We start from the raw sequence: 71,503 nt of genomic DNA, 5'->3' as shown, positions 1-71,503 counted from the left end.
GTATAGAGCCAGAAGTATCACTAGGTGTGGCCCTAAGATCACCCACCGCAAAGTATCAAACTGGAAACTCAAGATGTCTTTCAGTGGGTAAACAATTAAACCAATTGCTATGCATTCATATCATATGTTATTATTTAGCAAAAACATGGAACAAATTAGGCAATCTAGAATAGATCCAAGGAAATCATCTGGATCCATCTTCAGAGAAACTTATACTTGAGAGGAAAAAAAAGCAAAACTATCCTCAAAGTTTATACACTGTAAGATTCCATTACATAGCATTCCAAAGATAACATAATTAAAGAAGTAAAAATGAGCCCTTGCCAGGATGTAAGAGGAAGAAAGCTGTGTTATTATAAAAAGACAACTCAAGGAGGAACGGAGCTATAGAATAGGGGTAAGATTCTTGCCTTGCACGTGGTCAGCCTGGTTCCATCCCTGGCATCCCATATGGTCCCCTGGGCACTGCCAGAAGTGATTCCCGAGCATAGAGCCAGAAGGAATCCCTGAGCATCACTGGATGTGGTCCAAAAACAAAAATAAAAGACAACACAAGTGTGATCCTGTAGTGAAAGAATATTTCTTCATCTTGACAATATCAAGATCCGTGTGAGAGAGGCTAATTCCAAAATAATGAATAAATTCATCTAAAAATCTTTGTAAGGTGCTGGAGCTATAGCACAGTGGGTAGGGCGTTTGCCTTGCACACAGCCGACCCGGGTTCAATTCCCAGCATCCCATATGGTCCCCTGAGCACCGCCAGGAGTGGTTCCTGAGTGCAGAGCCAGGAGAAACTCCTGTGCATCGCCAGGTGTGACCCAAAAAGCAAAAATAAATAAATAAATAAATAAATAAAAATCTTTGTAAAAGCAATCGTGTGGCCAGGGAAGTAGTTCAAAGGACTGGAGCATAAGTTTTGCATGCAGCAGCTTCAAGTCCCAGCACCACCTAGTCCCCTAAATACCACCAGAAGTGACATATATCTATACCTATATCTATCTATATATCTCTTTTGAAAGAGAGAGAAGGAGTGATCTCTGAGCACAGAGTCAGGAGTAAGCCCTGAACATCACTGGTGTGGGCCCCTAATAAACAAACATCTGCAGATACAATCTGGGGAGAAAATGGCTAAGTGTGAGAAAACAGAACCTTTATAACTTTAACCTGCTGTATTCCCATCCCTTTCCCCAAATTCCATAATGGTCTTGAGTACCAGCAATGCAACAGCCAGAGTCACTGTGAAAATCAGCAGCTTAAGACACACAACAGAATCTCTGAACCGAGCAGCTTGCTGCAGAGATGTCTCTGGACTTTAAGGCAGGCCGACTTCACCAGGGTGCCCAGATGGGAGCAGATGTTGTCCCTCCACCTACCCCCTAAGAATCGCGGCGGCCGCCAACTTCCAGAACCCAATAAGAAGTGCAGGTATGCGGGTTGAGTGATGGTAAACTCCAGGCCTCAAGGGATAGGGGATGAGCCCCGCCACACACACACACACACACACACACACACACACACACACACACACACACACACAGCCCGTCCCCATGGGACCCTCAAGGTCATGCCCACAAATGAGCAGCTGCTCACCTGGCTGCTATTTAAGCTCCTTAACGGCCTTGATTCAGAGACACAAAAGAAGCTTGAACCGAGCAGCTTGCTGCAGAGATTTCTCCAGACCCTAAATATCTAAAACTTCAGGATTCCAGGATGCGCAGCCACTCTTGCGACCACACGACATCTTATGCTATTTATAACAAGCAATACAAAAGCGAGTACAGAGGAGGTTATTTTCAATAGAGGCAGGGGGAAGGGAGGGATGAGGGGGGATTATGGGGGACCTTGGTGGTGGAAAATGTGCACTGGTGGGAGTATGGGTGTTTGGTCATTGTATGACTGAAACTCAAACATGAAAGCTTTGCAACTGTCTCACGGTGATTCAATAAAAAAAAATAATTAATAAAAAAATCAGCAGCTTACAGTCACTCAGTGGGCAAAATATTTTGGAACTTCTCAATATACTCCTCCTCAAAGAGCAGCCGTTGTTGAAGACACCTGGCAGGTCCCTATTAAACTGCCACACTCAGGGCTTGTGTTTATTTCTACTGACTCAGAGATCATTCACTATGAACTCATGTTTCCCCGAAGTATTTGCTGAAAACAAATAGTGGCAATAGTGGGCATCGCAGATGCCTTAGGTGATAATAATTGGGTAAGGAAAGAACAAATTCACACACACACATATAAAAAAAAAAACCTTACGAGGAAAAGCTTGGCAGTAAGTTATCTATAGGGGGCCTTGAAAAGCTCCAACAAATACTGGAAATCTAGAAGTCCCTGGGCATGCCCCGGGCAGTGTTATAGCTAAGAAAATGGCGTGAAGATCCCAGTTCTCTTGCTGCTGGTGGACTCTGCGGTTCTCCATAAGCAGAAACTAGAATAAAGTAGGGTTGCTCACTGTGTGCTGGAGTCTTAAAGACGTACCTTAACATACACACAGAGAGACACAAAAAGACAAACACATATACACACACACAAATTTGAGAGCATTGTTAATATAAGACACTTTAAAAACTCTTCCTTTGTTACTAAATTGCTCATTAAGCATTCACTTATCCTGGCTAGCAGGACAGAGAATACAGACCTTTATTTGTTTTTTTTTTTTGTTTTTCTTTTTCTTTTTGGGTCACACCTGGCAATGCACAGGGGTTACTCCTGGCTCATGCACTCAGGAATCACTCCTGGCGGTGCTCAAGGAACCATATGGGATGCTGGGAATTGAACCCGGGTCGACCACGTGCAAGGCAAACACCCTACCCGCTGTGCTATCGCTCTAGCCCCAACAGACCTTTATTTATTTTTTGCTTTTTGGGTCACACCTGGCGGTGTTTAGGGATTATTCCTGGCTCTGCACTCAGAAATTAGTCCTGGCGGTGCTCAGGGGATGCCAGGGATTGAACCCGGATCAGTCATGTTCAAAGCAAACGTCCTACCCGCTGTACTACTGCTCCGGCCCCAAGAAAACAGACTTTTTAAATTACATTTTTAAAATACCTTGTTTTCAATATTTCAAAAATGTATGGAAATATGCAAAGAAATAGAAAACCTGAAACATAGGGGTTGGGGGAGGAGGGAAAGTGGTTAATTGGAGCTTTCCCCTGGGAAGTCTGGGTGGACAAACTTTACTGGACAAAGACTTTAAATGTGCTATCATGTATTCAAACGACTAAAAGAAAGCATGTTCGAAGAATTAAAGTATGAGACAATCTCATTAGAGAGTATCAGTAATGAAAAGACTTATAAAAGAAAAATCAAATAGAAATTCAGAAGCTTAAAGGTAAAATAGTTAAAATGAAATTTTTTTTACTGCCAGGTGTGGCCCCTGGACCTCACCAGGTGTTTTTGTCTTAACTTAGACACCATGATTTATAAATGTTAATATATATATTTAAGAATAAAATGTTGGGGGTTATGGTGCCGCTGTACTGGAGAGATAGCACAGCTGGTAGGGTGTTTGCCTTTCACGTAGCGGACCCAGGTTCGATTCCTCCGTCTCTCTCAGAGAGTCCAGTAAGCTACCGAGAGTATCCCGCCTGCATGGCAGAGCCTGGCAAGCTATCCGTAGTGTATTTGATATGCCAAAAACAGTAACAACAACAACAACAACAAACAGTAACAAGTCTCACAATGGAGACGTTACTGGTGCCCACTGGAGCTAATCGATGGACAACAGTGCTACAGTGCAGTGCTATGGTGCCGCCAGTAGGTCAACCTGTACCCACGGAGCAAGTGCATCAGTAGCCTGATGGTGCCTTCAGGCTTCCTTGATACCCCAAAATTGCCACTGTGCTTTTGACCGGATCCCAACAACTTGGAACCAAGTTTACCAAGAAATTAAAGGGCCAAAAGTTAAGTATGTGAGAGCCACTGCCACAAACCACCTTCAGCTCACCTATAAAGCTCATTTATTGGCCTTATTTCAGAGATGCACAAATAAATCTCAAAAGAGACCAAGAGCCACAGTTAATCTCGGACCCGCACATGGCTAAACGGAATGGGATAAGTCAAAGGGGTTGGATAGGCCTGGTGCCCGCCCAAGCAGAGCCGCCGGCAGCCGCTTGCTCCCACAATTCAAAATCACTGCCACACCCCTGACCTGATTCCACTGTGTCATGACAGACCTCACGGAGACGTTAATCTGCTGAAAATTCTGGTATGCACGTTTTGTGACTGAAATCTCCAAGCTTTCTCGGAGTTGGGATGGGCACCTCTCTGCCACTCCCCTGTACTTCTGGAAGCCTCACCAGTCACATCCACACCCCACTCCAGCCTTACTGTCCTGATACAAATACCCAATGCCCTGAACAAATGCCATGACCTCTTAGCACCTGTATTGCAAACCATAATGCACAAAAGGAGAGAAAGAGAGAGAGAGAGAGAGAGAGAGAGAGAGAGAGAGAGAGAGAGAAGGAAAGTGCCTCCCCAGAGGGAGGCTTGGGGTGGGGGTGGGTGTTGGAGGATGATGGTAGGGAAACAGGGGACAATGGTGGTGGGAAATATAACACTGGTGGAGGGAGGGATGGGTGCTGGATCATTGTATACTGAAACCCAATTATAAACAGCTTTGCAATAATCTATCTCAAGGATATTCAATTAAAAAATAAAAAATAATGTGGAGTTCATACCCAATTCAATCAGTTTAATCAATGGCTGAATAAATAGCAGTACTCTTACATCAGACTGAAGTTATAGCATAGCGGGTAGGGTGTTTGCCTTGCATGCAGACGACCCGGGTTCGATTCCTCCATCCCTCTCTAGAGCCCAGCAAGCTACCAAGAGTATCTCTCCCCCATGGCAGAGCCTGGCAAGCTACCTGTGGCGTATTTGATATGCCAAAAACAGTAACAAGAAATCTCATAATGGAGACATTACTGGTGCCTGTTTGAGCAAATCGATGAGCAACAGGATAACAGTGACAGTGATCTCAAGAAATAAAAATCTGGGACCAGAGTGATAGCACAGCGGGTAGGCGTTTGCCTTGCACGCAACCCACCTGGGTTCGATCTGCGGCATCCCATGTGGTCCCCTGAGCACCGCCAGGAGTAGTTCCTGAGTGCAGAGCCAGGAGTAACCCCTGAGCATCGCTGGGTGTGACCCAAAAAGAAAAAAAAAAAGAGATAAAAATCTCATAACCCTATGCCCATCTGAGAGACTGAAGATAATTAAGTTTTCTTAGTCAAAAACCATCAGTGTTAAATAATTTGTGAGGTTAAGTCTACCAATATTTAAATAAATAGTTCATCCTAATCTTGTATAATTTCTTTCAGAAAACAGAAAGAAAAGGAAACAGTCCCAAATTCATTCTATGAGAATAATAAAATTTAATTACCGAAGCAATTAAACCGTAGTCAATCTCACTTATGAACCTAGATGCAAATATATTAGTGCATTAGCAAACCAAATCAGTGATGTGGAAAAGAGATAATAAATCATAACAAAGTCAGGCTATCCAGGGATACAAGAATGATTTAATATTTGAGAACCAATTCGTCACATTAACAGCAAAGAAAGCCAATTATATCTTAATAGATACACAAAAAGCAGTTGGTAAAATTGGTAAAAGTTGGTGTTGGTGTTGGTAAAATTCAACATTCACCATGACATATTAAAAAAAAAAAACCTCTTACCAAAGTAAGAAACATTTTTTCCTTTCCTTTTCTTTTTTATAGGGGGCAGGGTGCCGTACCTGGCGGTGTTCGGCGCTTACTTCTTCCTGGCTCTGCACTCAGGGATAACTCCTGACGGGGATCAGGGGACCATATGGGATGCGGGGGATCAAGTCCAGGTCAGCTTTATTCCGGCACTTAATTTTTTTTTTTCTTAACCGTTAGATGGTATTCAGCATACTCCTATCATTAAGCATCATTCTAAATAGGGAAATGTCATAAATAGTCCCTTTGAATTCAGTAATAAGGGCAAGAGTATCTACCATCACTGTTTCTATCTAATGTGTTAGAGGTAAGATCTCCCTGATCCACCCCCAAAGAAAGAAATGAACATTTAAAATGGACCTTATGGGGGCTGGAGAGATAGCACAGCGGGTAGGGCGTTTGCCTTGCACGCGGCCAACCCGGGTTCAAATCCCAGCACCCCATATGGTCCCCTGAGCACGGCCAGGGGTAATTCCTGAGTGCAGAGCCAGGAGTAACCCCTGTGCATCGCCAGTTGTGACCCAAAAAGCAAAAAAAATAAAAAATAAATAAAATGGACCTTATGGGGCTTGAGCGATAGCACAGCGGGTAAGGCGTTTGCCTTGCATGCAGCCGACCCGGGTTCAATTCCCAGCATCCCATATGGTCCCCAAGCACCGCCAGGGGTAATTACTGAGTACAGAGCCAGGAGTAACCCCTGTGCATCGCTGCGTGTGACCCAAAAAGCAAAAAATAAATAAATAAATAAATAAAAATAAAAATAAATAAAATGGACCTTATATTGAAAAGGGGTGATCAAAACTAATAGTGGCAAGACTAATTACTATAGAGGTAGAAAGATAGATAGGCTTTTAAAGTTTAAATATGAATATACATAAATATACATATATGTGTGTATGTATAAACATATACATTTTTTTCAGTAAATTTCTGGTGAACTATGAGCAAGTAAGGAAAAAAAAAGGCTCCCCAGCTGCCTGCCAAAAGTCAGCTGATATGTGAATTTTTCACTAAGAAATCACTTCTCCTTAACTGTGGATGACGGAGCTCCCTAGGGGACGTATGGCAATATCCGGAGATATTTCTGGTTGTCGCAGGGGAATGGCAGTGGGAACAGTGATACAATTGGCAAATAGTAGAAAATGGCCATGAATTCGCTAAGCTATTCCTTCCACAAAGCATGCTCGGTGCGAAATACTAATACCGCAGCATCGGCAGAGATGAAACAGAGCTGTGTGTACACTCGATCTCAATTGTACACCTACTGGCTCATAGTCTATGAAATAGTGACATGGGGGCAAAGGCCTCTGAAATCTCACACTGCTTGTGAGGCTGTTGAAAAATGTCCTTTACCGTTTCTGAGTCTCTCTTTTCCTCCCTTTTTCTTCTATTTTCATTTTCTTTTTTTTTTCTTTCGTTAGCACTTAAAATTCTTGTGTTTTAATTATTTTAGTGAACTGGAGCGATAGCACAGTGGGTAGGGTGCTTGCCTTGCATGCGGCCGACCTGGGTTCGATTCTTTCGTCCCTCTCGGAGAGCCCGACAAGCTACCGAGAGTATCCCGCCCGCACAGCAGAGCCTGGCAAACTACCCGTGGTGTATTCGATATGCCAAAAACAGTAACAACAAGTCTCACAATGGAGACGTTACTGGTGCCCGCTCAAGCAAATTGATGAACAACGGAACGACAGTGCTACAGTGCTACAGTATTTTAGTGGAGGCCTTTGGGCCACACTTGGTGGTATATGGAGATCAGTCCTGAAAGTGCCCGGGGTACTATGTGGTGGTAAGAAGCCTCTTCCTAAGGCTTCTTCTCAGTGTTCAGAATGGTTCTACAAGGCTAGAACTGATTCTTTTGAGGGTAAGGGAGGGAAGGGGGAAGTTGAACCACACATACCCCATGGTACTTGGGGCCATACCCAGTTCTGTGCTCAAAATTTTTTTCCAGAGGTACTGAAGGGATTATGTAGTTCTTGGAATGGAACTGAGGTCAACTGCATTGTAAACATGTTAACCTTTGTATGATCTCCCAAGCTCTAGAAATTTCTTCTAGTATGGATTATATTCAAAATTCTAAATTAAAATGTTTTATTTGGGCCGAAGGATAGCATGGGCATTAAGATACTTTCCTGTATGTGGCTAACCCCTATATAAATCTTGCTACCACATGGTACCCCAAGAACTTTTAGGGATAGATAGGCTTTTAAACCTCTAATTACAAATGGGTATAGGGGAGGTGGCTCAAAGATCTGGTGCTCATGCTTTGCATTTGGGGTCCCTGACGCTGTGTAGTCTCCCCACCCCCAAGTATTCCCAGGAGTAATCCCTGAGTACTGAGTGACCAGTATATTAATCCAACTCAATTATTTAATGAAGAAATCCAACTAATCTATTAGATATAATAAGAAATGTCAGGAGGCTAAATATAAGATAAAGAGGAACAACAAATTGTTTTTTCAATATTACTAACACTGGGGGCGGTGTGGGGGAAGGACATTTATAACATAGGCAATGACCCGGCTAGATTTGATTTGGCTTCTAGATTGCTTCTTCAGTCCCCTGATAGTTTTGTGAATAATACCATTAAACTTTGTGAATCATCCTCAAATCCTTTAAATAAATTCTCTTTTTGCCTGAATAGCTAGAGTTGGTCTTGTTGCTTGCAGGCATATATCCCGTAGCACCCCTATTATTTTAATGGAATATTTGAAATAAAATGTTTTGGGGAGGGGTCCTTAAGATCATAGGACATAGAGGGAAAATTAGCAAAGGAAAGAGGCACGTGGGGTGAGGTGGAGGAAATCAGACCCCAACTTCCAGGATGTTCTTCCAGTCCCTCAGCTACCCCTGTAACAGCCCAGGTCAATTTTTGTCCCTCAGGGAAGCTCATTAGAATCTGTTCGGGGTTCAGTTAGGGGCTGGCTAGATAGGTCCTTTCTGTTTGGCGTGTAACCAGATTTGCAGGAAATAAGCAGGTATTCTGCAGAAACGATATTGTTTGCACAAATTGGCGGCCCAGTGAGTCAACCTTTTCAGTGAGGGTGATGAGAACCTTCCTGAGATCCAAGTTCCCACATGCTAGTCACACATCAAACATGTAAGTGCACATTTCAAACCGCAGCACTAGACCTGCTAAGTTAACTCTTCATAATGTCCATTTTTTTCTGCCTTATTAAATTGGAAAGTGAATTGTTATAGCCAGGGGGTGGGGCTTGGGTGTACAGCTGGCTCTGTGCTCAGGAGTAACATGTGGCAATGCTCAGGGGATTATATGTGACACCCAGGATTTGAACCAGGGTTTCAGCCACTGCAGCTGATGCATACTTGGTAAGCACCTTAGCTTTTCTTTACTATCGCTCTAGCCTCTTTAGCCATCTCTAAATCCACTCCTTGTTCTGGAATAATACCATTAAACTTTAAAGATATTTTGCGTTAAACTTTATGAAATTACCATTTGAAAAAGCCCAATACTCCAGGCTTTCATATAATACCATAGGGGCAGAAAGGTAGTACTGTGCTTAAGGCACTTGCCTTGCTTCCAGCTGACCTGGGTTCAGTAACCCCTGGCACTGCATATGGTCTTCCAGCACCGAGAGGAGTGATTCCTGAGTGCAGAGCCAGGTATAAGCCCTAACATTTTTATGTGTGCGCCTCCACCCCCAAAAAGCCCCCCCCCAGATTTTCTGCTTATTTCCCAATACCAAAACAATGATTTCAAGCTTTCAGTCGTTTCTTCTGGTATTTACCTATTATTTTTAAATATCTTACTAACTTGAATGTATTGCTATTTATTTTTCCATTTTATACATTATTTCAATGATAGAAATTAGAATATAACTCTTGGCCATCTTGCCGCACTCAGCAGTGAAAAAAGCCGGTGGGCGCCACAACTCCAGAGAATTCTCCGGGCCCTATACTGAGCCGATATCTCCGGGACACCCCAGATGGAGCAGGTGCAGTCTCCCCACCTTCTCCAGATGGAATCCCTGTGACCATGAACTTCTACAAGCATGGCTCCAGTATGTGGCAACAGGACTATTCCTCCAAAGCGCGTGGCTGCTTACGCGGCTGCATGACCTTTCCTGACATACAAAGTGAGCAATGGAAAATAAATGATCTAGTGTCTGCCCCTGTCCCAAACTAGGGAGAGAGCAGCGGCACGTGGGGCCTTGTGGGGTGGGGGATGGAACCGGCACCTCTCCCTGCCCTGACAAGACCCTGAGTTGCCGCCCATGAACAGGTCCTGACTGGCCATCATCCCAGAGGCACACAAACCAATCTCGGAACCCAGCGGCTTCTGGCAGAAATGCATCTGGACTGAGCATTAAACTACGGTGTTGTGCCACCCTGGGTGGGGAAAGGTGTTTGTCCCTTCTGCCTTTTTTCCCCAGCAGCATGGTGGCTGCCACCTTTTCAGAGCCTATTGGACAGCCAGGTACGAGACTGCAGTGAAGTGACACAAAGGGTCTCACGGGATGTGGGGTGGAACCGGCCCCTCTCCCCGCCCCAACGAGGCCCCGAGTTGCCACCCATGAATGGCTCCTGGCTCTTGAATGGTCATGATCCCAGAGGCACATAAACCAATCTCGGAACCCAGCAGCTCTTGGCAGAAATCCCTCCAGACTTATTACTAAAATATTAGAAACCCAAAATGCTCTTCATATCAGCAATAGAAAACAAATTATCTAATGATGCCTTTTCGGCAGGTCTGATTGTTGGGGAAATTCCAAATAATGATGATGATCTTTTGTTGAAATATTGAATGTGATCAAAGCGGAGAGAGAGTAAGGTGGAAATCATCTGCTACATAGGTGGAGGGAGGGGTGGGGTAGGGAGTCTACTAGGGTTCTTGGTGGTGGAGGGTGTGCACTGGTGAGGGGATGAGTGTTTGATTATTGTATGACCAAGACTTAGATTGAAAAGCTTTGTAACTGTTCTCATGGTGATTCAATTAAAAAAAATAAGAAAAAAAGAATCTAACTCTCTTATATCTTCAACCAGTCACTTATATTCCAAGTATTGTTTTATTGGATTAAAAAATTTTTTTTTGCTTTTTGGCAGTGCTCAGGGCATTGAAGAAGATGCTTAAGGAACCAGGAAGTGCCAGGGATTGAACCCAGGCAGCTACCATACACAGCCTGGGCTAATCCAGTTGAGCAATTTTGATAGTATTTGTGTGTTAAAAAAAAATTGTATTTTTAGATAGGGCTGGAGCGATAGCACAGTGGTTGGGCTTTTGCCTTTCACGCAGCCAACCCATGTTCAATTCCTCTGCCCCTCTCAGAGAGCCTGGCAAGCTACTGAGAGTATCCTGCCTGCACGGCAGAGCCTGGGAAGCTACCTGTGCGTATTGGATATGCCAAAAACAGTAAGAATAAGTCTCTCAATGAGAGACATCACTGGTGCCCGCTCGAACCAATCGATGAGCAACAGGATGACAGTGACAGTGACTGTTTTATACAATATGAGTTTTTACATATGTGTTTTCAAATGAATTACAGACTCAACAAAAATTATATCAGATTTTTCTTTCCCCCAATAGTATATATGTGGTGGCTGAAGTGCTCCCCACAGGTGGCTGTGGTGGTCACACACATTCTGATTGTAGTGCTCACTGGGCATAGTTGTGGTGTTCATAGTTCATGCACCCGGGCCGTGGTGCTGTACGGAACAGAGGCTGCACACTCTGTTACCACAACAGGGACGCCTACAGTAGAGTTCCTGGGACCACACTTGGCACATGTGGGAGACATAGGGGAGAGACCTCCAAGCCTCACACATACAAACCTGACACTTTGAACCACTGGGCCAACCTCTGGGCCCTGAAGTTCTCTATTTTTTCCCTGTGAGTTGTTGTCTTTCCTGAACTTCACACCTGTTTTTAAATCTTCATGTTCTAGGTGCCTGCTATTCTCCTCGTCACCCTTTCTATCAGTATGGAAACCTCCCAGATAGTCCCCTGTTTCTGCTTATCTCTCCATTCCGCTTGTTTCTGGACTTTTCTGTCCTCCATCCCCAATGGTCGCACTCTAGGCCTGCCACACAAGTTCTTCCTGGGATTGCATCTCGTGTCTTTTGTTTCACTTCTTCTCTGTTTTAGCATCTAGTTGCCTTCTGAGAAAGAATAGTATGAGAGCATGCAGGTCTGGATGTTTTTCTTTTCTTTCTCTTTTTGTCAGTTGCTGGGAATAGAACAGAGGGATTCACACAGTCAAGACAAGTGCTTTACTGCTGAACCACATCCCTGAAAATGTCTTTCTATTATCCCCACACTTGATTGATATTTTGCGGAAGCAAAGACTTCTATAGTGGAAACAACGTACAGCCGGTGTTTGAGGATGTTGTTCTTTGATCCTCTGATTCCTTTGAATTCCCTATCCTTTCTACGTGACCTGCTTCTTTCTACTCCCATCTTCCTTTCTACTCTTAACTAGTGCTCCTGATTTGCCGTAGGACTTTCCGTGTTCGTGTATCAGAACACTGCGAGGAGTCTTTCAGTTTGGAAACTCACTACCTCTATTTCTGGGAGAAGTCTTGACCTCTCCTTCTAGAATTACTATCAAAAGGGGATGCTGGGTTTCCAGAATTAGTCTTCAAGTTACCTTTTCTCTTCTTTTTATTTTCCTGTATCTTTTTCTCTGAGAGTCCCTGAAATTCACCTTCCAAATTTTCTATTGTAATAAGTCTTTTATTTTTAACTTTGTTGTTCTTTCTTCCCTCCTTCTTTCCATTCCCCATTTGCCCTTCTTTGATTGTTTCTTCTCTGTTTTTTTTTTCTTTTTTTGGGTCACACCCAGTGATGCACAGGGGTTACTCCTGGCTTTGCACTCAGGAATTACTCCTGGCAGTGCTCAGGGGATCATATGGGATGCTGGGAATTGAACCCGGATCGGCCGCGTGCAAGGCAAATGCCCTACCTGCTGTGCTATTGCTCCAGCCCCATGTCTTTTAAATATATTCCTGTTACGTGGATGCTATTCTTTCAGAGTATTAGAGATTTGTGTTTAAGACATCTTTGGTTCTCTACATTAGCTATTTTTCCTTTGTTCTTTTATTTTGGGCCCTGACTGTCAGATTTTCCCTATAGTCAGATTATTCTTATTTATTAGGAGTGATATTTTAAAAGCTGTTGGGGTTGGAGAGTAGTACAGTGGGTAAGGCGTTTGCCTTGCATGTAGCCCATCCCCGGCCTCCCAAATGTCCCCAGAGCACCGCCAGGAGCGACTCCCGAGTGCAGAGTCAGAAGTAATATCTGAGCATCGGCAGGTGTGGCCCCAAAAAAGAAAAACAAATATTTAAAAAAATGTTTAAATTCTGTGCATTTGGGGGAGATAAGTGAGTATTCAATATCTGAATGGGCTTTGGCAAATGGTGGCAAGCTGGAATTTGATTAGTTATGTTCTCTCTCTCTCTCTCTCTCTCTCTCTCTCTCTATATATATATATATATATATATATATATATATATATATTAGCTTTTCGTGTCACACCCAGCAATGCACAGGGGTCACTCCTGGCGGTGCTGGGGGACCATATGGGATGCTAGGAATCGAACCCGGGTCAGCCGCGTGCAAGGCAAAGGCCCTACCCGCTGTGCTATCACTCCAGGCCCACAATCAATATTCTTAAATAGACCCTTTCCATATTTTTAGAGAGGAATATCGAAACTCTCTGATATCCTTTAAATTAGTGTTTCTTTTTTTTTTTTTCCTTTTTGGGTCATACCCAGTGATGCACAGGGGTTACTCCTGGCTCTGCACTGAGGAATTACTCCTGGCGGTGCTCAGGGGACCATATGGGTTGCTGAGAATCGAACAGGAGTCAGCCGCGTGCAAGACAAACGCCCTCTCCACTGTGTTATCACTCCAGCCCCAAATTAGTGTTTCTTAACCCGGGGTCATATAGTCCCCTAGGCTAGTCCAAGAGGGCCATGGTAAAAGTACAGAGGACCGAACAGAAGGATGGGACAGGGGCACAGGAAGGAAATGAAGTCAAAAGAGACAACCACTGGAAAAAGTTGGGGAAACAGTTTTAAATCACAGTCTCTGAAATGCTAATATGCACATGAGTCTTCTAAGAGGATCTTTCTAAAATGCAGGTTTGGTTTGAATTTGGTAGGTCTAGAGTGTGGGTACTAGACTCTCCATTTCTAACTAGCTCCCAGGGAATAACGCCAAAACTACTGAGACTTAGACAAAAATTTGAGTAGCAAGATTCTAAAATAAACCTTGCTCACAGTGACTGAAATGTGAGGCAGATGCACAGGGGGGAACTGAGGTTTTTGATCCTGTAAAAACCTTTTTGTCAGGCTAGAGGGATAGTATAACGGTTAAGGCGCTTGTCCGCTACATATGTAGCCTGGGTTCAATCCCTAATAGCACATATGGTCCCCTGAGCACCACCAGGAGTGACCCCTGAGCACAGAGCCTTGAGGAAGCCCTGAGCACTGCCAAATGTGTCCCGCAAACAAAACAAAACAAAAAACCCAAATCCCTGTTTTGTTCATTTCCCACTCTAGGGATAGACTGGCTAAAGGCATTTTCAATAGATTTTCTCTTAGCTCTCCTTTGGACCCCAGATCCCAGCAATTTGTGCCCGTTTTCTTCTTCCTCCTTATCAGCCCTGACAAGAGAGCTGGGGTGGGGAGAGAGTGTTTCGCCATTCAGTATGTCATTTCATTTCAGTTATTATATTCAGAATGGCACTTTGTCATTCTGTCAACAGATCTCTTTTGCCCAAGTTCTCAAAATACTAGATCTCTCAAGCAGTAGCAATAAAACCTGGGAACATCTTTTTTTTGGGGGGGGCTTTTTTGGTCACACCCATGCATAGGGGTTACTCCTGGCTCTGCACTCAGGAATTACTCCTGGTGGTGCTAGGAGGACCATATGGGATGCTGGGAATCGAACCTGGGTCGGCTGTGTGCAAGGCAAATGCCCTACTCGCTGTACTATTGCTCCAGCCCCCAACATCAGAGGGCCAACCAGTAGGATGGGGTAAGGGCACAGAAAGAGGAGGGAGGGAGAGAGGGAGGGAGGGGGGAGAGAGAGAGAGAGAGAGAGAGAGAGAGAGAGAGAGAGAGAGAGAGAGAGAGAGAGAGAGAGAGAGAGAGAGAGAGAGAGAGAGAGAGAGAGAGAGAGAGAAGTGCCTGCCAGAGAGGCAAGGCAGGAGGGTGGGGGGTGGGAACCTGGGACGCTGGTACTGGGAAATGTTCACTGGTGGAGTTCTTTTTAGCTTTTTCTGTTAGTCCTACATTCAAGTCTCCATTTCCTGCTACTCGCCCTCCACCTGCTTGCTGGCATCACCCACCCCCTTGTCCTGCCTGCCCCTTCAGAAATACCTAACACCTCCTATTTCCATGCCTTCCAAACAGGTGTCTAATGTGAATCTAGGTTTGACTGGCTCTGTTTTGCAGATTCATGTTTCAGATTTCTCTGATTTGCTCATTCACTTACTTTCAGTTTCCAGAACTGTAGTGACAATTTCAATGGCTGTTGCTTTCTTTTCCCCATTCTCTTTGTTCTCATGGATTATATTACCTGTCGATTTTTTTTCTCCTTTACTCATGTAAGAAGGTTTGGAGATAAATGCCTGTGGTCAAATCCACACATTTTAACTACCATCATTAAACTTTCCCAGAAGCATCCTTCTTATTGTAGACTTCTACTTCAGTGTAGTATACAGATTGAATTTTTTTTTTTTTTGCTTTTTGGGGTCACACCTGGCAATGCACAGGGGTTACTCCTGGCTCTGCACTCAGGAAGTACACCTGGCGGTGCTCAGGGGACCATATGGGATGCTGGGAATCGAACCCGGGTTGGCTGAGTGCAAGGCAAACGCCCTACCTGCTGTGCTATCGCTCTAGCCCCTACAGATTGAATTTAAATCTGCCATCATTTAATTTCTTTTTCTCTCTTTCTTTCTCTCTTTCTCCCTCCCTCCCTCCCTCCCTCCCTCCCTCCCTCTCTCTCTCTCTCTCTTTCTTTCTTTTTCTTTCTTTCTTTCTTTCTTTCTTTCTTTCTTTCTTTCTTTCTTTCTTTCTTTCTTTCTTTCTTTCTTTCTTTCTTTCTTTCTTTCTTTCTTTCTTTCTTTCTTCCTTTCTTTCTTTCTTCCTTTCTTTCTTCCTTACAGGTTTTGGGTCACAGTTGGTAGTACTTGAAGCCTGTTCCTGGTTCTGTGCTCAGGGATCATTCCAGGCAGTGCTCTGTGGACCATATGTGGTGCCAGGGATTGAATTGGGGTTAATTGTAAGCCTTAAACCCAATATATCTCGCTGGCTCTTAATTGCTTATTGTCCTTCCAGCCCTATGATCCTTCTGCCTTCTACTTGGTTATTTATTATCTCTGGAGTGATAGCACAGTGGGTAGGGTGTTTGCCTTGCACGCAGCCAACCCGGGTTTGATTCCTCTGTCCCTTCCTGGAGAGCCCGGCAAGCTACCGAGAGTATCCCACCTGAACGGCAGAGCCTGACAAGCTACCCGTAGTGTATTTGATATGCCAAAAACAAAACAAAACAAAAAACCAGTAACAACAAGTCTCACAATGGAGACATTACTGGTGCCCGCTCAAGCAAATCGATGAGCAATGGGATGACAGTGACAGTGGTTTCTTCTTTACTAACTTGTGAGTTTTACTGATTTTTTTTTCTTTTTGGGTCACACCCAGCGATGCTCGGGTTATTCCTGGCTCTGCACTCAGAAATTACTCCTGGCTATGCTTGGGGGACCATATGGGATGCCAGGGATTGAACCTGAGTTGGCCGTGTGCAAGCAAACGCCCTACCAATTGTACTATCGCTCTGGCCCCGAGTTTTATCATCTTTTATTTATTTATTTATTTATTTATTTTTTGCTTTTTGGGTCACACCCAGCGATGCTCAGGGGTTACTCCTGGCTTTGCACTCAGGAATTGCTCCTGGCAGTGCTTGGGGGACCATATGGGACCCCGAACCCAGGTCGGCCGCGTGCAAGGCAAACGCCCTACCCGCTGTGCTATTGCTCCGGCCCCGAGTTTTATCATCTTTAAAAAAAACCTTTTAATGGAATCACTGTGAGATAGACCTCCCTCAAAGCTGTTCATGATTTGATTTAAGTCATACAGTATTCCAACACCCATTTCTCTACCAGTGTACATTTCCCAGTACCAGTGTATCATCTTTTTCATTCTTTTAATAATTTGTCTAAAAATTAGAGCAAGCATGCATTTTAAAAATCAATTTAATTGTGGTAAACTATATGTAAAATAAAATACAGCAATTTAGTAGTTCTGTGAGTTTTGACAACTGTGCATACCTTTATTTTAGTTTCTTTTGCAGGTAGGGTGGATAGTGCTCAGGGTTATGACTGCTCAGGCCAAATCCAGTGATACTCAGGGGTTAAACCTGGCACTGTACTTAAGGGCCACTCCCAGTGATGTTTAGGGGACCATGTGCTGAATACAATCAGGATTAACCACATGTAAGGCAAGTGCCTTACTCCTGTACTATTTCTTCGGCCCAACGACTTTATTTTTCTATCATCAGAATCTACTTAGAGAATGTTAGCAATATCCATATAATTCCCTATCTGCCCTCCACTTCCATGCAACTGCCAATCTGTCTGCTCTCACTACATTTTTTTTAAAAACAGGTCTCCTTGGTTAATCAAAATTAATATTAATCCTCCAACTTCATCCTTTCCCCCAGTCAATGCAAAAACTTAATGTACATTAATCCTGGAATACTTTAATACTCTCTAAATATCTTCTACTTAATATCCCTTTTATATTAGCTAAATTTTCCTAGAGAACCAAAAGAATAAATAGGGCCCAGAGTGATAGAACAGTGGGTAGGGCACTTGCCTTGCATGCAGACAACCCGAGTTTGATCCCTAGCACCCTAGGTCCCCTAGGCCACCAGGAGTGATCCCTAAATGCAGAGCAAAGAGTAAGCCCTGAGCACCACTGGGTTTGGCCCAGAAACAAGCAAGAATATTTAAAAATAGATATCCATATTGCACATGTCCAACCCATTTTTGATCCTTGGCACCCCATATAGTCCTCCAAGCATTGCCAGTGGTGATCACTGAGCGCAGAGCCCAGAGTAAGCCATGTGCACCACTGGGTATGACCCCCCAACAATATATAATATATATAATATATAATGAGAATATTAGAGAAATAGATTTTAGTAACTGTGGAGAGAGACCAAGAAGTCCCATTGTCTATTCACTATAAACCATAGAACCAGAAAATGGTTATATGTGATATGTCAGTTCAAGTCCTAACACCAGGAGTGCCAAGGCCCAAAGCAGGGCAAGATGAAGGTTCTGAATTTAAAAGAGGACAAATTCAATCTTCTCTACCTTTTTCTGCTCTTTAAAAAAATTTCCTTCCCTCTCTCCCCATTGCAGATATTGATGCTGCAATGACCAGGGTTGCACACATACCTGAGTGGTGCTCACAGTCACGTCTGTGACTTTCAGCAACTGTATATGCCTTACACAACATCACGCGCCAATTTGCAGTGCTTGCACACGCACTTACAGTGCTCGAGGGTAAAACCAAGGCTCACCCTCCTTTCAATTGTGGTGCTTGCAATTGGGTGGTGGGGCTCCCACTCTTTTGTTGAAGCACACCCGTCCTGGTGATGGTGCTCTGCTGTGCTCACACAGAGCTCATCAGAGGTTGTGCTTCCCGGTAGGTTGTGCTTCCTGGTACTCTCACATCCAAAAACGAATTGAAACTTGCAGTGCTTGTTGGGGGGTCACACCCCTCTGTGGTGCTTACACACACCTAGCTGTGGTATGGCTGAAAATCTCTTGCAGAGGAAGGGATCACAGACTGCAGAGCTGCCAGGATCAGGCTCTGTGCATGTGGCAACACAAGGAATCTGAACATGTCACCATATGTGTTTGCAAAGCGGATGTTCTAAGCCACTGAAATATTACTCACCCCTCCTTATTTTTTAAATGGGAGTGACATCTGGAGTTGCTTGAAGGGGAGCTGAGAGTTGATATGGTGGTGTTCGTGGTGGTGGGGAGCATGGCGTGGGGGCACTGAATGACTGAATGTGGGGTCTTGCACACAGTAGGCAGACATGCACTCTATCCCGTCCCCTTCTCACCCCTTTGGTCCTATGCAGACCCTCAACTGATGGGCTGTAACACATTCAAATTGGTGAGGGTGATCTCTCTGTTTACAGATTCAAATTCTAATCCCTGTGAGAGATACCCTCACAGACACACCCAGAAATAAGGTTTAACTAGCTATCTGGGGATCTCAGCACGATGAAGTTGACTCATAAAATCAACTATCATACATATGAATCACCTCAGGGGATCTTGCTAAAATGCAGGTTCTGGTTTCAGAGGTTTTGTGTATTTTCTCTCTTTTTAGTAAAAATATACTTCATAGATGACTACTTGCAAGGTCAGTTCTTTTGCTAAAATATGGAAGTAACTTCCTTATTCATTACGGTGTTCTGACTTCACTCGTAATGAAGAGTTTAGGACTTAATACAAATGTTACTTAAAGGTTGAAATGAAAAGGCATCAAATTGGTTGAACAATTTAACCCAATGTAATTTATAACAACCTATTTACTTCCAGGTCTGTGGCTTAGCTGAGTATAAAGTAAAATAATATGGCTAGAATTCAAGAGCAAAGAAGTCAGTGCAAGCCATTTTAGAGTAATTTAAACCACGTAGTACCATACACTCTTGCCTCATTAGTTTTTTTTTTTTTTTAACAGTACTGGTGAACACAACACGAGATCTCACACATTTAAGTGCTCTAGTGCTGACCTAAGACAGGGAACTTCAAGACATTTCCCTGTTCCAAAAATCTCCTGGGACCATTGCCTCTTCACACCCAGTTTTCCTTTCAAATAGCTTCCAGGCTCTAACTTCATGTTACCTTTCTAATCCTTTTTCTCATGTCTCCATTTTTGGGGCCAATTGGGATAACCCACTGTTGCTTAGCATTTACCATATCCTCTCTATCATCCTCCCTGCTGACATTCACCCCTAGTTTTCATGTGATGCTTAAATGGCACCTCTTCATAGTCTTTCTTCATGGCCAAAAAAGATGATTAGTTCTATCTCTACACTCTCATGCCACTTCGATCTCCCTTGTGATCTTTAAAGCCATTGCATGTTTTCCTTCTTTTTTTTTTTTTAATTTTTATTATATCACCATGTGGAAAGTTACAAAGTTTTCAGGTTTATGTCTCAGTTATACAATATTCAAACACCATCCCTTCACCAGTGCCCATATTCCACCACCAAAATCCCCAGTATACCCCCCGCCCCCGCCCCACCCCCAACTGTATAACTGATGAATTTCACTTCATTTTCTCTTTACCTTGATTACGTTCCATATTGCAAAACAAAACTCACTATTGTTGTTGGAGTTTCTCCCCAAGAAAGACAGCCCTACTAAGGAAGCATTTGATAATTGGTTTTCCATTAAAAGATTGTATGTTTTCAGGTTTTAGAAAAGGTCGAGTGGCTGCAACGCGGCCGCGAGGCTCGGACGTGTTCCAGTCCCGCAACCTGGAGCCGTGTTAGTTGCTGCTCAGTGTCGCCAGGGCTCCATCTGGAGAAGGTGTACCAGCTGTACCTCCTCCGTCTGGATCCCCGGTGTTGTTGGCCCAGTTTCGAGTCCGGAGCATTTCTCCGGCCGCATTGCTCACCAGACTCTGTTTTCCTTCTTAAAGTACTTGCTTGGTGGGTTAGACAGACAGTATAGGGATTAAAGTGCTTGTCTTGCATTCAGTCAACCTTTGAATGATTCCCTGAGCACTGTAGGCAGTGACTTCCGAGCAGAGTCAGGAGAAGACCCTGAGTATTGATGAGTGTGTGGTCCAACCCCTTCAGCCCCTTCCCAAGCTAAAAAGTCCTTGCTTGGATATAGCTCAAGAGTAGCAGTCTTGCCTGGCAGGCAGGCAGGCGAGTTTGACCCCCTAGCGTGAGTATGCTATCTCCTGTGCCACCAAATGAACACTGCAAATGCGTACCTCCCTCGTGAGTGCAATCAAGCCTGTGAGCATCAAAATCTGGGGGACTACCTCCTTGTCCCCCTTCACTACTAGAATAATAACAAAAGGAAAGGGAGAAAATAAAATACTTGCCTTATTCCTGTGATTGGATTTTAAATACCTTTAAGACCGAGAGCACAGCTTTTTTTTTTTTATCTCTTTGGTTTTCGCAGGCATAAGATAGAATTATTGAATGGATGCCAATTTTAGTGTGACTAAAAGAGGCTCCAGAGAACACAAGCCAACTCATCATTTCCTCAACCCTTGGGCACTCAGACTCAACAGGAGTTCCTGAACAACCCTTTTCCATCTCTTGATTTGCAAGAATTTAATTTGTATCTGCACTGTAAAAGCCATCTAGGTCTGACCATTGATTCATCTTTGATGTTTTCCTTTGTTCTTATGTCCATTACTTATCAGCTGTTGATTTATCTTCTGATTTGACCCTTTCTTTCTCTCCTGTTTCTCTACCAACTCTTTCCATTAATCTGGTCTAGATCCTTTTATTTTCAGTTTACCTAATTAGCTACAGTAAGCTCTTCCGGGTTTACCTAATACTGTTCTTATTCTAGTTTACAGGAGAGGGGGACCATAGTTATATAGTTTCATTAAGTCTGTATATTGATAAGTGAAGCACATGTGTATATTGGACCAGTTTGTATATGGGATTGTTATCTCTTCTGAAAGGTCACCTCCTATCCATATTCTTCTGGTTCTAAAAGAGGACAATTAGGGGCTGGAGTGATAGCACAACGGGTAGGGCGTTTGCCTTGCACGTGGCCGACCAGGGTTTGACTCCCAGCATCCCATATGGTCTCCCAGCACTGCCAGGAGTAATTCCTGAGTGCAGAGCCAGGAGTAACCCCTGTGCACTGCTGGGTGTGACCAAAAAATCGGAAAAAAGAGAAAAAAAAAAGACAATTAGAGTAGCATGTTTTTTTCTTTTCTTTTCTTCCTTTTTTTTGATGTCAGGATGGAATCCAGGACTTCACACATACAAGGCTCTACCACTGGGCCATATCCCACGATAAAGTAGCATTTCTTTATAGTTCTGGTTACAACTATAAGTTTAGGTGACGAAGATTGTGGGAGACATAATCCCAGGAATATAATTAGAGTCTCTTAACCGGAATAATTGTTTTGGAGCGGCATACTTGGTAGTGCTCAGGGATCACCCCTGGCAGGGATCAGTAGGTCATATGGGGTGCCAGGCATCTAATCCAGGTTGGCTATGTACAAGGCAAGTGCCCTACCCACTCTACTATCTCTCGAGCCCAGTTAAGTTTTGCTTTTTTAAAAACTGAAATTCCAGATGTATCATTGGAATTTTTACCTATGAAAATTCATAGTTTTCCTTTATGAATTAAACTGATTTGAGTCAATTTTCTAAGTGCTATGAAGATTTTTGATACAGTATTTAAGGCACTAATCATAGTTCTTATGCAAAAGTGCTAGGTATTTTTATTACCCTTGCCATACTTCATATCCAATCAACTTCCTTAGCATCTGTCACATATACAGAGTCAGATAATTTCCTTAGTACTTCCTGCAGACTATCCCTTAGCCTGAATTGCCCTGTCATTCCACAATCTTTTTACCAGTTCACACCCATCCCTATTTAGAATCTGGGTAAAAGAAGTTTCCTATCCTCCCCATTAAAACAATGATGGCTTCATTCTGTTGAGTGCCTTATTTAATTTTAATGGCATGTATTTCCTAGTTATTTCTGACTTGCTCTTTGACTGCACTTTGCTAAAGGCAAAGTGCAAATATATTCCATGTTTACAAATGGTCACTTTGCTCTTTTTGAGATGTTAAGTTGGTATTATTTCAAAATTGTACACGTTTTCAGAAAGTATTCAGAGTGTATTATGGGAACAAATGAATGGAGTTAAATTTAGAGCCTGTGGTATTTCATCAAAAACTGTTGTTGATAGATTAATTCCCAGCCACTTAAAAAATTTTTTTAAGTCACTGTGAGATACACAATACAAAGTTGTTTCAGGACTAAGTTTTAGACACCTGTCCCTTCACCAATGCACATTTCCCACCACCACCAATGTCCCCACCAGTTTCCCTCCCGCCATGACACCCCTGTCCTTCTCAACCTGCCTCTATGGCAGACACTTCTCTTTTCTAATTTCCAAACCCTTTTAAAATTAACTTTAGTTATTTAAATTTCTTTCAAAGTCCCACTTGGACACTCCCCCCCAAACATTACTCGGCTGGGCACATGGGAACTTCCTTGCTTGTGTTAGAACAGATGGGGGCTCTGAATGGAAGCACAAGGAATTGGGGAAACAAACTAGGAGCAGGTAAACACCAGAGAACGTCATGTAACTGTGGTACCTATCGAGGCAAGGGTGAGGGTTTTCAGGGTCACTGTCTTAAATGAGGTGCTATCTAGTCCTACAGTCCTATACAGGTTTGCAGGTTGACCTCAGAGTTTGAAGGATGTGGTGTTTGGAGAGGGTGCCAGGCCCATAGGAGAGCTGTAGCACTGTAGCACTGTCCTCCCATTCATTGATTTACTCAAGCGGGCACCAGTCTCTATTACACTCAGCCCTGAGTTTTTTTTTTTTTAAGTTTTTAATTAATTAATTTATTTTTTATTTATTTTATTTTTTGCTTTTTGGGTCACACCCGGCAATGCACAGGGGTCATTCCTGGCTCATGCACTCAGGAATTACCCCTGGCGGTGCTCAGGGGACCATATGGGATGCTGGGATTCGAACCCGGGTCGGCCACATGCAAGGCAAACGCCCTACCCGCTGTTCAGCCCTGAGATTTTAGCAGCCTCTCCTTACTCAGCTTTCCCAACAATTGGAGGCTCTTTCAGGGTCAGGGAAATGAGACCTATCGTTACTATTTTTGGCATATCGAATACGCCACGTATTCGATAAAAAAGAATTCAAATGTATAAACGTTCAATATAAACGTTTATATAAACGTTCGATATAAACGATATAAACGTTTTCTCCTTTGGTTTTGGGTCACATTCAGCAGTGCTCAGGGCTTATTCCTGGCTCAGGAATCATTTCTGGCAGTGCTCTGGGAACCCTATGTGCATATGTGATGCCAGGGATTGAACTAGAGGTGCTGTTACCCACAAGATAAATTGCCATATCTTCTGTACGATGAGCTCCTGGCCTTATATTTCTTTAGTTTTGAATGGCAAAACATTCTTTTACTCCAAACATGTTAATTGTTACTTAGAAATGCAAGATTTAAATAACTACTTTTGGAGTCAAATGTCTATGCCTCTCTTTATTAACTAAATGCTGTACAAGTTAATGGAAAGACCAGAGGCTAGTGAATTTAGGCTTTTTTGTTTTGTTTTGGGGCCCCACTCTGTGGTGTTCAGGCCTTACTCCTGGTTCTGTGCTCAAGAATTATTCCTGGTGGTGCTTGGAGACCACATAGGATGCCAAGATCGAATCTGGATCGGTTGCATACAAGGCAAACATCTTACCTGCCGTACTATTACAGTCCAGTGTATTAAACTCTTTAAAACTGCCAAAGATTAAAGTGAACTAAACTGAGTGCCTCTGAGATTTTTTTATATACGTTCCAAATTTGTTTTTAATGACATAATTGTCCCATATTATATTTAAGATTACATCACTGTGAAATGGTTATGTGAACAGCTACATAAAAACCGATTGTAGAGAGATTCTTTTGGACCCCCTCACAAGGCTGAGTCGTTCGGGGTACCCTGGAGGGGGACGGGTGAGCCCAGTACCCACTCAAACAGAGCCCTGGCAGCCCTAAACCTCCACACTCCACAATCACCACCATGCTCTGGCCAGACTCCACTGGGACCAGCCTCATCAAGAAATTAATCTGTTGAAAAACTCAGGTATTCAAATTTTGCGACTGAAATCTTTAGGCTTTCATGGAGTTGGGGATGAGCTACCTCTTTGTATTTCCCTGTAGTTCTCGAAGCCCTGGCAGTCACACACATGTCCCCAAACACAACCCAGTTAAAAATTTAACTTCAATTCTATCACCTCATTAAAAATTTTAGACTTCCTGGACACCTCAAATTCTACAACATTGATAAATGAGGAGTAGCACACCAGATTGGATGAGATGTAATATAGAAAGCATCCAATCTTAGTTAACAAATATCAACACAGAAGGCTTAATCTATAACAACATCTAATAATCTCTTATGCAAGGGTTTAATTGAGATACATAATCATCACTTTCTTCTAAGGAAACATTTTTTGATCATTCTTTTTTTGCAAATTATAAAAAGCAATATAAAACAAGTTACTGAGGGCTTGCTATAGGGGTAGCCTAAGGGGTGGTTGGGAAAATTGGAGATAATGGTGGTGGAAGGTGCAATGGTGATGGAATTTGTATTGGTATACTAAGTGTCTCTAACAAATAGTCATGAATAATTTGTAAACCACAGTGTTTATATAAGGTATAAGGGGAAAATAAAATTTTAAAAATACGTATATAAAAATAAATTTAAAGACAATTGAAAATATAAAAATTTAAACTGAGGGCAACTGTAATGTTACTATCCGTAACATTATCTGAGAGGAACTGTAATGTTACTATCAAGACTGTGGAAACGTAAATGGAAAAAAATGGAGTGAATGAGGTCTTGCTATGAAAGCTGTCTAAAAAGACACCTGAAAATCCTATGTCTAACTAAAACAATTTTCCTCAGCATTTAAATATTTTACAGGAAGAAACTGATATAGTTTCTAAAGGCATTTATTCACTAAGTGTAATAGAAAAGATACTGTCTAACCATACTCATGGGAATTGTGCTAAATAAACTTTGAGGATATTCTTCAAGAAAGTAGTAACAATATGTTTAAAGTTCTTTTCACATTCAGTATTCTTGTTTCTTCCAGTCTTCAGTTTGTTTTTTTCTCAACTGAAAGTAATTACAATATTTTCTTGCCTCTGGGGCTTTTCCTTCCAGTTAATCATCTTTTCTCCCACACCTTCCTCTAAATGAGTATTCCCCCTAGCCTCAGAAAGCCTGACATTAATTCATGCTATTTCAACTCTATAGTTTTCAAAACATTGCTTAGTCCCACAAGCCACTCCCTTTTCTTTTAAAAACACGATTAACAGAAATATTTTTGCTATCACTCTGCCAGAAGGCACTATCACTTATTGAGCTAAGAATATCTTAATAATTACAAATTGTTACTCTTCACTTGATCAAACTTACAAATTCAAACCAGCATTTTAAAAATTCCTTAGGATAATGAACATCTATGCTTCAAAATGACTTGACTCCTAGATAATTCATTCTCTATAGAATCCGAGTCCTACATCATTAGAACCAAGAAGTTGTGGAAGTCTCACCAGGCTACACCAGCAGCGCGGGCAGAGGAAACGCTTTCAAGACCTGTCATTCATCTTCACACGTAAAGGCAGTCTAGCCACACATCCTTGGTAAACATCATTTGTAAACATTGGTGGCTAAGATTTCCAGTCACAGAAGGTAAGCTTTCTGATTTCCAGGCAAAAGGGGGGAGGCCGGGTGGTAAACGGAGTTCCGTTTTTAAATTTTTCAAAAACAAAAGCCAGTTTGATTACAACTGACGATCTGAAGTTGCCATTTGTCAGGCATCTTTCAGAAAGCCGCCTACTGTATGAAATTAACCGACTCCTGCCCAAATCGGGCTTCAGGAGTTGCGCCCGTCTACGGTGGTTACAAATGAGCTCTCGGACGTCCTTAAGTAGACTGTCAAACTTTTATGTTGACTCTTTTGCTGACGGGGAAGGATGGCCACACCGCGGAAGAGTCCGATCTGTTTCTGATCGAGGCTGGCTGGGGGGAAGCAGGCGCTCACCTGCGCTCGACCGCGGCTGGTCTTTCCCGGCGGTCCCCACGGTGGGAGGGGATGGACATCCCTACTAGACCTTTGTCCTCCGGACCTGGGCCATGGGGGCTGGAGGTGCGACTTCTGGGGGCACCCCCTCCCCCGTTTGCAGGCACCTGCACTCCAAGCAACTGCAGCTGGGAACTGGCTTCTATGACCGCCCCAGCTAAATCTTTTGGAGCGGGGTGGTGGCCCCCAACCTCACGCACCTTCTCGAGAGGTGGGGGAAAAAAAATGGGGGGGGGGCGAGGGGGCGAACGGACCGCTCCGGAGTCGGGGGCCGCGATCTTTGCAAACTAGACCAGAGCATCCCGGGCGCTCGGCTCGGCCGCGGCGGGCTGCAGCGGGGAGAGCCGGGGCCGCGCGGGCGCAGCCCCGTCCCTGCTCGGCGGGCGCCCCTGCCGCGTCCGCACCGCCACCGTGAGGCCGAGCCGGGGACGGTGCCCCGTGGCGGCGGCGGCTGCTCCGCGCTCCTCTCCGCGCCGCCCCGGCCGCCGCCGCCACCGCCACCGCGCCGGGCACGGGCGGGGGGATTTTTTTTTTCTTTTTCCCCGCGTCCCCCCTTTTTCGCGCTCTCGCTCCCGTTCAGCGGGAGAGCCCGCGGAGCCGGGGAGGGAGCGAGGGAAGGGGTGGAGGTGGCGGGGGGGAGGCCGGAGGGGCGGATCCTGCCTGGGGGCTGATCCCTCCCTCCCCTCGGCCGGGCTCCGTGGCGGCAGCGGCGGCGGCGGCGGCGACGGCGGCGGCTCCATTCCCCCTCCTCCCCCGGGAGCGGCGGCGGTGCCCGGGCCGGGGCCCCAGCGCGGGCCGGGAGGGGGTGCAGCGGGGGCCGCGATCTGTCCCCCGGGCCGCCGCGACCTGCTCGACGGCCGGCCCGCGCCCAGGGGCCCCGAACCGTGGGGCCGGGCCGGCGGCTGAGGTAATGGGGGGTGGCAGTGGGGCCGGGCCGGTCGGGGGCGGGGGCAGCGGGGCCTACGGGGGGCCAGGGGCTGCGCGGGGGCAGGGTGGGGATGGAAGGGAAGAAGCTCCCCGAGCAGGGCGGGGGCGGCGCGGGAGCTCCCTGCCGGAGCGAGGGCGGCGGCGGGAAGGAGAAGGTGGATGAGGGGGGAGCTGGAAAGCGAGGACCCCCTCCCGCAGCCGCCATCTTGTCTCCCCCCCCAGTCCTGGAAGCTGAGCTGCTGAGCCCCGCCCCCTCCTCGCCCTCCTATTGGTCGGGCCAGTGGAGAGCACCGCCCCCTGGGCGCCCTATGGCCACCCTGTCCTCCTGACGGGCAGGAGCGTCAGCCAATGGAAGCTCGGTTCTCTTCCCCGCTCGTTCGCTGGCGCTCGCTTTCTCTGTCTGAGGGTCGGACTCCGCGTCTGTCTGTCTCTGTGGCGCTCGTCTCCTCCCCTCTGGAAGAAGATGCTGTTTCCCTCCTTTCTCCTCCCGGGGGTCAAGCGGCTTCTAGAAGCGGTGCCCCTTTAAAGGGGCCGGCGCCTTGGTTGGAACCCCCCCCCCACCTTGCCGCCTGGTGCTGGGCGGAAACAGTCTAATCGCAGAATCTCCTCGTTCTTCTGGAGACCCGAATCGGGTGGGCGAGCGGGGAGGGGTTCGAGGGTGCGGAGAAGCTCTCCGGGGAGTGTCGGGGACGTTCGGAGGAGCGAGTGTGGGGGAAGACTGTATGGGGTGGGAATCTCCCGCCAAAATTTTAGAGTGTAAGCTCCTTGTGGGCGAAACTGGTTTCTTTTTCCTCAGTCGCCGCGCTGCCGAGTCAGCGGCGCCCCGCAGCGTTGGAGCGCCGCGGTCTGAGGTGGGGGCGGGGCGGGGGCGCAGAAATTTCCACAGGCTGGAAAGAGCAAGCCGGGAAGGTTGAGGGGGACAGAAGGTGCCGAGGGCAGAACTGTTGGGGGCGTCCTGAACAAAGGAGGGGGCGCACGCTGCCGATCCACTAGAAGTCAGTCACTAGGTAGATTATTTTGCACCTTCGTAGGGTCTTCGGGCGCCTGAGAAGATGGGGTACTGACGCCCCGGGTACCGAGGGGCCGCCCGCCGCCCTGCGCCTAGTTGACATAGGTCAGGCTAGAGCACCTGGAACCTGGACAGAAAGGCTCTTTGGTTCCGAATGAGGGCGTGCGCCTGCCTGGCTCGGTGTTGGATTCAGTCACACTGTGGGATTGGAAGGTTTTTTTTTTTTTTTTTTTTTAATCTGGACGTTGCCTTGAGCATTAAGTCCTGGGTTTGATCTCTTTCCTGTGTTCCTTTTAGCATTGCCCCGAGGGATCCCTCCGAGCAGAGCCAGGATTAAAGGCCCAAGCACCCTGTGTTTCGCCCCCACCCCCACCCCTCAGCAAAGAAACAAAAACAAATAGCAAGGCCCCAGAGGTCGGCTCTTTCACTGAAACATGGAGCTATTCAGTGCTGAAGCGACTTTTCAGGGTCTCCACAGGGCTAAGACTCACTGGAATTCATTTGCGCCCCAACCTCTTGAAACCAGACCAGGGTGTGTCTGTGCCCTTCTTATCTTCCAGCCAGAAGAGCCCAGCGCCACAGCCCTGTGTTGGAACTGTAGTCTTACTGCTTTCTAGCTTTGAGTTCTTTCTAAGTTTCTGGTTTTTTTCATCTGGAAAATCTGAAAAACGTAAAAAGTGAAAGGATTTAGACAGGTTTGGAAGGTATACCAGGTTGTCACCATCTCCACTTTATAGAGGAAAATGGTAGAACCTACAGCTACAAAACGCAAGTTTTCTTTTTAAATCTTTTCCCTGTTTATGCTGTGGTAAGCCTATTCCCAGAGATCTGTCCTGGGTGTTGTGATGGCCTCAGTACTGCCTACCCTGATTTCTGAAGCGCTTGTCACAATTGCCTCAGCCCAGAGAATAAGGTGGAAAACTTTAGGGTCTTTTGTCTTTGCTCTGTAAGAATAGACTAGAGCTTGTGGGGATAGTGGTGGGGGAGGTGAAGGGCAGTTAGGATAGAGAAGGAAACAATATGGCAATAATACATGGAAATTGTATTATTGAAAGTAGGTAAAGGGATATACCCAAATACTGTTCAGTATTTGTTTTGCAAACCTTAAGGCCCAAAAGGAAGGAGAGAGAGAAAGGGAAGGAGAGGGAGAGGGAGGGGGGGAGGGAGGAGGAGAGAGAGAGGAGAGAGGAGAAAAGTACCCGCTAATGAGGCAGGTGGGGATGGGACAGGGGAGGGGGGAAGAGAGAAACTGAGGACATTGATAGTGGGAAATATAATGGTGAAGGGTCCGGTATTGGAACATTTTATGACTAAAATCCAATCAGGAACAACTTTGTAACTATCTCACTGGGGTTCAATTAATAAACTTTTTTTTTTAAAAAAAGAATAAACTGGAGCAGTGTTTCCTCCAAATGGGTGATTCCACCCCATGGTGGTAGGAGGGAGGCCCTAGAATGTTCTTCGGGTGTAGTTAGGAGAGTGTTATCCACTTAAAGAAGGTAGATTTCCGCATAGCGGGTAGGGCGTTTGCCTTGCATGCAGCCGACCCGGGTTCAAATCCCAGCATCCCATATGGTACCCTGAGCACTGCCAGGAGTAGTTCCTGAGTACAGAGCCAGGAGTAACCCCTGTGCATCGCCAGGTGTGACCCCAAAAAAAAAAAAAAGGTAGATTTCCGGGGGAATACTGAGTGGTTTTTCTTTTCTTTTTTTTAAGGAAGTAATAGACTAAATAAACATGGGAACCTCTGGTCTGGATGTATTTTGGGAGACTTTTGGGTAATAGAATAATACATTAAGAGTTTATCTCCAGGACCTGAGCAATAGTGGATAAGACCATGCCTTGCTTGCTGCCAACCCACGTTTGATTGCCAACACCCCATATGGTCTCCCAAACATATTCCTGAGCGCAGAGCCAGAAGTAAGCCCTGAATACTGTCAGGTGTGTGCCCAATTCCCCAAATGAGTTTTCCTAGAATAATGCCACAAGTCACCCTGGCCTTTTGCCCATGAGTGTTCTAGGTAGTCTAGATAGGCCACTTCAGTGCCACTTGGGCCTCTTCCAGATCTTCCAGGTTTTCTACTTAGAAAGTGTGAGCCAGTGCACTCTGCGTGCTGTGCTTTGTCATGTGATATATGTTTTATTGTTGGCCATGGTTAGGGGGTAGGGCTTTTTTTTTTTTCTGTGATTTTTTTTCCCCAAATCCCTGATGGGGGACACTGCTAATAAACAGAACTTGATTTTTTTTTTTTTTTTTTTTTAGCGGTGCGGGAATTAAACCCAAGGCTTAACGTGTGTAAGGCAGGCATTCTTGCCATTGAGCTACATGAACAGAATGTGAAAGTAAATGGCTGCTCATTTCTGAAGCTGTTACCACCCTTCCTTTTTTATAGTTAAATATCTCTCTAAACCATGAAAACATTAGATTTCTCCCCTATGTTGCATTATAATGATCTGTTCATATATTTGCCACTTAAGTTAAACAGAGCATGTTGGCAGTGAGAATCTTGCTAGTTTGAGTTCTTTTATTCTACTAATACTTCGTGGGCCCTTTGATGCCAGGCTCCATTCCATGTTATAGCAGGGAAAAAGAGAAAAATTCCTTCCCTTCATAGAGCTTACATTCCAGTGGGAGAAAACAGTACACCTCATGTACAGCATTATGATGTTCTGATCAGTGAAAGGCTGCATATGCCATGGTGTTCCCCAAATCTCTATTGCCTAGAGATGTCCTGACTGTTGCAAATTCTTCACATAGCCTTTTATGACATCTGAAGCTTCATATCATATTTACTGTGTGTTTTCTATTTTCTCCTTTTTGTTTTGTTTTTGGTCTTTGGGCCACACCCAGCTATGCTCATGGCTTATGCCTGGCTCTGCAGTTAGAGATCACTCCTGGTGGGGGTTGGGGGACCGTATGAGATGCCTGGGAATAAACCTGGGTTGGCGTGTGCAAGGTAACCACCCTGCCTGCTCTTCTATCTCTCTGGCCCCTCTATTTTATGTTTTCTTAAGTTTGATTTAACTATATGTTTAATTTGTCACGACTTGTAAATTTACAAAGTTCTTTACAGTTAAGTTAGCCCAAAATCATCTAACAAGACGTATCCCTTTCATTAAGTTACTTATGACTGTATTTGATAAACTAGGCATATTATATATATACAAAAAAGATGGTGAATACAATAGTGAAAAATGAAGCAAGGTGCCAGGGAGATGGCTAATATGCTAGAACCATGTGTGGCATGCACAGTCCCTTATCTTCCATCCAGGTAAAACATGTTTCCAGGTACTACCAGCTGAGGTTCTGATGGCCCTTATGAGCCACTGGGCCCAAGCACCAAGCCATCAAACCTGCATCATCAGGCTGAGCTTGCTGAGAGTGACTCTTATTTGGATTTTGTTTTTTAAAAAAGGGGGTAGAATAGAAACACTGCTGTTGGGGAAAAAGGATTTGCAATGTTAGAATGGTCAAAAGGTCTCACTGACATGCAGTATTTGTAGAAAGACTTAAAAGAGGTGAAGGAGCAATCATGTGTAGCTGAGTTCAAGATTTTCAGAGAGAAGCCAGTCCTCTTGATGAGATAGATAAATGAGTGATGCATGCGTACTTGAACATCTAGCTTATTGGTCTCCTGGTCTTCTCTCCTCAGGTCATTTTCCTTGATTCCTAGGTGCCATGAGGAAGCCACGTCAGAAGTCACGGCAAAATGCCGAGGGCCGGCGATCCCCATCCCCCTATAGTCTCAAGTGCTCACCCACCCGGGAAACCCTGACGTATGCCCAGGCCCAGCGGATTGTTGAGGTGGACATTGATGGTCGTCTGCATCGCATCAGCATCTATGACCCACTCAAAATCATCACAGAGGATGAGCTGACTGCACAGGATATCACCGAATGCAATAGCAACAAAGAGAACAGTGAGCAGCCTCAGTTCCCTGGCAAGTCAAAAAAAACCTCATCCAAGGGGAAGAAAAAGGAGTCTTGCTCCAAACATGCATCAGGCCCTTCTTTCCATCTCCCTCAGCCCAGCTTCCGCCTGGTGGACTCAGGCAGCCAGCCAGAAGCACCCCCACTACCTGCAGCCTACTACCGCTACATCGAGAAGCCACCTGAAGACCTAGATGCAGAGGTAGAATATGACATGGATGAGGAAGACCTTGCCTGGCTGGACATGGTGAATGAGAAACGGCGACTAGATGGCCACAGTGTAGTGTCAGCAGATGCCTTTGAGCTGCTAGTGGATCGGCTTGAGAAGGAGTCATACTTGGAGAGTCGTAGCAGTGGGGCCCAGCAGTCACTCATTGATGAAGATGCCTTCTGTTGCGTGTGTCTGGACGATGAGTGCCACAACAGCAACGTCATTCTCTTCTGTGATATCTGCAATCTGGCTGTGCACCAGGAGTGCTATGGTGTCCCCTACATCCCTGAGGGTCAGTGGCTCTGTCGATGCTGCCTACAGAGTCCCTCCCGGCCCGTGGATTGTGTCCTCTGCCCCAATAAAGGTGGTGCTTTCAAGCAGACCAGTGATGGGCACTGGGCCCACGTTGTGTGTGCCATCTGGATTCCTGAAGTTTGTTTCGCCAACACTGTCTTTCTGGAGCCCATTGAAGGTATTGATAACATCCCGCCTGCTCGCTGGAAACTAACCTGCTATATCTGCAAGCAGAAGGGGCTGGGTGCAGCTATCCAGTGCCATAAGGTAAACTGCTATACGGCCTTCCATGTGACATGTGCACAACGGGCTGGCCTCTTCATGAAGATTGAGCCCATGCGGGAGACCAGCCTCAATGGCACCATCTTCACAGTGCGCAAGACTGCATACTGTGAAGCCCATTCACCTCCAGGTACTACCGTTGCTAGGAGAAAGAACAAATTCCCTGGAAGCCTGAGTGAGACCAGAGATGAGGAAGGGCTGAAGGAAGGCTGTGGGAAAGAGGAAGAGAAGGAAGATGTAGAAGAGGAAGATGAAAACCAAGGTGGGGCAGGTGGACCCCCCAAGGGGACGTCCAAGAAGAACAAGATGACTTTGAAGCAGAAGATCAAGAAGGAACCAGAGGAAGTGAGCCGAGATATGTCCACCACTATCCCCATGGTCACTATCCCACAGATACCCTCTTACAGGTGAGCCTGACCAGGAAGACACCTCGTAGTTTGTGTGGTTTCCTGGGCTGGTCTCCTTTTCTAGGCATGGTTGGTAAACATCTGCTCTCTTTTGTGCCCTCCAGTGTAGACTTATTTTGGACTTGACCCTGGGCTTGCCTAGTGCTATTTGTGGTTTTGATTGTGCCCTCAGAGCAGTGTAATTTCCTTTGTTCAAAGTGAGATAAACACTTAAATTTCTCAGAAACTCAGGTTAACAGGATGTCTAGGGCAGTTTTTTTTTTTAAAAAAAAAAAAACAACAAGGTCATAGGTGGGCCAGAGTGATAGTACAGTGGGTAAGGCCTTGCAAGTGGCAGGCCCAGGGTTCAATCCAATAAGGTCCCCTGAGCATTTTCAGGAGTAATCTCTGAGTGCACAACCAGGAATAGCCTCTGAGCATCACTGGATGTGGCCCCCAAACAAGCAAACAAATAAAACAAGGTCACAGGAGAGGATAATTCTTTGTTACTCTGTCCCATGTTCTTGATTTTTAACCTTCATGGTCTTTGTGACAGCATAAAATGCTCCCTACACATTTCCAAAAACCCCTAAGGATATGGTTCTTTCAATTGAGAACAGTTTCAAGAAGTCATTATAGGTAACTGCTGTCTAGAAAGCTCTGTCTTGGAAATGAGGGGGACTTGCGGGGTTGGTGGTTGGTGGAGTACATGCTATTCTTTCTTTTAACAAATTTATATTTAGGGAATAAAGGTTCACTCAGTTTAGCTTTTCAGCCATCTTGGCTCTCACTGAGTGTATAGAGAAATTATTGTTCCGTTTTAAACCATCAGTGAGTTGGCTGGAGGTGCTGAAGGAATGAGCTTGGCAGAAAAGGAGACAGGGAAGATTTCCCATCAGAGGTTCGCCTCAAGGGTGGTATTCATGTAAAAATTCATTAGAATAGGATTAAATCTTGGAGATTCTTCATCTAATGTAGTCCTTGCACCTTCTCCCACACCCCCAGATGAAGAAACCGCCGCCACGGGAGGTAAAGTTTTTCACTCCTTTATTCATTCAGCAAGATGTTTATTGAGCACTTACTATATGCTAGGTCCTTTTCTAAGGGCTGGAACTGGGTGTAGAGCTATTGACCCTAGACCACTGCTGGGATTCATGATGCTCTTCTTGCTATGTGTCACTCTTGATGAGAACTGGAGAATAGTATGGGAATAACTTTTGTGAGGGCAGTGGGCAGCTAGACTGTCAAGAGTGGAAAGAAAAGCAGACAAGCTCATGAGGCAAAGACTCAGTGCAAACCATAATCCACATTAGACTCCAGTCACCTGGAAATGTGTCTTCTAGTCACAGATATTCTAGGCTCTCTATTTACCTTATGTGAATGGTCCATATTTAATCCTCATCTTTAAGGTGCTCATGCCTGGAAATTAGACTTTCTGGTTGTTTTGTCTCCTCTTAGATGTCCCTTGTAGGGGCCAACAAAGCATGCTGACTGAAATCCAAGCAGTCCCCCATTATTAGTAGTAAATACTACTAATATTTTTACTTAATTTCTTTGTCTTGTATCAATAAGTACAATATAAATTAGTCACTGAATTTCTTTAAGTCTTATTTATTTGTAAGTGAATCTACCCATATGAACAGTAAGGTTTTGTGAGAGATCAGTAAAGCACTTAGCACAGTGCCTGGTAAGTAGTAAGTGCTCAATAAATGGTGGCTACTGCTGCTCTGCTATTTTATTATTATTACTCTTATTATTATTATTCTTTTCCCTACTTGCATAAATGCTCTTGGGACCCTTCATGGTTAAGAGGTAGAGGGTGGGGGCTGCCTGTATCTGGGCAGGTGTGCTTGGCATGGATATTGGTGGGGGGATCTGTCCTTTGTGGGCAAGGCCTAGGCCTTGATTTTGTAAGCTTGGCTTTGGGGGAGGAATGTCTGACTGTGGGAAGGATCAAGCCTAGGTGACCAATGTTCAGCTCAACATACCTACTCTTACTAGGCTAGGCCTTATTCAGTCATGCTTATCTTCCTTTCAGTGGAGTGAGATGAAGAGAAAACATAGAGGAAACCCTACAGAAGCCCCAAAGCTTGTTTATTAGCCTTGGATAACTTATCCAATACATCATGGTCTAGCAGAGATACGGTAGATTGAGATCCCACATAGCTCCAGCAACTTACTATGTTAGTGATACAGGTTTTACACTTCCATGCCTAAACTACCTTTCCTTCTTTTGTAACTTGGGAATGCTACCCACTTTGCAGTGTGAGCATTAAGTAGAGATTTGTATGCTCATTAATTCTTTTCCTCCCTCCTTTTCTTTATCCCAGCATGTTACTGGCTTATGTCCTGCCCTTAAGACTTGTCTTTTTGCGTAGTTTAGCTAGCTGAGTTTTTTGTCTCCATCTTCTTTTGCCTTTAGATTTTTTTTTCCCCATTTGGTTCAAAATTAGACGTTTTTATGCTAGTGTGATTTTAAATAAAACATCAGAAGTCAGTTGACTTCAGGGATTACGTTGGGCCTTAGAAGCTGGGCCTTAGAAGCAGTAGCCTCCTGCATTCCTATTGTTTGTCTTCAGTCTTAGCTGTGGCCTCCTCCTTGGTCTGGTGGAACCCTCAGTTACCGTGGGGGCAGGAAATAGTGATTACATTGCCCAGAGCTTACTTGAGTTCATGCTCCCTTTTGCTGCCTTTATCAAGAGAACCTTGGGTTTTGTTGGGATAAAAGGTCTATTTCACAGGATTCCATTATCACAGGAAACAGGGTTCCTAGGAGAGGGTTCTTTTGGAGGATCAGGACTGCCAGACAGGGTGGAGAGTCAAGTGAAAAGAAATATCTGATGCTGAATCTGAGCGGCTTAACTTTGCTGGCCTCTTCCAGTCTTTCTCTGAGGTGAGGCATTTGGCCACTTTATTCTGTCTTTCTCTGGAAGAAGGTTCAGAAATGAACCAGGGTCTGGATAGGCTGCATGGGCTATCTGGGTTGCCCACTGACCCTTTTTCCACTTCCCTGTGCCTCCACTCAAGGTTGAACAAGATCTGTAGTGGTCTCTCCTTTCAGAGGAAAAACCAGTTCATGCAGCGGCTTCACAACTATTGGCTGTTAAAGCGTCAGGCCCGGAATGGTGTTCCCCTCATCCGGCGCCTACATTCTCACCTTCAGTCCCAAAGAAACGCGGAGCAGGTAAGTGAAGGCCTGCTGGCTAAGAACCAGACAGACCAGGCCAGTGGAGAGGAGTGGAGAGTGGTACTTGGGCTGCACCTCCCTGAGCCATCCTGGGAGCCTTTGTGTATAACTATTGGTATCAAATAGAGCTCACACTAAGTAGCCTATCTCAGGAAAGAATTCACCCTGTAATGATCTTCAGATCAGCTGGTAGCCCTTTTGGGGTGGGAGAGGCAAAACTTTGGGCAAGTTTGAGGGGAGAATGGAGAACAAGTCCAACTTTCTATTTATAAGGAAAAATCCTCTAGCTGTGCTCCCAAGTAAGGGTCAGGGCAGCCATGTTGTATGATTGAGGGGAGAAAATGCACTTCACTCACTACTTTGCCATCTACCAAAATGTATTTCATGGTAAGTACACATATGTACTCTGTAAATTTGAATGCATAGTCTGACCAATTGTGGTGGCCTTCAGCCATTAGCAATTGGAGTTGCCACATGTTAGTGTTTTCTAAGATAGTGGAAGCCTCCTAAGAGTCTTTTAAAAAACTTGAGTTCTTACCATGATGAGCCCAGTGGTTTGGATGATGCTGAACATATTCTTTTGGCTGCCTTAGTAAATAATTTCCTAAATTATAACAAAATTGTCAATCTTCATTTTCTCACAGATCTGTTTCTGCTTAAGCCTGTTTGTTGTCAGTATGCAGATCTTAGGTACTAAGCCTGTTTGTTGTCAGTATGCAGATCCTACATTGTTTTCCTGTATACAGTAGAACTTTGCATGATCTTCCCGTAATTTTTTTTAATGACTTTACTGTATTGAGCCCTATGAATTATTAGAATGGCAATAAAAGGAGACTTCAGGGCTCTCTACCTTTGTCTAAGAGTCAGAGAGAACCTAGACCCTCCATGAAATACAAAAATAATAATAATAATAAAAAACAATAAAAGCTTGAGTTCTTTCTGCCTCTTCACTTGTTCCACTTCTTCTCCCTTTAAACATTCCCATGCTGCTGCTCTAGAGATGAGGCAAACCTTTATGTCACCATGGTGCCCTCTGTCTGCATTTTGTCTGATTTCACTTTGGCTTTTGTAACTTGAGTCCTGAACTGCAGGTCTATATCCAGTCCACCTTGAAATGGTTCATCCGCTCCCCGACATGTCCCTCGGAACATCAGTCACCTCATCCCTGTGCTGCAAGTCTTCAGAGTCTCACATTTATTACTTTGGGGCTATATTTGACACTACAAATAACCATTTCTGAGAGCCTCGAAGTGACACCGCTTCCTATTTTGTCCACTCTGCTGACTGTAACCTATGCTGATCCTACCACTTTGACTTCTTAGTGGGAACATTTGCAGGGCAGAGTGCCCGTTGCTGAAGTGCTGTTCCCTCTTGTAGCTTTAAAGAATGGTGTAGCAGAAGCTCCAGGTTTCTCGTCTTCTTCATTCCTTTGCTTTTGGGCAGAGGGACTGTGGGTGTCCATGATAATTATAATTATTTTTAATATTGCAGGTTTATTTATTTATTTCAATTTATTGTAAAATAAATTGATGATCTTCCTGTGTGAATCAAGTATAGCACACCTTGGAATTACTTCTTTTTTATTTTTATTTGCGCCAGGCACTGAGCCCAGGCACTCACGCATGCAAAGCAGGCACTCCACTGCTGAGCCATATCCACAGCCCTTGGAGTTGTTTTTGACTCTTCCTCCATAATGAGCCACAGTTAATCGGCCGCTAAGCTATTTGGGGGATTTATCAGTGTATGGCCCTTTGTCTCCATTCTACAGCTATCTTGCTCACCCATCCATGCCTCATTAATTTCAGCAATAGCTTTCTAAGTAGTCTCCAACCTCTAATTCTCTCTTTTCTCTGTTACCGGCTTTGTCTTACTCACATGCCATTTTCCATCCTGTGACTTTTTCAGAGTATATTCCCCATTTCCAAGCAGTGTCCAAGTTCTTTTGCTTGGCATTGGAGACATTACCAGATAATCCCTGAGCATTCCTTGGCTATGGTTCTCCAGCTCCTCTGCTCTGGCCAGCCTATGTTTTTTACTGAGCAAAGAGTCACTGATTCTGCCTATGTTCTTGTGCCCTCTAGTCCCTTTGGTTTCAAAGACCACCTTCTTTCCTGTACTTCACATGAAACTCCAGTAAGATTGCTTTCCCCAGGAAGACTTCCTTGACCTAACAGTAACCCACTCATATTCTCTGTAATTTTTATCCTTTCAACATCTTATATGATCTGTGTTTGTTGTCCTTATGCTGTTGTGTCTTATTTATTAACTATTCGGCTTTTTAAAAAAAGATCACACCCATGTGCTCAGGGCTTACTCCTGACTTTCACCCAACTATGGTAAGGGGGCAGTGCCTGGGGATCATATGTGGTGCCAGGAGTCAAAACAGGGTTGATGATGTGCCTTACCCCCTGTTTTATCTCTCCAGCTCCACACTTGGCCTTTTCTTCCCCCAGCTAAGCTGTAACTTTTTCATGGGCAGGCATCATGGTGGTAGTGGTGATGTTGTTTCAAACTATTTTTGTGGAAGTTAGTACAGGATTATTGTAAGAACTTCACTTTGTTTTCTAGCCAAATTGAAGCCTAGGGTGAAATTCTTTCTACCCATGAAGTGTATATTCTTTTCAGCCTTGAGGTGCATAGCTGTTCTCTTGTGTCCCTCGGAGCAGGGGGAAGCAATCCAAATTCTCACTCCAGCACTGGTTATTATAAAGGCTGGGACGCACTGGAGGAGGAAGGCATGGGGTGGTGGATGGCAGCTGCAGGGCTCTTGGGGATGTGACTCAAGGAAGGGGCCCGGGCCCCTTACCTGCTAAGGTCTTGTGAAGCTTGATTAGGGAGAGGACTTTGGGCAAGAAGGAGGCTCTCACTCAGTTCCTTCTTCCTTTTCATTTCCTCCTGCAGCGAGAGCAGGATGAGAAGACAAGTGCAGTGAAGGAAGAGCTAAAATACTGGCAGAAGCTGCGGCATGACTTGGAACGGGCAAGGCTGCTGATTGAACTGATTCGGAAGAGAGAGAAACTCAAGCGGGAGCAGGTAAGGAGGTGTCTTAGCCAGCACAGTCTCTTTCTTCTTGAAGTGTCAGTGTAGCACTCTCAAGTCAGTATAGAGACTTGAGAGCCCCTGCCAGGGCATAGCTTTCTTCCCTTCCTGGCCAGTACAGTGGACTCCAGGGCTGCATTGATTGTAGTTCTGCTGTCTTCTTTTGGGGTTCAGCTTCTGGTTGCATTAAACATAAGCTCAATATTCTGTGTCTGGGCCAATCTCTAGAATCTCTGATTAAAGAAATCTCAGGGAATGCTGGCCTTGAGTATATTGAAAAGCTCGGTCCATTCTGCAAAGCTGGCCTGGAAGCTCCTCAGGAATCTCACGTGACCCTTAAACACTTAGAATCTTGAATCATTTAAATTTTCTTAGCTCTGTATATGAAGATATTAGTCTCTGAACATGAGTAATAGAGGTAGCACTGCATAGGAGTTAGGAGTATGAGCTGCATCTTAGACTATCTGAGTTGAAGACTACCTGGGTTGAAATTCTTGCTCAATTGAAAAATGAAGGTAGAGGCTAGAGAGATAGTACAGCAGGGAGGGCACTTGCCTTGCATACGGCCAACCTGGGCTTGATCCCAACATATGTGTGTGTGTGTGTGTGTGTGTGTGTGTGTGTGTGTGTGTGTGTGTGTGTGTGTGTGTAGAGAGAGAGAGAGAGAGAGAGGAGAGAGGGAGAAGAGAGAGAAAGAAAGAATGAGAATGTGTTGGGGGTCAGGGGTGTCCTGAAGTCTTCCACTAATTCCTCATAGGTTAAGGTCCAGCAAGCTGCTATGGAGTTGGAATTGATGCCTTTCAATGTTTTGCTGAGGACAACACTAGACTTGCTGCAGGAGAAGGATCCTGCACACATCTTTGCTGAACCTGTCAACCTGAGTGAGGTAAGTCCCTTCTTCCCCTGACTTCCTGAATCATGAGCCCCTTTTGAACAGAAATAGGGTCTGGGCTGACCAGCAGAGGCTTTTGTCATAGGATGTATAAAACCTGGGGGAGTTTGACAAGACACGCCAGGATGGGCCAGGGCCCTGTGGCCCTGAGTTAGCCTGTCACGCCAAACCAGAACACAGGGAGGCAAGAGTACTGGTGCGGGGTGTGCCTGTTTGTCTAGTAAATGGTTGTTGTAATTGTACAGGTTTTATATGTTTAGGTTCCAGATTACCTGGAATTCATATCCAAGCCAATGGATTTTTCTACTATGAGGCGGAAGCTGGAGTCCCACCTGTATCGCACCTTGGAGGAGTTTGAGGAGGACTTTAACCTTATAGTTACCAACTGCATGAAGTATAATGCTAAAGACACAATTTTCCACCGAGCAGCTGTCCGCCTGCGGGACCTGGGAGGGGCCATCCTGCGGCACGCCCGGCGGCAGGCAGAAAACATTGGCTATGATCTCGAGAGGGGCACCCACTTACCTGAGTCACCCAAATCGGAGGACTTTTATCGCTTCTCCTGGGAAGATGGTGAGATGCCTGGATGGGAGGGGAGGAGAGGAACCAAGAGGACACGCAGGGACCGAGCCCTGAGAGCCAGGGATCAGAATGGGTGTTGGGACTATAGAATAGATTTCTGGACTAAGGCTGGGGGTAAGCACAGGCTGGTATCTGTCTGCTGATGGCTAGAATAGCTTGAAGGGTTGAAGTTTAATTCACTTAGTAATCCTTGGGTCATAGGAATGGGGAATAAAGTACTAGCTTTGCTGTCTGTTTGAAAAGCCAAAGCCCCACTGAGGTCTTCTGCACCTCCTCTTTGTGGCACTGGGAGAATGGGGGTATATGCGGAGTAGGGTAGTGGAGGGTGGGGTGAGGGTTAGTGCCATGCTGGTATAGTCTGGCACATAGAAGAGTGCAGATAGAGGACCAGATAAACAATAAACACAGTCTCTCTGAACCCTTAGCTCTGCCTACCCCTGCTTCTCAATGGCAGCAGTCAGTCACTTAGGCTGGTGAATTGCCAACTGCCTTGTGCCTGCTCCGCGGAGCCTGTAATTGTGACTGTGAACTGCTTCCTTCAGCTGTTTCCTGGGTTCTGGCCTAGTCCCTGCCACTGCCCTCCAGTTCAGTGGTGAGACTAGGGTTAAGGCTTCACTGGTGCTGCTGGAAGCCAATGACCCAGGCATTCTGAGAGCATATTTTTTGCATTCGAAGGATTTGGCCAGGATTTTGGCCCCTTCCTCTTGCCCTGGGCTGGGCAATTCCTTCAGCCCCTTCTGTCCTCCCTTCTCCCTGGCAGTGGACAACATCCTCATCCCAGAGAACCGGGCCCATTTGTCCCCAGAAGCGCAGCTGAAGGAGCTGCTGGAGAAACTGGACCTGGTAAGTGCCATGCGGTCCAGTGGGGCCCGGACCCGACGTGTCCGTTTGCTGCGCCGGGAGATCAATGCTCTTCGGCAGAAGCTGGCACAGCCTCCATCATCCCAGCCATCATCACTGAACAAGACTGTGTCCAATGGGGAGCTGCCAGAAGGGTCCCAGGAGGATGCATCTGTGCTGGAGCAGGCCCCACAGGAGGAGCCAGAAGATGATGGGGACAGAGGTGAGAGCCAGTCAGAGGCAGGCAGAGTTCTGGGCCAGGATAAGGGTAAGAGGGTTAATTAAGCTGTAATCCCACAGTGGGAACATCCTACCCTATTTAAGTTTGCTCCATGGGCAAGCTAAAGCCCTTGTATGGTCATGTCTCCATGTGTACCTAATGAGGATAATACAAAATATTTAACTGTCAATATATCGAGACCAGAAGTCACCAGGTAGGTATTGGCTGCTGTATTGGAGTAAGCACCTAGGGACCATATTTATGGCTATTTAATTGTTGGACTATTGACAAGCATAGGGAGTTTCACATGCTGGGCCCCAGCAACTATTTACTAACCAGTAAAGAGATTTTACACTGGGGCCAGAGCAATAGTACAGCCGGTCGGGCATTTGCCTTGCATACAGCCAACCAGAGTTCAATCCCTGGCACCCTGTATGTTCCCCCAAGCCTGCTAGGAGTAATTCCTGAGTGCAGAGTCAGGAGTAACCCCTGAGCACTGCCAGGTGTGGCCCTAAAACAAAATGAAAGAAAGAAATTTTACACTATTTTGCATTTGATGTTGGCCATATTGCATACACAAGTTAAATGTTAGCTTATTCTGTCATGCAGAGAAAAGTCTTTCTGGCCAATATCAGGTGCAAAATAGTGTAAAATTAGGTTATGCAAAAACAGGTTAGATTATGATGTGGGGCATTAAGATGGACTGGGCTCTTGATCTGCTTTGTGGCTTTGAATCCAGCTGGCTGATTCCCATCTCAAGCAGGTAGGTCAGATTGCGAAAGATAATGGGAAGTGATTCTCATGCCCAGTGGCTCTTAAAAGTGGAGCCACTTTCCATCCTTCCCCATTTCATTAGGTACAGAATTGTCACTCATAACTGCCCATGGATCTTAGATTACTGCTGGAGAGGGCCTGTCATCCATAAAAACATGAAATTTGGAGATTGTTTCCAGAGTTTTGGGGACCAAGACCATTTTGGCCTCTTTGATTTTTATTTTAGTTTGGCAGAGAAAGGGAACAGGGTTAAGAGGTTGTACTCGACATTAGAGGTATTAGGATCAGCTGCGATCTTCCTGATGCCTTATATGTCAGTCAGTCTGTCAACTTGTTCCCTCTCTGGGCTATGGTAGTGGTCATGCCCAATAGACTGGCTTTAGTAACTTTAGAGTGTTTCAAAACAAAATTTCTAGGTATCACCTCCCAAATTCAGTCTAGAGGAAATCTGGCCTTTGCCTTAGGAGTCTCAATATTTTAAAGTTTCAAGGTAGCAGGTGAACAGTTATTGTTTGGGATGTGTTAGGAACCACTAATTACAATTACTTGATCTTATTTTTAAAATTTTTTTCTCCTTGATCTCATTTTCTCACATCTGTAAACCTGTTCTTTTTACTTAATCTACTTTCTTCACTTGAATGATAAGAAGCAAAATATATTAAAAAATGGAAAAACACTGGGTCTTTCTTTGACTTGAGAGGCATAAAAACACACTAATAGTCTAGTGAGAATCTGTAGACCCAATCTGTGAAGCACAGATTTACCTAATAATTACTGAGGTGGGTGACTTTTGACTTCTTGGGTATAGAGCAGTGGTTGTTAACCATTACTTCAGACTTATCTAGTAAGCCTTTCAAAAAACACACATGATCTTTAGGGATTTCTTACATTTGATCTGAGATGAAACCGTTGGAATTAGGTCATTGAATAGAAGCATGAAATGTGGAAGGGTTGAGGCTTGGGAGAGGAGGGGCCCCCATCTGTGCTTAGATCAGTCCTGTTAATTCTGCATCTATTAGCAGGGCCTGATGGTCAGGTTCTTGGGTCCAGTGACTCAGTGCTGTTCGGGCCTGGTGGTGCTTGAGGACCATCAGGGCTGTATTTAGCAGTGCTGGGAATCAAACTTGGGCCCTTATGCATTCAGACTTGCATTTCAGTTCTCAGAGCTGTCTCCCTAGCTCTCAGAGTTAGAATTTTTTTTTTTTCCTTTTTGGGTCACACCCGGCGATGCACAGGAATTACTCCTGGCACTGCACTCAGGAGTCACCCCTGGCGGTGCTCGGGGGACCATATGGAATGCTGGGAATTGAACCCGGATCAGTCTCGTGCAAGGCAAATGCCCTACCCGCTGTGCTATTGCTCTAGCTCCATCAGAGTTTGGATTTTTAAGACACTTTTTGTTGATTCTCATACATAGTCAGGATGCAAAACTACTAGTGTAGATAAAATTAAGTCCTATATTTTTTTTGCCTGAGACCTGAGACTAGGGTGTATGTAAACCATTATAATTGCCCCTGGTTTTGGTTCTTCATTAGTAGTGTCCTTATCTGGCTTGTAGGGAGAGACTTTTTCTAAAATGTTCAAGCAGATTCTCCTTTTCTCTAACAGATGACTCCAAACTACCTCCCCCACCAACCCTCGAACCCACTGGGCCTGCACCTTCCTTATCTGAACAAGAATCCCCTCCGGATCCCCCCACTCTGAAACCCATCAATGATAGCAAACCTCCATGTCGATTTCTAAAGCCCAAAAAGGTGGAAGAAGATGAACTCTCAGAAAAATCACCCCTGCAATTAGGGAGTGAGCCCTTGCAACGTCTCTTTAATGACAATGGCATCAATAGACTATCTCTCATGGCCCCTGATACTCCCTCTGGTGTCCCATTAAGTGGTGTGGGGCGCCGCACATCAGTCCTCTTCAAGAAGGCCAAGAATGGAGTTAAACTACAGAGGAGTCCAGACAGAGCCTTGGAGAATGGCGAGGACCACAGTGAGGTGGGCTCACCTGCCTCTCCCACCAGCATCGAGGATGAACGTCACTCCCGGAAGCGGCCAAGGAGCAGGAGCTGTAGTGAGAGTGAAGGGGAGAGGTCCCCCAAGCAGGAAGAAGAGACAGGTGATCCTGCCTGTGACTTCTTTTTCTACTTCTCATCTGCTTTCCTGCTTTGCTTACCAGCCAGCGTCTTCCCCCCCTGCCAGCCACTACCCTATATGGCCTCCCTAGGGCAGCCATCGTTGCATTAAGATTTCCAAAGATCACTAATGAGTCAGATCAGATATGGGTTCTCTTTGATCTGAGAGGGATAAAAAGCTATATATGAAGCTATATATGATAAATGATTACTTGCCTTCATTTTAATTCATCTAATATATGTCATCTGATATATATAATAATATATATTATTCTGGGTTGGGGGCGATGGGAAAGTCCGTGAATCTTTTAGGGGGAGCTAGGCTAAACACAAATGAATAAAATGTTGTTGGTAGGAGAAACTATGAATAGTGTCCAACAAAGAAAGGGTGAAGGCATGTAGTGGTGGCAGTAGAGACAGTACCAAGGGATGCCACCTGAGGAAGTGACATTCAAGTAACTATCTGAAGGAATTAAAGTATTCTGTTATTTGGGCATTTGTGGGCAAGAACTTTATTAAAGGACAGACTAAATACTAGTCAGGCTCTAGCTCCCATAGGTGGAAGAACAGTGGCTGGGAACAGTGAGGGGACAGTGTAAGTTGGGGTGGTGGGCTAGATGTGGCCCCTGAGCTAGGTCATGGGGGCTCCATCTCTAGAAGTCCTTATGATAGGTCCAGCACCAGCTGGTCATTGGTGCATATTGAAGTAAGTCATGCTCAGTTCCATCTAGAGAAGAGCTCACAGTTCAGTGAGGAGACTAAAAGGCCTCCTGAGGTGTTGTCAGTCTTTGGCATGTGGGTATGTCAGGTGACAGCAGTGTTGTGGGTTTAAGGATTTGGGAAGGCTGTAGGAGGAGATGATCCCTTGCTGGCCTTGGGGAATGAGAAAAGAATAGAGAAGGAGGGGAGTAGGCGATGGGCCCAGGCAGGTAGGAATGAGGAAGACAGAGGGATAATTTAGAGAGGGGCTTGGCAGAGCATTACGGAATCAAGGGTAGATGGGTGAGATGGGCTGGGATGTGCAAGGCCTCCACTTTATTATAATAATTTAATCTTGGTATGGAAGGCTGGCTTTCCCAAAAGACTGGCATGCCCCTCTGGGAATGAGCTGTTGACTTTTGCTTCTGATTTCCTTCAGTGTAGTGACTTTTGTTTGTGTGGCTGGCATATGCTTTTCTCTGCTTTTCTGTCTTGCCTAACTCTTTGCAGCAGTACCTCCCTTTCCTGTCTGGCCCAAACTTTCCTCTTTCAGGTGATTAAGTGGATAAATAGAATCCATTACTTGAGGCCTGAGTTAGGGAGACCCCAACTTCAGATTCCATCCTCCACCAACTGTGCCCTCATGGGCACCAATTAACTTAACATATTTCCAGTATAAAGCTAGTTGTACCTACCTTGCTAGACTCTAAGATATGGAAAGAACTTACAATTGTTGGTGACAGTTGTTGGTGACATCCTCTCAGTTATATCTGGTGTCACCAAAACAGTACTAAAAACACTGCACTAAGAATGGAAAATCCTGCTGCTAGAAAATCCTGCTGCTAGGACCTCAGGCACATTCTATCTGACAGGGCCCACTCACTGGGAAAACTTCCAGAATCTGTTCCTCCCCACCAGCCTAGCTGTTGATCTTTTGCAGGTGAGACACCTGCAGTACAGCAGAGCCAGGTCAAGATCAGTTCTTTTGTCTCAGACACCTGCCCTTACTGGTATGACTTGCCTCCGGGTCTGTGGCTCAGGGGTCTGTGTTTTGGACTATTGAGCCCTTCTTTGCTTAGCACTCAGACTTGTAGGCTGGATTGTAATTAGGAATTGGAGCTGTTGAGAGGAGAGTTGAAGCCTTCCACAGCACCTGAGAAACATGAATCCAGGATGACCAGATTTTCTGTAATGTTCCTTGCTGTCGACAGACCTTTTCTTATCCATATTTAAAGGTGTCCTTCATGAGTAAGGCGATCCTAGCTTTACTTTACGAAGTCCGAGTAAGGAGGAAAGGGGATCTTTAGCTCAGAGTTAGTCCCTTCTGGAACTCTGGGAATTCTGATTCTCCGTCCCAAGGAAGTGTGGATGGCTTTAGTTGGTTAAACAGTCCTTCCCGCATTCTCCACTGACTAGCTCTACTAGATATCTCAGGGTGTGGTTGACAAAGTCCTTATCCTGTCCCAGCCTTCCCTGACAGTATCTCCAAAGAATGGTGCAGGCTGCTGCCAGCCGTGTGACAGATAGGGTGTGTGACTGTTTATCTCAAGAGCCAAGGTGGGTGGCCTCCCCAGAGGCACAGGAGACTCCCTGATAATTGAGGATTGAAATTAGAAACAAATCCGGGGGAATTGTGAGCCAGCTGGGGCGGGGAAGTCATAATGTTTCCCTTTGAAGTTAATTGACAGTAAGTGGCGCGAACTGTGCCCTGGTGTTGTTTTTAAAGTGAAACCAGAAGGATTGGGAAGCAGGATGCAGTGTCTGCTCATTTCCCGCGCTGACAGTATTCCCTCAAACCTTTATTAGTTTCTCTTTACCATCCAAGGTCCGATTTCCAGAAGGGAGAAGCAGCTGCCCTCCCCAGTCTTCCTCAGGGAGCTCTCTCGAGGTGGGGCAGCTGCCTCAGGCTGCAGCTGATGTTGGGGGCTGGGGGTGGAGGGTGGGGAAGAGGGTCAGCGCTCAGGCTCACTGTGTGTGTCCTTGGCAGGTGTGACTAACGGCTTTGGAAAACATGCCGAGAGTGGGTCTGACTCAGAATGTAGTTTGGGTCTCAGTGGTGGACTGGCATTTGAAGCTTGCAGGTAAGAACATTTGTCCCCAAAGCTTTGTTAGCCACTCTAGAGACCACTCTTCTTTATTCTCAGTTCAGGTACAGGTTGAACCTCTGCTTTCTTCCCTTGTTTATTCCCCCCACCACCACCCCATTCCTGGCTATTTCCTGTAATTGGTGACTCCTAAGAAAATGTGTAACTCCTGATTCTCAGACTGGGTCTTATTGAAGGGGACGAGCCCTGGTACGGCTTTTTTGTTTGGTTGTTTTGTTTTTGTTTTTTGGGGCCACAACCGGCAATGCTCAGGGGTTATTCCTGATTCTGCACTCAGGAACTATTCCTGGCAGTGCTCGGGGACCATATGGGATGCAAGGCAAGCGCCCTACCCCCAGCCTCCCTTGAGCCTGGATGTTTTACAGGATTTCTGTAGCAGAATTTGACTCCAAAGGGTGGTGACAGCTGAATATTGCTCAGTGTGGTTAGCAAGTGAGCCAGCCACCTCAACCCCTCCTGCCCGCCCTAGCCCACTTATGTAACCCAGCTAACTACAAACATGGCTTCACCCTTCGCATTTTTGGGGACATCATAACAATAGTCTTCTTTGAAGTTTGGTTGGGGATAAGATCTGAGCACTGCCGGGTGTTGCCCCAGTTGTTCCCAGCACTGTCTGGCTTGAGCTTGCACAGCAAGGCTAACTATTGCCGGGAGTGGTCCCAGAGTCCCTAAGCACTTCTGAGGACTCCTGCCCCAAGTGAGACATTGACCATGAATTATGAAGTTATTAGTGTTTGTTTTTTTTTTTTCTTTTTGGGTCACACCCGGCGATGCTCAGGACTTACTCCTGGCTCTGCACTCAGGAATTATTCCTGGCAGTGCTCGGGGGACCATATGGGATGCTGGGAATCGAACCCAGGTCGGCCGCGTGCAAGGCAAATGCCCTTCCTGCTGTGCTGTCGCTTCAGCCCCTTATTAGTGATTTTTTAAAAAAAATCAATTTATGGGACTGGAGTGATAGCACAGTGGGTAGGGCGTTTGCCTTGCATGCGGCCGACCCGGGTTCAAATCCCAGCATCCCGTATGGTTCCCTGAGCACCACCAGGGGTGATTCCTGAGTGCATGAGCCAGGAGTGACCCCTGTGCATTGCTGGGTGTGACCCAAAAAGCAAAAAAAAAAAATTTACAAGTAATATTATTTTTGTTGTTTGGTGTGTGTGTGTGTGTGTGTGTGTGTGTGTGTGCGCGCGCGCGTGCGTGCGCTATACCCAGCAGTGCTCAGGGATCACTCCTGACAGGGTGCCTGGGAATCAAATCCAGGTTGCCCGTGTGTACGGCAAGTGCCCTACCCTCTGTATCTTTCTCCAGTCCCATAATATTTCTTATGTAACTGCCATTTATTGTCTACTAGGTATGTGCTCTACCATGTACTTTCTATATATTAATCCATAAACTCTTCATAATCCTTCAAGAGGTTAAGTTACTAGCTTAGTGTCACAGAACAAGTTAATGAGTAGAAGAGTTAGGTCCTGAACCCAGGTAATCTAGCTTAGAGTGTATCTTTTAACAGCTTAGTGGTGGCTGCCTTGCTGTGTTTTTGAAGCTATTTCTCCCAATCCATGTTAATTTTTTCCTGATAAAATTCCTACTACCTTCCATTCGTGTTTATCTTCAGACAGCTTTGCCTAAGACCAGTGACATTCATGTAGAGTGAGTATGAACTGCTAAGTGTAAACTGGGTGCCAGTGTTATTTCCCCCCAATAGGTCCTAATTTTGAAGAGCAAGATAAAAGCTCCCATCCTGCTAGTTACTGAAGGAATATGACTCACTGGGCTCTGATTGTACAGGCTTTTCTGTATAAGACAATGATTAAGTCAGTTATGAATCAGTTAAACAGGAGTACCCCACTTGACCACCAGCCCTTACCTTTTCCTCTTATTCCATCAGGATTTCTGTTTTATTAATCAATATGCAATATTGTTTAATTTTACGTGGATTTGAAGCGAAACATTGACTTTTTCATCTATTTTGTAGTCAGCCAGGGCAAAGGTGTTCCTGATTTTCATCTCATTGATGGGCAAACCCATTTTCAGTGACTTGAGAGCTGACAAGTTAGTTCTCTTGTAACTGGCTTTGCTTTCACTGTGACTAATTTTAAATCACAGTGTTTGTGGTGGCATTGCCCTGAGTAGATCCCAAAGTGCCAGGTTATTTTAAAATGAGATGATAGAGGTGGGGGTGGGAAGGAGTCTAAAAATTATTGGTATCAAAACTTGAAAAGAAGATAATTTTTTTCTAGTGTAAAATATAGTTGATGTGCTCAAATGGGGGAACTTGTTAATTGTAAAGTAGAAGAGTCCAGAATGTATTTTCAGGATAGCGCTTTGGGTGGTCATTTTCACATCCTCTGCAACCATTTACACAGTTGTCATGAAACTAACAAAGGAGATGGTGTCTGCTGCGTGCTGGGGGGTTTTGTCAGGCACCTGTGAGTGGGGAGGCCGCAGCTGAAGACTGTGGGCAGAGCCAGTGGTTAGCTCTGACTCTCTGACTACTGCAGAGTAATTTAATCCTCTAAGAGAGTTGGGGACTTGAAGAGCGATGGTGCTATCCAGAGTATGGGACCCCATGCTGAGTTTGTAAGAAGTCATTGTCCTTCGGGGTTTGTGTGCCAGATGGTGGTTCTCATCTGACTGTCCAAATCATCATTTGCTTTTGGATGCGCCCAAAGCAAAGCCATGTCTCCTACCCACTTACAGAGGATTTTCAATTTCATTGGGAAGGTGAGTCCAGGGAGATCGGGCTTTAGTCGATAGCTCTGAGACTGGGCAGGTGCTGTTGAGTACCAGTACCCTGGGCCAGGCCCAGGAGGTCATGCTCAGGCTGATGGATAAGGAAGGCTGTTTTTTTCCCACCATCCTCCCCTAGTATTCTTGTAATACGGATTGTTGACCTTTTTTTTAAAAAAAAAAAATATTTTTTTTCTTTTCATGTTGAAATATATAGCAATACTATTTTAAAAGCTGATGGAAAAGAGCCCTACCACTGTTGTTTTTGCCCATAGGCTTCCAGCTGTGAGTATACATTAGAATTGCTTTGGGAGCTATGTAAAAATACTGATAACTGGGTGAGCCCCAGCTATACCATTACTCTGGTATTACTGATCTCATTTTTGCCTCTTAGCCTTGGTATATTTTTTGTTCAACTCCTTGCAGTAGTCTTAAAAAATACATCCGTGTACTTGTTAATTTAAAAAATAGAAAATCCATCTCTATCTAAGAAAAACTTCACATACTTAAAGTGGAAGTGAGAAGTGGATCTTTTTTTTCCCTCCAATCTAAAAATGTCTTTTCTAATTAAGGAAGTGAGACAAGAAAATCTGGGAAAGAGACATATTTGAGCCTCAAAAATAAATTGGTTTTTTAAAGAAATAGCAATGTACACCACAGAGTAAAGAATTTAGGTCAGCTGGGGATGGTCACATGCATGGTTTGACCACTTAGACTTGGAAAGTTTTGACAAGTGCTTTTCTCTTGAGCAGAGGCTTCTAGACTTTATGTGCCTGCCACACTCTTTTTAGAAAAATCACTCAGTAACCCCCTGGAAGTCTATCTTCTTTAAAGGAACAAACAGAAAACACCTCCTGCAATTGTACCCCAAACTACTACCACCTCACCCCACCCCAACCTATTGTTCCAGTGCCCCTGGATGGGGGACGGGGGAGATTTCTTTCTCCCGCTTTGGGGAATCCTGCTCTAGATGAACTCTAGACACTGGTATCAGGGAACAGGCATCTCCTTGTAGGTTCTGTCCTGTCACCTGGGTGAAATTTTTCCTCAGAACCTCATGGGAATTTTTTTAAGAAAAAAAGAAAAAAAGGATAGGAATGATTGTGTGGTAGGTTAGGGTACATTCTGGGAGCAAAATGAGAAGTCATTCTGCTTAAAGGGGTTTGCAACTCTACTCCTGTCAGAGATGGGAGAGCAAGTGATAATCATTGAAAGGGCTCATTTGTCTCTCTTTCTCCCCTGCTCTTGTGTGCAGTGGCCTGACGCCCCCCAAACGCAGCCGTGGGAAACCAGCCCTGTCTCGAGTACCCTTCCTGGAGGGTGTGAATGGAGACTCTGACTACAGTGGCTCAGGTGAGGAGTAGTGTACAGGTGGAGGGGGTGGAGGGTGTTGGGCATTGGGCCTTCCAAAGAGCCAAGGCTGCAGGGCACAGCTAGCCCTTGAGTTCTCCAAACCTCAGGCACTAGGCAGGGAGATGGCCCGCACTTCCAGGTCATACCTATCATTTTTTTTTCCTTAAAGAAATTACTTAAATTTGAATGAGGAATACGAATACATGCCCATGAAATAAAAATCAAAGAGGCATAAAATGGAATAAAATACAAAGCCCCCTCTTGCCTCCCTGGAATAACCACTGTTAAGAGTTTCTTTGGTGTCCTTTCAAATGTTAATCCATACATAAACAAGCAAAAACATGTATGTATATTTGAGTGAGTAGAGAAGCCTAGTACATGTGTGTGTTCTGCTATATGCTTTTTTCCCCCGTTAATTAATATAAAAGTTGAATATCCTTCTGTACTCTTAATTGGTTGCCTAGAATCCCACCTCAGAGTGCTGTCAAACTTTCTATTGTAGACAGATGTTTAAATTATCATTTATTTATTCTAATCAGTGTTGCAGTGATTATAGTGATTGTAGCCTTGTACAGAAATCATTTTGTGCCTTTGGGGAGCATATCTGTGGAAGTTGGGAGAAGTTCCCTGTGGCATATTCATATGCCAAAACCAGTAACAATGATGAGTCTCATTCCCCTGACCCTGAAAGAGCCTCCAATGCAACACCGTTGGAAAGGACAAGTAAAGAGAGGCTTCTAAAATCTCAGGGTTAGGATGAATGGAGACGTTACTGAGACCACTCGAAAAAATTGACCATCAGTGGGATGATGATGATGATGATGATGATGATGATGATGATGATGATGATGATGATGATGATGATGATCTGTGGAAGTAAGGATGCCATATTTAAGGAAGTATACATTTGTAACTTCAATTATTATTGCCAGGCTGCCTTCCCTGGATTACCCAGGGATGGCTTGTGTCATCAAGTCTCATCCATAACTATAATCTCTTGGAATTCAATGCTTCTGACCCTCTCCTCATGAGACATTCTCCACCTGGTCCACATGGTAACATCCATGAGTCTTGTCTCCTTAGACTAAGTGAACTTAAGGGTAGGGAAAGGCCAAAGGAGAGAACTAGGATGGTGAGTAGGTGGAGCAGGTACAGAGCAGGCTGTTCTTGGCTTACCTCTGTCAGCACTTGGATGGGGGCATGCACTCTGGGATGCTTCTATGTAATAGGCATCTAACAGGCAGACTTCAGGCCTTCTCTTCCCTCCTTCCTTTCCCTACCTGCTTTATTTTCTTGCAGCATCAGCTTCCTTCTCTTGTGTATGTTGATGAACGCATGCATGTGTGTTTCATTCCTGTCTGACTGTCAGTGCCTAGAAGGCAGGGCTCATAGATGAATTTGTACAGCACCTAGCTCAAAACCAGAAGTGAATTAGTATATGCTTTGTGCTGGTGGTGGTGTTTTATTTTTTAACACATAATATTGATTAAAATAATGCCAATGGAAATTTTAAGAGAAAATCAATCTCCCACTGTTCCATCGACCTTAACATCATTGTTTTCATTTCTCTGTATTGCCTTCTGCTATTTCAGGAACAAAATGATATCCAAAACACATGTTCTTTTGTAGTATCCTTTTTCCAATGTTATTTCAAATTTATTTTATGTTGATACATAATCTTTATATATCTCATGTTACTGGAACAAAGTATCTGCCAGTTAATGCATTTTATTTTATGTAATCTTTCTAGTGTTAGACATTTGGGTTATTTCCAACTTTTAACATTATATATGTAATGTTCACTGCAATATTTGCAAAATGTTGTCAAAACACTTGTTTTAAAATCCTTTTGTCTTTAAAGTTAATTTTCTTAGAATAAATAAATTTCCAGAAATTAATTACAACATACTTTTTTGGTGTGTGCCTTTTGAGACATATTGCCAAATAATAGTTGGAAAGGCTTGGACTGATCTGCACTTTCCTCAGCAGTGGATGATTACACCAGCATCCCACAGCTGCCTTTTCAGGATTGAATTTTGTTTTTTCATTGTATTGCTATTGAGTCAATATATACAAAATAATACTTTCATTATTATTCTAGTGCAGTTTTTACAGAGTATAAATGAGGAAACTAATGTCTCTTTAGAAACATTAATTTCTACTCTGAAATTTGGGCCTTATCCCTGATGAGAGTGATCACTTCTGTGTGCCCAGTCTCTGAATGTCAGGAGGGGAAGGTAGTTTTTCCCGAGTGGAAGCATTTGTTCCGCATTCATGGATGTGTGTTGCGATGCTGGGTGCAGAACAAAGTAAGCTTAAGGGGCAGAGCCTGCCCATGGCATAGCCCTCAGCAGAGGACCTGACGAAAGCAGATACGAGAAGGATCTGCAGACCTCTTGGCTCTGTTGAGTGTTACACAGCTGGATAACTTAGATTGTCAGGCGTGACCCTGTAAGAAAAAAAAGTCAGTTGGCAAGTGGTTTCACTGGATGTCCTTCCCAGGCATCTTTTTCCAAGAAGCCTCCGTCAGGAGATTTCCCTCTCTCAGGGCGATCTGGAGTCTGTGGCGTGGCCAGGCTGGGTTCTGATTCTTCATGTATCCCTGGTGTGAAGCAGAGGAAGGAACATCATTTGAGGGTACTAGTCCAGAGATTGGCAAACTGTAGTTTGTTTTCTGGTTTGGTAAGGGCCCATGAACTAATCGTGATTTTTATTTTTCAAATAATTAAAAAGAAAAACCAAGGAATTCTATTTAGAATGTGAAATTACATGAAATTCAAATTTCAGCGTCAAAAAAGTAAAAGTATAAAAAACAATGACTGGTTATCAATGATAGGTTTCATGCGATAACAGCAGAATTTAGTACAGTTGGCTCTCCATACCCATGGATTCGACATGCACAGATTCAGCCAACGTGAGATCAAAAATCATACGAAAAGGGTAGACCTGCAACGGTTCCATCTTTACTGAACATTTGCTGACTTTTTTACTTTATTCCCTAAACAATGTAGTGTAACAGCTATTGACACAGAATTTACATTGCAGTAGGTATTACATGTCACCGAGAGATACTATATGGGAGGCTGAGCCATAGGTTTAGTGCAGGTACTACACCATTTTATGTAAGGGACATGAGCATTGCTGGATTTTGGCATTTGCAGGAATCTTAATTAGAGCCAGTCCCTTGCAGGCCACGAGGGACAACAGAGACCAGGTGGCCCACAAAACCTAAAGTATTTACTCTTGGGGCCTTTCTACAACAAGTTTGCCAACCCCTGATCTAGTCTGAGAACTTCTAAGGAAAGGGTGGAGGGGATGTCGCTGACTCATTCCTGGGCTGCCCCAGTTAACTGGAGGGCAGGCCTTCTGGGCACCATTCCAAGTCCTTTGGGCACTGTCTCCTCCCCTCCCCCACCCCCAGGCAGAAGCCTCCTGATGCCCTTTGAAGACCGCGGAGACCTGGAGCCCCTGGAGCTGGTGTGGGCCAAGTGCCGAGGCTATCCCTCCTATCCCGCCTTGGTGAGTCTGCCCCAGACGCCACCCTCCCTCCGCTGCCTTGCCTTGGGGGCTTATCTGAATGGATCAAGCCAGCAGAGTGGTGGGAATCAGGGTGCCTTTAGCTGCAGAAGGGAGGGAGGTCATACCCCCAGTGGGTGGGGCAACCCAGTGAGGTTCCTAGCCTGTGACCCTCAAAACAGGCTAAAGTATCTTGACAGAGACTAGGGCTCTTAGGAATTCAATAGCTTTTCTCTGCTTTTGCATAAAAACGTGCTCAATGAGAATTTTAAGAGCTGCTAGTAACGCTTAGATGCTTTATTGAACATTAGTCGTGCTAATTTTTTGAACTCTTGAGGAAGGTGTAGTTCTCTTCGTCTTGTACGGAAGATAACTAAGGCTCTTACTACCCATGGTCAGCTAGCTGTTATGTGGCAGGGTTGGAATTTCAGCTAGCACTCAAAATATGTGATTTGTAAAGCCTGTGTTCTAGCCACTGAGTTCAAAATCATCCATAGTCTCAATCCCATCTATTCAGAGATAACCCCTTGGTTATCCACTCAGCCTTTTTGTTTGTTTGTTTCATGTGTAGGTATGAGACCTCCCTTTCTCTTAAGGCATTAGCCTATACCATAAACAGGCAAGTCTCAGGCCATTAAACATTCTTCATCAGCATTACTCTAATGACTGCATTGTCTTCGTTTGTATGTGTGTACCTTATTTTAACCATATCCTAGTTGGTCATTTGAGATTGCTTTGAGTGTTTCACTATGGTAAACAACTGGCAGTAAACATCGCCTTAGTTTTCCCTTTGTGTACAGCCGTGACTATTTCTTTACAGTGTACTCTTCGGAGTGCCTTCCTGGGATAAAGTGTGTGTACAATTATGATGCAAATTACAAGTGGCCCTTTATAAAGGTAGTTCCAAATTTTATTCCCACCAGCATTAGCAAAAATTTTTAATTTCACCTCAGTAGTATGTGGGGAAGATGGCCAGCCTTGGAAGATACTAATTCTAAATCTTAATCATTTGGGGAAATTTTCAGATTCTGGAGGAGATCTGGATAACCTTGGCACATGGACAGCAGAGGCAAAGGGCAGGAGTCAGCTCAGGATCTCAATGAGGCATTTGAGCCATCTTCAGGGCCCTTTCTCTCTGGGAGTCCCCAAGAGCAGGGCTGTCAGGATCACTTGAGAACTTGCAGGGGCTCTAGGGTTAGGACTCCTGGTTAGACACTAACCCATATTCTGGGTCCTGGAGGGATTTTCTTTGTGGGCAGTGCCCACACCCAGCAGTGTTCATGTATTACTTTTGGCTCTGCACTCAGGAGTTCCTCCTGGTAGTGCTTGAGGGACCATATGGGATGCTGGGGATCAAATCTGGGTCATCCTAGTGCAAGACATGTGCCCTATCTGCTGTATTATCTTTCCAGCCCTGGGATATATATATAGATATATCTATAGATAGATAGATATATCTATATATATATCCCATACACATACATATTTTTCCCCCCTGGGATATTTTTTAAACAATGAGCAAATCGATGATCCAACGGGATGACAGTGACAGTAGAAACTAAGGCCCCATCTCAGAGATACCAAATTAGATTCTGCAAGGCCAGACTGAGACAATGAAATTTTTTTCCCTTTTAAATAGGGGTCCTCCTAGAAGTGACCCAGGGCCACTTCCATTGATGGAGGCCTGATAGTTCAGTATATGGGCCTGGTGATACGATGCCCTCAGACCCATTAATGCTGGAGGACCACCCGGCCACACCCAGTGGTGCTCACAGGGACCAAGTGATAGTGGGAACCAAACTGGGTCTCCCGTTTGTAAGGCTTGTACCTCCACCTCTTCAAGCTATCTCCCCTGCTTGATGGTATTTTGTACAGGAAGTCAGTAGCTGGACTGAGAATCACCTGCCTACCTCGTGTGTACACACAAAACTGCTTCTCCAAGCTCTTTCATGTCTGTGCCCCTTTCAAGTCTCACAATAGCCACTTAAAGACGGCAGGTGCTTGGATCCATTTTGAATAGTTGAGGAAACTACAGCTCCATAATTTGTTGAATCCCTTGTTGGCCTTACTCCCTCAGCAGAGGCTCCTGGGAAAATTGCACTGAAATCGGGCCACTGAGGAGTTTGAGCGTGGAACTGCCTTCGTGGCCTGCTCATAAGACCCCAGTTGATCAGCCTCAGAGAAGTGACTCAGGCTATGTTTTTTTTTTTTTAATCTCACAGTGCAAAAATAAAAATGAAAAGCAAATTCTTTTCCTAAAAATCTTTCAATTGTCTTGTTAATCAGACTTTTTCTTTTGTGATGAAAATAATTTATTCACACTATGAGGACCTCACCACCTGTAGGCTACCTATGTTTTTTTGGTACGTTCTCCTAGGCATTTTCCTACTCAGACTTAAAACATGTATTTATGTCTGTTGTTAATTATAGTTTTTAAAGGATGTCTATTTTTGTTTTTTTCCATTTTAACCCTTGCTTTCATTGTTTGTTTGGGGGCACACTAGCAGTGCTCGGGTGGCTGCCAGATGTGGTGCCGGGGATGAGCCAGAGTCAGCTGCATGCCAGGCAAACTCCATAACTCCTGTACTATCTCTCTGACTCCTGGATAGCTTGTTTTTTTAAAAAAAATTATTTTGGTAGCTAGAGAGATGACCCAGTGGGCTGAGTGTGTGCTTGGCTTGCAGGAGACCCAGGTTCCATGTTCCGCACTGCATGGTCCGCCAAGTACCAAGCCAGGAGCAGTCTCTGAGCACTGCCTGGTGTGGTCCATCCATCCACCAAAAATGTTTTGTTTTGTTTTGTAAAAGTAGTGATATACATTATAGACGTTTGGAAAAACATAGAAAAGCAACACAAACCCCCCCTACTAAGATGTTGACTGTATGCATTTTGGATTATTCCTACTTACTATGTATGGCTCTAAATAATGCATTTATTGTATATTAAAATTTTTGTATGTTTTTGTTTTGGGGCCACACACAGCAGTTCTCAGAGTTTACTCCTGGTCTGAGCTCAGTGATTGCTCTTGGTAGGGCGTAGGATACTATATGGGGTGTTGGGGATCAAACCCATGTTGGCCATGGGTAAGGCAAGCTCTGTACCTACTGTACTACCTCTCCAGTCTAGTGTGTAAATTTTTTGTTTGTTTCCGGGCCATACCTGGCTGTGCTCAGGGCTTACTCCTGGCTCTGCGCTCAGGAGTCATTCCTGGAGGGGCTTAGGGGACCGAATGTATGGGGTGCTAGGGATCAAACCTGGGTTAACCACATGTAAGGCACACACACTACCCACTGTGCTATCTCTCCAGCCATTCCCCTCTACCCCAGCATATGTTTGGTTTTATACTAAGCTTTATTTCTGTGTTTTACATCTGCATAAACCACATTGAGTGATTGGATCGTTGCTGATTATTTTGGAACTTACTCACCTCTACTTTAAAAAGGGAGGAGCACTCCCTTAAACCTCCTTGTCTCTATCCTGAAGGAACATCATTCGCAATCTACATTCCCAGTAGGAATCAGCATGGTTCGATCCAAAGGAAACTATCCGAATATCCCCTCCATTTTGTAATTGGGGAAACAGGAGGCTTAGTGTGCTTGGATCTTTCTAGAACCCTGAGCTCTAATCCCAGGAAGGGGAGATGACCGGGGGAAAATACTTTGTCCTGGTCACACTGCCAGGGACAGGTTAGGGTGGTTCTTCCTTGAACTCTTTAACAGAACACCTGCTTTTAGCAGCTTATCTTGAAGGGGGTGTAGGGAAGCTGGCAGACACCCAGAGGTAAATAATGAGAGCAGTATATTAGAAGAGGCCCCTGGAGAACAGGGTATAAGAATTAAGATTGCCCTGTCTCTGGAGAAAAAGACTTCCTTAGTAAGTTTGCCATCTCCTGGCATTAGTGTGCAAAGATGATTACCAGCTAACTGAGTGAAAGGCGGCAGGCAGCAGAGGCCTAAACCTTGTCTGGCCACCTGGATTTATTTAGTTGCAGCCTAACTTTAACCAGCTATATCCTTATGTGCCTGGTGCTTTTCTCAGCAAACTCAGCATCAGCTAGAGGATGAAATGAGATGGTGAAGAGTGAGTAATTAGGAGTTGTGGTAATTGTCAGTGCTCCATAGAGCAAGAGAATGAACGTGTTGATACCACTAAGCATTTTGCAGTGCCCCAGCTCGTGGGGAGCTTGTGATCTTGTGGGTTAATTCTTCCAGTGACCACTGTTTCCAAGTACACCGTTCTCCCCTCTTCACCAGTGATTCATACTTGCTCTTCCTGCTTCTCTCAGCCCTTCCCATGATGTCTCACCTAGGACAGCCATAGCTCAGTTAGGTGGACTTGAAGGGATGCAGCATCAGCTGCTGCAGAACCTGCTTCCGGGCCATGAGGGAGGTCTTTAAGTATTTGAAGTGACTTGCACAGGTTCTGTGGGGAAATGGTAGAGGAGAAACAGATCAAAACCCAAAGCAGCTTCACTCTTGCCCAGGGCACAGTGGGAGGGAGGAGTTGAACTCTCTGGCCTGAACATCAGAGACAGCCCCTCAGTTGTCATCCCCTCTTGCTGGCTTTCCATTACTTATTTCACTTGGGGGCTTTCCTGAGGACCGCGTTCTCTCATCAGATTCGATTGGACGAGGCTAGGGGATAGGGCAGTGCTCTGTGTTGGGGTCCCGAGGGTCATGGAAAAGGTCAGCCCCCTCCATGGTTCAGCAGCCAGTCCTGGGGCAGGGTTCCCTACTTGCCCCATATACCCCCAAGCTGACTGTTACTCTCTTTCTTGCTTGTAGATCATCGATCCCAAGATGCCCCGGGAGGGCCTCCTGCACAATGGGGTCCCCATCCCTGTCCCCCCACTGGATGTGTTGAAGCTGGGAGAGCAGAAACAGGCCGAGGCTGGAGAGAAGCTCTTCCTTGTCCTCTTCTTTGACAACAAGCGCACCTGGTGAGTGACAGCACCGCCCGGGGTGGGGCATGCTGGGATAGGGGGCGGCCAGGAAGCTGACAGGCTTGAGAGGGCCTGCGGGTTTGTCGCCCTCCCTCCTCCACGTGAAAGTGATGTGTTACTGCCAGCGGCCATGGAAGAGGAGCTCAGTGTTACGGACAGCACTGATGAGCAGTGAGGGGAAGGATGCGGCTGTGGGCAGAGGCTGTGCTGTAGCCCGCTCCTACAGGGACCTCAGCTGACCCACTGGCGAGCGCTGGAGCTGGGTCTTCATAGAAAACTGAAGAGTTGGGGCTGTGCCTTTGTACCCCTATGTCAGCTAGTTACTGGCTAGCCCTGGGGTGTGCAGCAACCTTTGGTGGCGGGTGATTCCTGGAGAGAACTCCACTGAGCTTCGGTCAGCAGCTAGAGGGGACTGAGGGGACAGGACTCATCCTTAGGGGTAAGTATGGGGGCGTCTGGGCCATGCTGGGGCTACTTGCTTGGGACCGACTTGCTCATGACTTGAGAACCTCTTCAAGTTTTACTTAGCAGCAGCAGAAGAATCTGTTAGCTCGGCTCCTGCCCATGGAGAAGGAGCGACTTGCTAGTGAAAGTGAGAATAACAGGCCAGTTGCTGCTGCTGGCCGAGTGTTTCCTCTGTGCTCCTGCGAGTGCTTCACCGACCTCCATCGCACTTACTTCTAGATCTTCAGGTCTTCAGTTTACTCAGTCCAGTTTGCAGACTAGGAAGCCGAGGCCTAGAAAGCCAAGCTCCACCACTACCTCACACGGCCCAGCCGGAACTGGGGTGCCAGCCTGGGATTTGGCTCCCAGGGTTTGACTGATCACCACCTGTTAGTATCACCCAAGGGTCTTATTCAGAACAGCACAGGGTTGCAGGCCCTGTCACAGATCAGTTTCAGTTGCAGACAAGAACCTTACTTCCTTGTCTCAGCGCCCTGTTCCCCAAGGGTGAGGCCCAGAACCCCAGATGGCTCTGCTGGCCATCCCTCTGTTCCCAAACCTTAGCTGTATCTGGGGGAGAGAAGGAGGGGGCATTGGTCAGAAAAAGGTCCCTGGTCAAGTGCCCGCGCTGTCCCCCTCTGCTCTCTTGCCCTTTCCCCTCTTTCTGGACTCGCTGGTCCTGGGGAAATAGGCGCAGAGGAGCCTCCTCACAGGGCCCACCACAGCCTGGGCCTCTTTCTGTGCTTCTGTTTTAGGCAGTGGCTTCCCAGGGACAAAGTCCTGCCCCTTGGAGTGGAAGACACCGTGGACAAGCTCAAGATGCTCGAAGGCCGCAAGACCAGCATCCGCAAGTCAGTGCAGGTGGCCTATGACCGAGCAATGATCCACCTGAGCCGAGTTCGGGGCCCCCATTCCTTTGTAACTTCCAGCTACCTGTAGGGGCAGGGCCTGGTCTGTACCCGCCTGCCTGGCCTGCGTCCCCTGGGGCCCAGAGAAGGCTCTTTCTGCCCCTACGGAGGAATGACTTGGCAGCTTCCCCTTTTCATGTCAGGCCAGGGACTGGGCTGTGTCCCCCAACCCCCAAGGGCTAGGCCCCAGTTCTAACCAACCACGTGGTTCCCCTGGTGGGCCTCCTGTGTGCCAAAAACTTCCCGAGTTCCCTGGGCAAGTCCACGGAAGATCCCGCTAGAATTCGGGAGTCATGAAGCCAGGGTCCAGCCGAGGAGGGACCTGGGCTCTTAGCCACAGGAGTGTCTGGCCCGCTCCGTCCCACTCCTAAGAGACTCCACCTTGGGGGAGTGAGCCAGGCTCCCGGAGGTGCTGTGGGACCACTTGGGTCCCATGGGGAATCTCCCTGAGCTCCCCCCGCCCCGTTGCCCATCCTCACACATCTCTTCCTTTCCCACGTCCTGCCCCTCTGCCCATACCCATCCCTCCTTTCCTTGCCTCCTCTTGTGCCAAACTGACAGAAGTCATCACCAAATTACACTTTCTCTCTCTTACGTCTCATTCCCTTTGAGGCCAGCTGCTATGTTAGGTGAGTGCCTCCTCCTGGCTCCTCAGGGCCCAGCACAGAGGCCAGCCTACCACCCCCTGCCCCTGCTTCCACCAGCACATGCTCCCCCTGCTTCCTCTCTGCTGCAGACGCGCTGCTCAAGCTAGGCCGTGGGTGCCGCTGCCTTGACTCGGGCCGGCTGCCCTCTCCCTGGCTTGCCGAGAGAGGGGCTGAGGTCAGCCAGGCTCCTGTCAGCAGGACGGGCTGGTTGTGCACGTGTACATTTGCTCACTGAGAGCTGGATGGTTGTTGGGGTGCGTGTGCCCTCTCATTTCTCCTCTCCATGGGCTCTCCTTTACGGTAACAGCGGCCTTCAGTCTCGCTGTTCTGGCGCCACAGATGGCCTGGCGCCTGCGGTCTGGCATCTTCCTTCCATGTCCTGTGCCCTGCCTTGCCAGCCTCTGCTGCTCCCACCTTCCAGATTCAGGGAACACAGCGCTGTATTGCAAACCCTCTGTCTTCGTCCCTCTTCCTTCAACCCCTTCCCTACTATCACCTTCTCAAACACGGAAGGGAAAAAACAAACAAACTGTGAAAAACAGGGAATGCTGACTGACGAACCCACCCGACCTTCAGAGGCTTCCTCGTCTGTTCTCTGGACGTTTCTTTTCACCTCTTAAGCACCAAAGTCGCAGGGCCAGGTTGCAGGCCGCTGAGCGCCGTGTTAATTTTTAACCTGATGTTCTTTTTAATTGTTTTAAATTTTTCATAGGGAAGTTTTGGACTAAAACTGTCACTTGGGGAGATCACTGCCATTTTTACACACTCGACTTTGTAAAAATACAACCAACCGACCACTGCAACTTCTTATACATTTGGGACATGAGCCAGAGTTTAAAAGGGAACCAACAAAACTCTCTTAGCATAAAGGATGGGGTTTTGGATTTTGTACAATAATGAACACACAATGCAGCATATGGTTAGGGACGGACATGGTGTATATAATTGTAAAATACTGTTCTAAATTATTCAGGTCTATAGCTTCCATTACTGGATCCTCCATTGTGTGGCTGAGTATTTCCAATGCACACAGTGTGGTTTATTTAAAGGAGCCAATGCGTTCCCCTTCCCCCAGGTAGTTGGTCAGCTGTGGACTCTGTGACCTTCGTCTCAACCTGTGTTGTAAGGTCTTGGGGCTCTCTCTTCCCCCCTGCTGCTCTCTCTTCCTTTTCTTTCTTTCCCCCCAGTCTGTTGGACTTTCTCCGTCTCTCTCTGAGCCTCAGTTTTGAAACTGCTCTTTCAGAATGGAAACGACTCAGATCCTGCTGTGGCGTGGGGCCTGCGTGTCTCGGTCGCGCCTGCTGTGAAGCACACAATGCTCTATTTATTGTAGAAAGTGACTTTATTTGCTTTCTAGAATTGTTTATAACAGATGGTATAAGAGAGGTAATAAACAGAGAAAAATCTATGCCTTGTAAAGAATACAAAAGTTAATTTTACCTACTATAATATGACTGTCGGAAACTTATTTTCTCTCTGAGAAATAAATGTTCTAATGGGCAGCAGGTGTTGTGCTGTGTTTGATATCATCCATGAGGGCTTCTCCCCACTCTTTTTTCTGACCCCTACAGCTCATTCTTCATGAAAATCCAGGGACTATTAAGAATAGGTTTGTTACTTCTTGCCATCTATCCCCAAAACAGAAAAACATTAATTTGAATGCATATGCACACACACCATGTTCACTGCCGCGCTTGGTTCACTAGCTAAGATATGAAAGCAACCCAAATGCTCAGATGTAGATGAAAGGATCAAGAAGTTGTGATATGTGTGTGTGTGTGTGTGTGTGTGTGTGTGTATACACACACACACACACGAGAATATTGTATGGCTCTAAGAAAGAACAAAATCATGCAATTGAGTGCAACATGGATAGAACTAGAGGATATGCTAAGGGAAGTCACTCAGAAGAAAAAGTAGAGAATGACCTGTCTTGTATCTGGGACTTAAACATACACAGCACCAGGGGCCAGAGCGATAGCACAGCGGGTAGGGCGTTTGCCTTGTACGCAGCCGACCCAGGTTCAATCCCCAGCATCCCATATGGTCCCCCAAGCACCGCCAGGAGTAATTCCTGAGTGCAAAGCCAGGAGTAACCCCTGAGCATCGCTGGGTGTGACCCCCCCCCCCAAAAAAAAAACTTTCAAAAAAAACATACACAGCGCCAGGGCTGAAGAGATAGTATAGCAGGTAGGGTGTTCACGTTGTATGCAGCTGACTTGAATCGATTCCCAGCATCCCATATGGTTCATCGAACCATGCCAGGAGTGATCCCTGAGTATAGAACCAGGAGTTAGCCCTGAGTACTGCTGAGTGTGACCTCCAAAAAGCCAAAAATGTACATAGCCAGGTAGCAATAAAGGGTGAAAGGCACCACAACAAGAGAAACAGATGCATGTAACTGAGTTGGTGGGTGGATGGGTTGAAAAGGAGGGTGTTGACATCCTGTGGGAGGGAGGGAGCCACACTAGTGATGGGTGTGGTGTTGAAAGTGGTTCCCATTGTGTGCATGAGAAACGGTTACTGTAAATCACAGAACCTCAGTCAAAAAAAGCTTTTTCTAATTTTTAAAAAGAAAAAGGCAGTAGTTATTGCCAGCTCCCAGCTGGAGGACACGCTATCCCTTGCATCCCTAGGACAGGTGTGGAGTTGGGTTCTGATACAGTTTTCCTCCATCAGCCTTCCAGGACAAGGAAAGGCCCAGCCTAGATTTCCCAATGAACGTTTTTATTTTTAAGGAAAAATTTAAAAAATTTTTAAACTTTCATTTTGTATCCACACCCAGCAGTGCCCAGGGGTTCCTCCTGGCTCTGCACTCAAGAATCACTCCTGGAAGTGCTTTGGGGGAACCTGTGGGATGTTGGGGATTGAACCCAGGACAGCTGTGTGCAAGGCATGTACTCTCTCCAGCCCCAGGAGCCTTGGCTGTTCTTCAGTGGGAGAAATGATGCATTGGATTTCTTCAATACCGATTTAACCATCTTGGGAAATTCCAATTGAGGAGTTGCTGTCTCTCACCTATAGACAGGGCCGCAGAACATAGACATATCATGAGTTTCATAGCTGGAAGTGATTGATTCTAGGAACCAACTTGGTCTTCTTTTGAAAGACCAGCAAGATTAAAGAACGTGGTCAAGGTCAGCTGACCCAGAAATGGTAGCAGAATCCTAGGAACCACAATCTGGCCAGGACTTTCCTGGAGAGTACTTCAAGGCTGTGATAACTTCTTTTGTGTCATAGTCCCAGCTCAGAAGCAGTGGCTTCAGCATTTCTAGAAATTTCTAGAAAGGAAGCACTCCAAGGAAAAACTTCCTATTGCTGGGCCTAGGGTCACTTTTCTCCATTCACTGCCCAGTGGCGTTCTTGAAGGTGCTGCCTGGCTCCTGTGTTTGACTGGAAAATAATGTCCCAGCCACATCCCTGGGGTTCATGGATCTACTATGAATCTACTGCTATCTACTAGGAATCAAGAAATTCTCCATAGGACCGTTGGAATTTTATTTTTTATTTATTTTTTCTTGGGTCACACCCGGTGATACACAGATGTTACTCCTGACTCTGCACTCAGGAATTACTCCTGGCGGTGCTCAGGAGACCATATGGGATGCTGGGAATTGAACCTGGGTCAGCTGTATGCAAGGCAAACGCCCTACCCACTGTGCAATTGCTCCAGCCCCTCGGTTGGAATTCTTGTCACTGAAATTTCTAGAGGGTAAAAATTCTCGGTGTGGCTTAACATAGCTTAAAGTACCTCCAGTGTGCTCCTAGTCCAGTGTTAAGTGTGGGGAGTATACAGAGGCGCCCTCCTGGCTCCAGGACACCCAGCCTGATTAATGACGTCCTAGATGACTCTGATTAAAGGCAGGTAGAGAGGATAGTCCCATTGCAGGATAGAGAGGGAGGACAGCACATCCCACTGGGAGAATAAAATCTTGGAAAAGAATGATGCTGGTGGGGCCCAGAGATGGAACTCAGTGGTCGGGCACCTGTCTTCTAAGCCGGATGCCTTGAGTTCAACTCCCAGCACTGCCCTGGGCCTCTGGTCAAGGGCACAGTCAAGCCCCTGGGTGGAAGGGGAGGAGCTGGGGCCAGAAATGCTCAGAAAAATCAAAGGGCCGTTGAGGTGGCTCTGTCTGGGTGTGTTGCATGCTGCATGCTGCATGCTGCTGACCTAGTTTTAAGATCTGTCCCCTAATACTACCAGGAGTCACCCCATGTGCTTAGCCAAGAGTAGCCCCCAAATACTACCATATGTCACCCAACAAAAAACATAAAGCAGCATAGAATTCAGGCCTTGGAAAACGAGACTAAATCCTATTTAAGGGTCTATATTTTGAATTACAAAAGCATTTGTATTTAGAGTAAGATTCCAAGCTTTTTTTGTTTTTTTTTTTTGGTTTTGTTTTTGGGCCACACCTGGTGATGCTCAGGGGTTACTCCTGTCTCTCTACTCAGGAATTACTCCCGGAGGTGCTCAGGGAACCATATAGGATGCCAGGGCTCAAACCCAGGCCAGCTGTGTGCAAGGCACACATCTTACCTGCTGTGCTTTATCCAGCCTGAAAGATTCCAAGCTTACCCTAAAAACGTTTTGGAACTAAAGGAAAAATGACCAGATGGGTCCTACACCTCTTCAGTGTGCTCATAGTGGGGTTTTCACAGATGAGGATTGGAAGAGGACGAAGGCGTTGCAAATAGATGAAGTAAGTCCTGCAAAGACTGGGCTGGCGTAATGAGTGATAATCCACAGCTGGCGGTTTGGTGCCATTTGACTGACAGTGTTGTGTCTGGTCACTCAAGCCTGTGAGACTTCGAGAGTGTCTGCAACCTGTCTGCACCTCTGAGGATAATAGAGAAACTGGCAACTCAGGAGAAGCGTGAGTGTGTCGGCATCCAGGAAGGATCTGAACAAGGAAGAAATGGAATTGGAATTTAGGGACTAATTAGAACTGAGTCAAAAGCAGCCATGTTAAGACAGTCACTGGAGGTGTGTGGAGAGAGAGGGTGGGGAGGGGGGTGGAGGGAGGAGCTGAGTTTGAGTTCAGCATTTAATGAGGTGGTCTTTTCCAGAAGACATCTAAGGAAGAAAAAAGATCCTGGGGCCAGAGAGTTAGTACAGGGATTAAGGCACTTCCCTTGCATTTAGAGGGGTTCAGGCACTTGCCTTGCATGCACTCGGCCAGACTCAATCCCTGGCTCCATATATGATTTCCTGAGCCCAGAGTCAGGAATAAGCCCTGAGAATATCAGATGTTCTCAAATCCCATTCCCCCTAGCCCTGCATAAAAGAAAAAAAAAGAAGAAAATCCTTTGAGCAGATAGGACCAGCATTTAAGAGAAAGGTGGGATAGATGACAGAAATGTGACAAGAGGGGCGAGAGGTAGTCCAGGCTCTCCCTATGGTCCCCAAGCCTGCCAGGAGTGATCCCTGAGCGCAGAGCCAAGAGCGAGCCTTGAGCTGGGTGTGGTCCCCAAACTGTCACTGTCACTGTCATCCCATTGCTCATAGATTTTTTTGAGCGGGCACCAGTAACGTCTCTCATTGAGAGACTTATTGTTACTGTTTTTGGCATATCCAATACGCACGGGTAGCTTGCCAGGCTCTGTCGCTCGAGCTTGATACTCTCGGTAGCTTGCCGGGCTCTCCGAGAGGGACGGAGGAATCGAACACTGGTCAGCCGCGTGAAAGGCGAAAGCCCAACCGCTGTGCTATCGCTCCAGCCCAGTCCCCAAACAAAATAAAATAAATGTGAGATGCTGCAGCCCACCAGGGCAGTTAGGAGACAGGCCAAGGGTGGCCTGAGGGAGGAGATGGGGGGCAGGCGGGGGAGAATAGATTTGATTAAAATCCTGCCTATTTAGAGGCTGGGATTGGGAGAAAAGGGGCCTTTTGTGGTATTTGATCCCTAGGGTGGGCCTTATAGATCGTTGATGTTTCAGTCCCCGTAGCCCACCAATTAAGCTCACAGAGGGTAGAAGTGCTCAGCATCATGGCACCATCGAGGTCATTCTGGTCCGGCCAGCTGCAGCCCCCTCTGTTTCACACACCCCCACATACTCAGGACCGCTGAGGAGAACAGAGGGCTCCTGACTGGATCTAACGCTGTGACGAGAAGCCAAGGGCTCAGGCTGGGAATGATGCTCTGCCTTGGGGTATGGTGGGGGTTACACTGCCTGGGAAAAGACATTCAGTTTCCTAACAGAGTCAAAGCGTTTGCCAAAGACCCGAGCAGCCACTTCCCTGGTGTTCTTTGCCATTAACCCTTGAGTTATCAACTTGCTTTGCAGGTGGATCCTGACTAGACTTGCTTGGAGTTTGGGGGACATTTTACCCTGGGGCTGCAGGTCGCCCCAGGATCTGTGGGTGATGTGTGTGAAGATGGGGTCCTGGGGTTGCCTTCTGTGTGTGCTAGAACTGCGTATATCCTGAATATACTAGTGCCACTCTAGGATGAAATCCAATCACAAACAACTTTTTACCTGTGTATCTAACTGTGATTTGATTTTTAAAATTTTAAAAAGAACATCAAAAAAATAAATGCACTAATGACATTTATACATTTCATTCTATCAGGACTGGAGCGATAGCACAGCGGGTAGGGCATTTGCCTTGCATGCGGCTAACCCGGGTTTGATTCCTCCATCCCTCTTGGAGATCCCGGCAAGTTACGGAGAGTATCCCAGACAGAGCGATGTATTTGATATGACAAAAACAGTAACAAGTCTCACAGTGCTACAGTGCTATTCTCTCTCTCTCTCTCTCTCTCTCTCTCTCTCTCTCTCTCTCTCTCTCTCTCAGGTTTCTAAGGTTTTTTTCTGTTTTGTTGTTTTTGTGTTGGGTACTCAAGACTTACTCCTAGCTCTGCATTTACTCCCGGTGAGGTTCAGGAGACTATATGTGGTGCTGGGGATTGAACCTGGATCAGCCGTGTGCACGGCAAGCACCTTACTCGCTGTACTCTCACACTCCTATATTAGTTTTCTTTGCTATTTTAGTTTGTTTGTATTTGGGGGCCATGTCCAGTGGTGCTCAGGCCTTACTCTTGTCTCTGACCTGGAAGATCTGGCTCTGACCTGGAAGCACTCCTGGCAGTGCTTGGGGGAACTGTAAGCAGTGCCAGGGATGGAATGTAGGTCAGGGGCATATGCGCAAGACAAGCATCTTGCCCACCGTCCTGTCTCTCCAACACCATTTCTCTCACCCTATCCTGTCTCTCTTCTCTGTAATTTTAATGTTCCTAGAGGACCAGGAGACTCTCTGCCAGTCTCTTGCCCGCGCACCTGGCTGTCTTCCGAGGGGCCCCTAGGAGGGGATGGGCTCCAGCTTTCCTCCCCACCCCGAGCTGAGCTCCTGGCAGCCAAAGACCTCCGGAGCCTAGCCACAGCCATACTCAAGGCCCCTTATAGCCTACTTCCCCAATGGGAGAACCTAGCAAACTACCGGGAGTTTCCTGCCCACATGAGAGAGCCTCGCAAGGTCCCCATGGTGTATTTATATGCCAAAACCAGTAACAAGCTGGGTCTCATTCCCCTGACCCTGAAAGAGCCTCCAATGCAGCATCGTTGAGAAGGAAAAGTAGAGAGAGGCTTCTAAAATATCAAGGCTAGGACGAATGGAGACGTTAATGAGACCGTTCGAGAAATTCGACGATCAACGGGATGATGATGATGATGATGATGATGATGATGATGATGGTGATGATGATGATGATGATGATGATGATGATGATGATGATGATGAGAGGATCAGGAGCATCAGAGCTGCTTCTGTTTCCTTTCTGCTCTGGTTGACCCTTCAGGAGATAACCCAATGGGTTCCTGATGGGCACCTGATGTCAGATGTGTGGAGGAGCCAAGGGTGGTCTTCTCCCCCGGTTCCACCACCCACAAAGGCCCCAGCTTTGATCTAAGATGGTTATAGAAAAATATAAAGGGCTGAAACAATAGTGCAGCGGTACAGCAGGTAGGGCGCTTGCCTTGCGTGTGGCCCACCCAGGTTTGATCCCCGTCAACCCATGTGGTCCCCCAAGCCCTCCAGGAGTGATCCCTGAGTGTAGAACCAGGAGGAAGCCCTGACCAGTGCTGGGTATGGCCCTAAAACAAAACAAAACAAAAACTGAATCCCCCCCTCAAAAAAAAAATCATGAAACATGTTTCTTGCTGTGTAATGTGGAATTCCCCACCCTGACCCCAAGGGGGACCCAACCAGGCCTTCAGTTCAGTGCGAGGCCCAGAGGAGGTGGTGCTGCCCAGGCCCTGTACAGGGTCCTAAGGATGGCCCAGGCCACCACAGGGTCCTCGGGGGCCGCCCAGTGATGCTTGGGAGACTGTGTGGTACCAGGCATTGAAGCAGGGTCAGCTGCATGCCAGTCACGCTCCACCCCTCCCTGAGCTCTCCCGAGGGCCTCTTAGGGTTTTATTCTTGTATGTGCTAAGGAGAAAGTCTGACTTTTTCTGGCTCTCCAGAAATAACCCTCTCACCGTTTTAAAGTAATTCCTCCTGGTCTCTGGGATTTTCTAAGTAGATCATGTATTTTAGCTTCTTGTCTCGGGTAGCTGAAGTCAGCTGCCCTGGGTGGCGGGTAGCTGTCAGACAGCCCAGCATGAGCCCCCACACTTTTGCCCTTTCCCCCTTCCCCCAGCCCCCAGTTTGATTTTGCCTCACTTCATATGTAGCGTAAACTGGTCTCCATCAACCATCCCCTACGTCAAGTTGAGAGTAGCACAACCCTCTGAGGGCCCCTTAGCCTCAGCCCGTGGGGGGCTGCATCCTGGGTCAGGGGCCCAGGCCCTCTAAGGCAGCTCCAAGTCACGTATACTGCAATTTTCCGTGTCCTGGGGCCAAGGAGGCAGAAGACAGGC

At 45.9% G+C, this 71,503-nt stretch overlaps 1 protein-coding gene across 1 annotated transcript; it reads left to right on the top strand.

Annotated features, from left to right (window-relative positions):
* Window positions 1–27,240: 27,240 nt before the first annotated feature.
* Window positions 27,241–64,143, top strand: BRPF3 (bromodomain and PHD finger containing 3). Its single transcript, XM_055126807.1, has 13 exons — window positions 27,241–27,500; window positions 32,183–33,653; window positions 36,660–36,816; window positions 39,721–39,852; window positions 40,616–40,744; window positions 41,011–41,323; window positions 42,093–42,395; window positions 44,775–45,281; window positions 47,984–48,077; window positions 52,087–52,184; window positions 55,606–55,703; window positions 60,485–60,639; window positions 61,842–64,143. The coding sequence occupies exons 2-13, from the start codon at window positions 32,209–32,211 to the stop codon at window positions 62,023–62,025; spliced, it is 3,615 nt and encodes a 1,204-aa protein (XP_054982782.1). The 5' UTR covers window positions 27,241–27,500; window positions 32,183–32,208; the 3' UTR covers window positions 62,026–64,143.
* Window positions 64,144–71,503: the final 7,360 nt, after the last annotated feature.

The sequence above is a fragment of the Sorex araneus genome, chromosome 2 (genome assembly GCF_027595985.1).
Source record: "Sorex araneus isolate mSorAra2 chromosome 2, mSorAra2.pri, whole genome shotgun sequence".
Taxonomy (NCBI): domain Eukaryota; kingdom Metazoa; phylum Chordata; class Mammalia; order Eulipotyphla; family Soricidae; genus Sorex; species Sorex araneus.
Note: the sequence above shows the minus strand (reverse complement) of the source record. Positions and strands in the feature narration are given on the sequence as shown.

What these genes read in the sequence shown, in the direction of transcription:
- BRPF3 (XM_055126807.1), top strand. Translation starts at nt 32,209, where the DNA reads ATGAGGAAGCCACGTCAGAAGTCACGGCAAAATGCCGAGGGCCGGCGA. An exon ending in CCACAGATACCCTCTTACAG is followed by an intron (nt 33,654 to 36,659) that starts GTGAGCCTGACC and finishes CCTCCACTCAAG; the next exon opens with GTTGAACAAGATCTGTAGTG. An exon ending in AGAAACTCAAGCGGGAGCAG is followed by an intron (nt 39,853 to 40,615) that starts GTAAGGAGGTGT and finishes AATTCCTCATAG; the next exon opens with GTTAAGGTCCAGCAAGCTGC.